This window comes from Zingiber officinale, chromosome 2B (genome assembly GCF_018446385.1).
Source record: "Zingiber officinale cultivar Zhangliang chromosome 2B, Zo_v1.1, whole genome shotgun sequence".
In the NCBI taxonomy this organism is placed as follows: domain Eukaryota; kingdom Viridiplantae; phylum Streptophyta; class Magnoliopsida; order Zingiberales; family Zingiberaceae; genus Zingiber; species Zingiber officinale.
This window is the reverse complement of record NC_055989.1, coordinates 126,973,621-127,045,709: the sequence shown is the minus strand read 5'-3', so window position 1 is coordinate 127,045,709 and position 72,089 is coordinate 126,973,621. Positions and strand designations below refer to the sequence as shown.

General features: G+C 36.4%; 2 protein-coding genes and 1 non-coding gene across 4 annotated transcripts; all 3 read left to right on the top strand.

The window, feature by feature from the left end:
• Positions 1 to 21,961: 21,961 nt before the first annotated feature.
• On the top strand, positions 21,962 to 22,034 carry TRNAK-CUU. The gene has a single exon. It is a non-coding gene; the product is annotated as a tRNA-Lys (tRNA).
• A 13,558-nt stretch (positions 22,035 to 35,592) lies between these two features.
• On the top strand, positions 35,593 to 48,450 carry LOC122047070 (methylmalonate-semialdehyde dehydrogenase [acylating], mitochondrial-like). 2 transcript variants are annotated; one of them, XM_042608104.1, is made up of 19 exons: positions 35,593 to 35,732; positions 35,808 to 35,905; positions 36,001 to 36,075; positions 36,369 to 36,530; positions 36,610 to 36,688; positions 36,817 to 36,971; positions 37,076 to 37,139; positions 38,090 to 38,169; positions 38,836 to 38,901; positions 43,540 to 43,590; positions 43,716 to 43,867; positions 43,956 to 44,046; positions 45,305 to 45,385; positions 46,460 to 46,537; positions 47,299 to 47,334; positions 47,417 to 47,453; positions 47,538 to 47,616; positions 48,029 to 48,119; positions 48,202 to 48,450. In XM_042608104.1, exons 1-18 carry the CDS (start codon positions 35,708 to 35,710, stop codon positions 48,108 to 48,110), a joined length of 1,491 nt encoding a protein of 496 aa, XP_042464038.1. In that variant the 5' UTR covers positions 35,593 to 35,707; the 3' UTR covers positions 48,111 to 48,119; positions 48,202 to 48,450. The 2 variants fall into 2 exon arrangements, with proteins under 2 accessions (XP_042464038.1, XP_042464036.1); XM_042608102.1 differs by having other exon boundaries at positions 47,417 to 47,460.
• A 7,077-nt stretch (positions 48,451 to 55,527) lies between these two features.
• LOC122047069 (protein NRT1/ PTR FAMILY 2.13-like) lies at positions 55,528 to 60,629 on the top strand. The gene is made up of 4 exons (XM_042608101.1): positions 55,528 to 55,822; positions 55,918 to 56,135; positions 58,698 to 59,281; positions 59,513 to 60,629. The coding sequence occupies exons 1-4, from the start codon at positions 55,645 to 55,647 to the stop codon at positions 60,372 to 60,374; spliced, it is 1,842 nt and encodes a 613-aa protein (XP_042464035.1). The 5' UTR covers positions 55,528 to 55,644; the 3' UTR covers positions 60,375 to 60,629.
• The last annotated feature ends 11,460 nt before the right edge of the window (positions 60,630 to 72,089 follow it).

Below are 72,089 nucleotides of genomic sequence, written 5' to 3'. Positions count from 1 at the left end.
ATAATGTGACGGTCCGGCCTTACAGCCTAGCCAGTAGAAGGCGGGTCGTTACAGAGTGGTATCAGAGCAGAAAGTTCCATACTTCCTACACACACATCAGCATTGAACCTGCAACTTCCAAGTAAGAATACCTCTCACGTTGTTATGTTTATTGCTTTCATGTTTTTGATAACTAAAGTATGTTCGTCGGTGATAGTAACTAACATGATAGTATTAGCTAGGTAAATATGATGCTTTAGTTATGTATGTCCTTTGTTCCTTTAGAAATTGCACGAGGACGCCCAGCTAGAAGGGCACCAACTACTGAGCCCTAGCATGAGGCAAGCAGTTCAGTGCCTCCTCCAGACCTTACAGCATTAGTGGCTCAGTTACAGCAGCAGCTAGCAGAACAGCAACAGGAAATAGCCACCTTAAAAGCTAATCAACAGAATACTCCCACTGTCACTCCGGAACCAAACATAGCAACCCCAGTGGTTATAGAGGTTCCACCAGTCCAGCCTACAGCACCAGTAGCCCCAGCAGCAGAGGCAAAGAGAGAAGCCTATCTGATCCAGTGGCAGAGAGTCAAGCCCGAGAACTTCTCAGGCACCAGTGAACCATGGGATGCTCAAGTCTGGTTCAAAACACTGGAGAGTACGATGAAACTTCTGGAATGGCCAGAGCATGAAAAAGTGAAGTGTGCCTCCTTCTGCTTGACAGGAGATGCACGTATGTGGTGGGAGAGAATCAGGGCGAAGCGCCCAGTGAACCAGATCACATGGGCTGACTTCGAGAAAGAATTCTTCGAGGAGTTCTTTCACATGCGGGTCACAAACCGCCACTACGACGAGTTCACTGAGTTTCGTCGGGGTAACCTATCAGTTGAGGAAGCCGTGAAGAAATTCAATAGGCTGGCTCGTCTATGCCCCGAACTAGTCAGCACAGAAAAAGAACGATTCCGGTTGATGCTCAAGATGCTGAGGCCGGAAATAGCAATGAACGTGGCAGGCGGCGTTCATAGGCCGCAAACCACTGAGGAACTAGTCAGCAGTGCTCTGACCACCGAGCACTACCAGAATAATATCAAGCAGCAGAAACAAGTCCTCTCAGAGTCCAAAGGGCAAGGAGGCTCAGGTACTCAGAAACAACCGGGCCACAGCTCTAACTGGAAAGGGAACTCCAGCAACAAGCGCAAACCAGGGAGTTACCCAAAGGGAGGACCAGCCAGCAAACAGCCTAGCTATCCCAAATGTGCTACTTGTGGGAAATTTCACCTAGGAGTTTGTCGTAAAGGCACATGAGGATGCTTTGAGTGTGGACAGGAAGGGCATATGGCTAAGCAGTGCCCGAACAAGACTAGTCTTCCTCCACCACAGCCGATTCAGTATGGAGGCCAGCCAGCTCAGTTACATCAGATGCAGACCGCTCTAGAAGGTCCTCACATCAGCCAGGGCAGATTAGAAGCCCCTCCAGCTACGACGAATGCGAGGATCTACTCACTCACCAGAGAGGACGTAGCAAATGCCTCGATAGTTGTTACAGGTCAGATTAGTATTTTACAGCAAAGTACAACTGTATTATTCGATACTGGGGCAACCCATTCTTATGTATCTAGGGCATTTGTCGAGAAGTTAGCGATACCTCCAGAGGTACTCAGTAGTCAGTTTCTGACGACATTGCCTTCAGGAAAAATTATGGCATCCACACACTGGCTCAGAGCAGTACCAGCCATTATAGCAGACAGAGAACTCTTTTGTGATATGATAGTGCTAAATATGATTGACTATGATGTCATCTTCGGAATGGACTTCTTGATCAGATACGGTGCTTCCATCGAGTGCCGTAAACAGAAAGTCGTATTCCAACCTGAAGCAGAAGCACAGTTCGAGTTCATCGGAGAACCCAAGAGAAAGGCCAGAAAGTTTCTCTCCGCTATGAAAGCACAGAGATTAATGGATTCAGGATGTACGGGATTTTTAGCACATGTAGTCAGTACCGGTCAGGACATGGACCGACAGCTAGCAGAGGTCCGAGTCGTACGTGACTACCCAGCAGTCTTCCCTGAAGAGTTACCAGGCCTAGCACCAGACAGGGAGATCGAATTTGAGATAGAACTCATTCCCGGTACAAATCCTATCTCCAAAGCACCTTACCGCATGGCTCCAGCAGAACTGAAAGAACTTCATGAGCAACTACAGGAGATGCTTGACAAGGGCTTCATACGTCCGAGTCACTCACCATGGGGAGCGCCTGTATTGTTCGTGAAGAAGAAGGACGGGAGCATGCGCCTGTGCATAGATTACAGAGCACTGAACCAAGTCACGATCAAGAATAGATAACCTCTTCCCAGAATTGATGACATGTTCGATCAGCTGAAGGGAGCAGCAGTGTTCTCTAAGATATACCTCATATCAGGTTATCATCAGGTGAAAGTTAAAGAAGGGGATATACCCAAGACAACATTCAGGACTAGATACGGACATTACGAGTTCGTAGTCATGCCCTTTGGCGTGACAAATGCTCCAGCTACTTTCATGGACCTCATGAACAGAGTATTTAGAGAGTACTTAGATAAGTTCGTTATCGTATTCATCGATGACATCCTTATCTATTCAGGAACTCAGGAAGAACACGCAGAGCACCTGAGAATAGTACTGCAGACCCTGTAGCAGAACCAGTTGTATGTCAAGTTTACGAAATGTGAATTTTGGTTAGATCAGGTGTCCTTCCTGGGTCACATCATCTCAAAGGATGGTATCATGGTAGACCCCAGTAAAATAGAAGCTGTGAGTAACTGGAAAAGACCCAAGAATGCCAGTGAGATCAAGAGCTTTCTGGGATTAGCAGGTTATTAAAGAAAATTCGTAGAGGACTTCTCCAGGATAGCCTCCCCACTGACAGCTCTTACCAGAAAGAACAGAAAATTTCAGTGGACAGAGGACTGCGAGAACAGCTTTAGCGAGCTAAAGAGGAGATTGACCAGTGCACCTATTCTGACTCTACCAGAGAATACAGATAGCTTTAATATATATAGTGATGCCTCTAAGTTGGGATTAGGAGCAGTGCTGATGCAAGATGGCAAGGTAATCGCCTACGCCTCCAGACAACTCAAGGATTATGAGAGGAACTACCCCACTCATGACCTTGAGCTTGCAGCAGTGGTGTTCGCCCTCAAAATTTGGAGACATTACTTGTATGGAGCTCAGTACAGAGTATATACAGATCATCAGAGTCTGAAGTACTTCTTCACTCAGAAGCATCTGAATATGCGACAGCGTAGATGGCTAGAGCTGGTCAAGGACTACGATATAGACATCCTCTACCACCCAGGGAAGGCCAATAAGGTAGCAGACGCACTTAGCAGGAAGTCCAGTGCTACCCTATTATCTTTAGCAGCCATGTCACCGTCCCTACAGAAAGAGATCACAGATTTCGGTCTCGAACTCATAGTTGGGCAGCTCTCTACTATGACATTAGAGTCTACCTTGCTTGGTGACATTCAGACAGCTCAGGAACAGGGTCCTAAAATTCAGAAAATCAAGCAAGGGATAGTAGAATCAGAAGGTGGAGAGTTCAGAATATCAGTCAGCTCAGGAACAGGATCCTAAGATTTTGTAAACATTTATTTTGAATAAAGAATCACATTTGGTCAAATCATCTACATTTGTTGTAGTTGTTCAATTAATTTATATTGTAGATAACATAGTATGTGGTGTCACATGCAGAAGATGATGTTATCAGTACCTTATAAATTATAAACAGTAGTTCACGACCAAAATGAAAAGGAACAAACCATTAGAAGGTCGTAGTGTAATTAGGAATTAGTTTATCTTAACTATATAATTACACTAGTACACTTAGAGTGTATTGAGTAGGACCATTTGATGTCGTTTCTTTTATACTGTCTTTATAAAGGAACAAAGACCTCAGTTATTATGGAAGTGTGTGCTCTTAATCCTAATATAATAACAAGCACATATATTTGATATTTATTTCTTTAATTTATCAATGGGTGAGATTTAGTTCGATAAATCAATAAGCCCGATAAGTTGGGAAATGATATCACTTATAGTGTGTGTTGTTGATTATAGAAGGAAATTGTGTCCTAGTAATCTAGGTTGATAATGTCCCCAAGATGAGCTCATAAAGATTGTCATGTTAAACCCTGCAGGTGGACTACACGACGATAAGGTTGAGTGGTACTATTCTTGGATTAAGATATTAATTAAATGAGTTGTCAGTAACTCACTTAATTAGTGGACATTCGACATCTTAAACACAGGGAGACTAACACACTCATAATAAGAAGGAGCCCAAAAATGTAATTTGGGATTGGTGCGGTAGTTCAATAATAGTTCTCTAGTGGAATGAATTATTATTGATAAAATTAAGTTGTGTGTTCGGGGCGAACACGGGATGCTTAATTTTATCGGGAGACCAAAATCAATTCCTCCTCTCGATCCCTATCGTAGCCTCTTATTTATAGAGTACTATACCCACCTATACCCACCTTCATACCCATGATAAGGGGGCCGGCCAAGCTAGCTTGTGGTTCAAGCTAGGGCCGGCCAAGCCTTGGTTCATGGGTGGCCGACCCTAGCTTGAACCCAAGCTTAGGTGGCCGGCCCCCATTAAATTAAAAAGAATTTTAATTTTAATTTTTATTATGCGGAAGATATAGTTTATTACAGAGAATTAAAATTAAAATATCTCTCTTTAAAGGATCTACAAAAGATTAAAAGAAAGAGATTATATCTCTTTCCTTATTTGTAGATTGGAAAGATATTTTATTTTTTCTCTTTGAAAATTATTCACATGTTGAAAATTAAAATTATAGAAATTTCTTTTTATCAACCATGAAGGGATTTTAAAAGGAAATTTTATTTTTTTTTAAATTTCCAAAGACAAATAAGGAAGTTTTTATTGTTGATTGAAACTCTCCTAATTTGTCTATTTGAGGTGGCCGGCCATGATTAATTGATTAAGAAATTTTATTTAATTTTTCTTAATTAATTGTTATCAAGGAAAGTTAATGAAATTTTATTATAAATAAATTTCCTTATTTGTCAAAGCCAAGGAATATAAAAGAAGGGGTAGGAGTGCCTTCATGGGTTACAACTTCTATTGTTCTCTCCCTCTTTTTCTTGGTGTTGTGGCCGGCCATCCTCTCTTTCTTTCTTCCTCTTTGTGGTGGCCGAATTCTTCATCTTCCTTGGAGCTCTTGTGGTGGCCAGATATTACTTGGAGAAGAAGAAGAAGAAGGAGAGAAAGCTTGCATCCCTTGGAGCTTGGTTGGTGGTTTTCTTCATCCTTGGTGAAGCTTTTGTTTTGGCCGAATCTAGCAAGGAGGAGAAGAAGGTGTGTTGGTGATTTCTCATCTCGGAAGATCGTTGCCCACACAACGTCCGAGGTTAGAAGAGGAATACGGTAGAAGATCAAGAAGTCTTTCTAAAAGGTATAACTAGTAATTTTTCTTTTCCGCATCATACTAATTATTTTTGGAAATAAATACCAAATACAAGAGGCTTACGATTCTAGTATTTCGAATATGTTTTTCGATGTTGTGTTCTTTTGTTTATTTCTTTTCCTTGTGATTTGATTGTTCCTTTCGGTTAACCTAAAGTTATTTTAGGAAATTAAATATTAGCTTTCCATAAAAGGTTTTGTCTAGTCGGTGGTGGTTGCGACCAGTACTGGGAACCAATTATGGAAATTAATATTTAATGGAATTAATGACTTAGGTGATTTGGATCGAACGTGTTAAGTTCCGCAGGAGATCCAAGTCTAAACCTAAAAGAACAAATAAATTAAGTTTTGGATCAAACGTGCTAAGTTCCGCAGGCGAACCAAAATTTAATTTAAAAGAACACGTGGTAGCTAGGAAAAGGTTCAGACCTTTGTACAAAAATTTTGTACAGTGGAACCTCTAGGTTTTCCGAGTAGCAACCTACAAATTTAATGCATCTGTTTCACAGCAGCAAAAGATCTACGTCGCAAAATGATGGTTGTTCCACTTAGAAAAATTTTACCCCGATCGGTTCGACATTCATGTGCGCAGGTCGCGCTCGCAATGAGTCAACATGGTTCAATGCAATCCGAGCCTTGGATTTGCACCCCTCCTTGTGCACCCACGCGTGAGAGAGAGCCTCTCCCCATGCATTTGTTCACATCCTCAATGTATGTGAATCAATATAAACCAACAAAAATGTTTTGAAACTTCCAATGTGGGACTAAAGTCTCATACACAATGGAGTCTCTTTCCTCTTCTATTTCTTCTTCATTCACTTATTCAACAATCCCCTACATGAATGGAGATAGGGTAAGTGATAGCATTCAGCAGTTGAGTCAAGTATAGGATAGGTAGGTTTTACCCTTTGAACCTTCCCTTGTGAAGATTTGGTTGCTTACTGGCTGATAATAGACACGATGTCCTTGAACTATACTGTCGTCTGTATAAGCAGTGACAAATCTCACCCAAGACTCTCCCTGAGACAACTCAGTTCTCATGAGTGTGTTCGTTCTTGGCCATGAACACACCTGGTTCTGTGAGAAGCTCTAAAATTGTGTCTCCAATTCTCTTCGATGCGGCCCCACTTCTTTCTCATATAGGTGATCCCTCAAGAGTTGGCATCTACTCTTCTTGATCATTAAAAGTCTATTGGCTTACCCTAGTCTAATCACTATTTTATTGGGCTATTTCCCACAGTGTATTTAGTCAGTGTAAATTAGTTGTCCCTTTGAACCTAGTTCTTGGGATCTCCAATCAGTATAGGTTGGGTGTCCTCTGCAGTGATCGCTGACAATGACGTTAAACTCATTTCTCATGATGAGTTTGCAACTAACTCTCGATTTAACCCCTTGGTTAGCGGATCCGCTAGGTTATCTTTTGACTTCACATAATCAACAGTGATAACTCTAGTTGAGAGTAGTTGTCTAATGTATTATGTCTACGACGTATATGTCTACGACGTATATGTCTACCATTATACAGATGGCTCTGTGCTCAACCGATTGCTGGTTGACTATCGCAATGTATGCAAATTACCGACACAAGTTTCAACCATCGTGGAATATCTTCTAAGAATTGTTGTAGCCATTCAACCTCTTCATCATATTTATCAAGATCTACAAACTCAGATTCCATCGTGGATCTGGTTATTACGGTTTGCTTAGAAGATTTCCAGGAAATGACTGCACCTGCTAGAGTGAAGACATACCCACTCATAGAGTTAGAGTCTTTAATATCAGATATCCAACTTGCATCACTGTATCCTTCGATCACAGCAGGATATCTTGTATAGTATTGTCCATATTTACGAGTATACCTCAAGTACCTCAGTACTCTTGTTATCCCTTTTCAGTGTTCAATACCAGGATTACTCGTGTATCTACTCAGTTTACTTACTGTGCAGGCCAAGTCTGGTCGTGTCAACTCATCAAGTGCATCAGACTTCCAATCACTAAAGAGTATTCTATCTGCGAGATACTTTTATCTCGATTTTTCGATAGATGTTAACTTGTATCTATCGACGTTCATGCCAACGCAGTATCACCCTTGGTAAATTTCTAAAGAATCTTATCCACGTAATGAGACTGACTAAGAACAAGTCATTCTGCCGTTCTAAAAATTTTGATTCCTAGAATCACATCAGCTAGGCTCATGTCTTTCATGTCAAATCTTGAGTTCAACATATCTTTAGTGGATTTGATTATCTTATCATTACTCCCAATGATAAGTATGTCGTCTACATAGAGGGACAAGATGATATAGTCACTCTTTATGACTTTCATGTAGACACATTTATCATATTCATTGATCTTGAATCCACATTTATTCATGACATTATCAAATTTTTCATGCCACTGTTTTGGTGCTTGTTTTAAGTCATATAATGACTTCACCAATCTACAAACCTTATTTTTCTGTCCTGGCACAAAACCCCCTCAGGTTGCTCCATGTAGATCTCCTCTTCTAAATCTACGTTTAGAAAGGCAGTCTTTACATCCATTTGATGTATTTCGAGATTCCATAGAGCGACGATAGCCAACAGTGCTCTAATGGAAGTTATTCTCGACACTGGAAAATACGTATCAAAGTAATCGAGACCTTCTCATTGTCAGTATCCTTTGATTACTAGTCTTGCCTTATACTTATCAATCGTTCCATTTAACTTCATTTTCTTCTTGAAAATCCATTTGCAACCTAGTGGTTTACTTCCCGGAGGAAGATCCACAAGTTCCCAAGTGTGATTTTGCAAGATAGATTCTATCTCAGATGCAATTACCTCTCTCCAGTGAGGTTCATCAGAAGAGCCTACAGCTTCTGAGTAACTTTAGGGATCACTCTCCAACACGAAAGTGATAAAATCCGTTCCATAGGATTTTTCTACTCGAACTCTCTTGCTCCATCTAGGCTCAACCTCCATAGGTTCCTCATCATCATCATCTTCTTCTTCGCCTTGTGTTTCATTTGCCCGTTTTGAGGAGCTAGCATCCTCTCGCGTCTTATACGGAAACACATGCTCGAAGACCGAGGCATTTCTCGATTTGATTATTGAGTTATTGTGTATCTCCGGTATGTGTGACTCATACACACAAAATCTATATGAAGTGTTGTTTTGTGCATATCCAATAAATATGCAATCAACAGTCTTTGGTTCTATCTTAATCCTTTTTGGATCATGCACCAACACTTTGATAAGACATCCCCTCATTCGTAAATATTTGTAGGACGGTTGTCTTCCATTCCACAACTCATAAGACCTCTTATCTATTTTCTTCCGAGACACCTTATTTAAAAGGTAATTAGTTGTTAACACAGCTTTCCCCCACATGAACTCTAGCAATTCAAAGCTCAATAGAAGAGCATTCATCATCTCCTTTAGAGTTCGATTCTTTCGCTCAGCAACTCCATTTTGCTGAGGAGTATAAGGATCTGTTGTTTCGAGTCTGATCCTATGTTCAGTACACAACTCAGCAAACGGTGATGCATATTCACCGCCTCGGTCACTTCAAACCACCTTAATTTTCCTATTAAGTTGGTTTTCAACCTCAGTCTTATAGAGAGCAAATTTTTCTATAGCTTCATCCTTACTTTTGAGAAAATACACATAACAATATTTTGTATTATCATCTACAAAAGTGATGAAGTATTTATTACCACCACGTGTTGGCGTACCTTTTAAGTCACATACATCAGTGTGGATTAGGTCAAGTGGCTCGTTACTTCTTTCAATATGTTGAAAAGATGACCTTGTCATTTTCGCTTCAACACAAATCTCACACTTGTGTTTTGGGTAAAGGTGGAATGTAGGTATGTTTTGCATATTAATTAATCTATGCAACACATCGTAGTTAACATGTCCTAATCTACTATGACACAAACACGAAGACTCAAGCATATAAGTGGAAGAGCTTTAGTTTTATTTATCTTAGGCATAATCGCCATTACATTGAGCTTAAACAACCCATCAGATACATAGTCCCTTCCTACAAACACTCCATTTTTAGACAATACAACTCCGTCTGACTCAAAAACAATGCGAAAGCCATGTTTGCTTAGCAGTGATCCAGACACTAGATTCTTCCGAATCTCTGGAACATACATCACATTGTTCAGAGTAAGGTCCTTGCCCGAGGTCATCTTCAGCACCACCTTTCCTTGGCCCATGATGTCCGAGGTTGCTGAGTTCCCCATGAATAGTTTGTCTCCAGTGACTTCTTCGAAGTTGTGGAGCAATTCCTTGTTGCAGCACACATGTCTGGTGGCTCCAGTATCGATCCACCATTGCCGCGGATTTGAACCGATCAGGTTCAACTCAGAGACCATAGCGCAGAGGTCGTCCATTTCTGGTCCCTTGTTCAGGTTGGCCTCTTACTTCTTTTTCAGCTTTCTGCACTCCGAAAATTTGTGACCCACTCTGTCACAATTAAAGTACTTCCCAAAGAACTTCTTCTTGCTGATGCCTCCTCTGGGTCCCATCTTGGAAGATTTGGGGTTCTTCCATTTCAAGCTTTGACCATGCTCGACGACATTGGCTTTCACAGTAGCCTGAGAGAACAGCTTTCTCTCCGAACTCTTGTTGTCTTCTTCGATGCGAAGTCGAACAATGAGTTCTTCCACATTCATCTCTTTCCGCTTGTGCTTTAGGTAGTTCTTGAAGTCCTTCCAGTCGGGAGGCAGTTTTTTAATAATAGCAGCCACCTGGAAGGTTTCACTCAGAACCATCCCTTCTGAGTGGATCTCGTGCAAGATCACCTGAAGCTCCTGGACTTGACTGATCACCGTTTTGGAGTCAACCATCTTATAGTCCAGGAATCGGCCCACGATGAACTTCTTTGCCCCTGCATCCTCCGTCTTGTATTTCTTGTCCAAGGACTCCCACAGCTCCTTAGTCGCTCTCTTCATGCTATACACAGCGTACAATGAGTCGACAAGGCAGTTGAGAATATAGTTTCGGCAAAAAAACTCAGAATGAGTCCATGCCTCCACTATACTGATGGTTTGCGCATCAACATCCTCAACATGCTTAGGAGGGTCCTCGGTCAAGAATCGAGCCAGATTGACCGTGGTCAGGTAGAAGAGCATCTTCTGCTGCCACCTTTTGAAGTTCAGTCCACTGAACTTCTTTGGCTTTTCCCCATGACTGATTGGCATAGTTCCAATCGGGGAAAAGGGGGCTTGCACGTGTTGAATCTGTTGCACCTCAACATTTAGTTCCGTGGCCATCTCAACATAAGCGACTCTGTTTCAAAATTGTTGGAATACAAACAATCTGTTGCAGGAGATTTTTAGGGGACTTAGTTGAATTTAAAAATTACACAGAATTTAAATTCAACTTACAGTTGAGTTGACCTGAACAGATGATCTCAGGCTGCTAGCAAGGGCTGGTTTTTATCCAAGTGTCAACCTCAGAGTGACTGAGTGAGCATAGCGTCCGAGCAAAGAGGTCGGTCGGACGAGGCAGACAGGCCGAGCAAGAGAGGTCGGTCCGGTCTAGCAAACAGACTGGGCGAAGATCCCGAGCGAGCAGAGAAGTCTGTTGGTCTGACAAAGAGACCGACCGGACGACCTGACCAAGGCCTGCGAGTCGGCATTTGTGTGCGTAGGTCGCGCTCGCACACGAGTTAACTTGGTTCAGTGCAATCTGGGTCCTGGATTTGCACCCCCCTGTGCATCCACGCGTGAGAGAGAGCATCTCCCCATGCCTTTGTTTACATCCTCAATGTATGTGAATCAATATAAACCAACAAAATTACCTTGAAACTTCCAATGTGGGACTAAAGTCCCATTCACAATGGAGCCTCTTTCCTCTTCCATTTCTTCTCCATTCACTTATTCAACACATCTTGAAGGTTTTAAGAACATTGTGTGTGCCATGCAGTACCTTTAGTCATTTGAGAAAAAATATGGAGAGCACAAAGAGTGTGGAAGTAATGAAGAAGAAGGAGAAGTAAATGCGCTAAGGCTCTTAAGAATTTCTTATGAATTTCCTTACGAGTTACTTTTTGAGCCTTTTTAAGCAGAGTCGTTAGATTGTAACAATAACAAGGTTAGTCAAATTTTGGACCATAGGATAGTAAGATGAAACGACGTGTATGTAAAATATCGAAAATGGGCGAATCATCATAAGGAAATTTTTCGGAATTTTTCGGAGACTGTATGGACGAGTTTACGGGGATAAAAATTGGGTCCCAGGACAGCCTGTTTAGGCTACCCATTTAAGCGAGGAAATGTTTATTTTCTTAATTTTTTTTCTTCTTTTTCTATTTTCTTTTCTTTGTTTTTCTTTCTTCCCCACGAACCCGCGCGCCCGACGCCGTGCCCTAATCGCACGCGGCGGTTTCTTCTCCTCTCTTCTCGTCTTCTCCCTCACCGAACCTGATTCCCCCTCGCCTCTCCTCCTTTTCCTTCGCGTCGCCGCCACCACAGCCGACGCCGCACGGAGTAGTATCGACCTAGCGCCGTCGAACTCGCGTGCCCTAGCCGAATCCCTCCCACTACCGACACCGATTCCTCCAGCGCCGATGGTCGAAGCACCTCTTGAAGTTCAGCCGGTGGTCGTCCCGAGCATCACGGAGTTTCTTTTCCTCTGATTGCCACCCGATCCTATCCCTTCGGCCAAGCTTCTGTTCCCCATCTTTTCCTCTCTTCCGGCAGAGTATCGCCGGCCTGCCCGTTCCAAGTTGATAGTGAATCGGAGTATATTACCAGGCGTTAGCCCGGTTTGACCTTTTCTAATGTGAGGGCACTGGATGAGGCTGGTTCTCCACAGAGCAATCCACCCATCCGCTTTTAATAGTGGAAGGAAAACTGGCCGGTTTACACAGGTCCACTATATCCTCAAAACCGGCTGGCTGCTTCTATCAAACAAGCTATTTACGTGAAGAACAGACTGGATGTTGGTGTTGAGATGATGAAGGAACAGTGAGCTCTTTCTTCACAGATCATAGGGGAGTGCTTTGCTACCCTGCTGCTAATTAGAGGTAAACACTAACTTTAGCAACTGATTTTGGTACATTGGCTGTTGGATTACTGATGTGGGCGAGTTGGGTTTAATTCGATCAATGAAGGTATTGGAATTAGTGTATGAACATGTTGGTATGTAGTAGTTTGGTTATTTAGAAAAGGTGAAGTAAGTTTGGAGATTTTATTTAGCTATATAGCTAAATACATTATGTTTAATATTACAGGACTTTGACGAGAGACGAGTTTCTCGACGTCGGATTTGGACTCGATTGGACTTTTCGATTAGAGGCGGGTACCTTGACTTATCTTTTAGATTTGTCATTTGATGTGCATAGTAGTTTTTAACAAATAGTAATGATTATATTTTGTATCTGCCTCGGTATGTCATTATCCATTACCTGTGCATGCTTGATTGTTTACTGTTTGCATTCATGTTTATACCTTCAAATTACTTATGATCATAAAGGTAATGACATACCATGCCATAGGATATACTGGACTTATTTGATACCATATCTGACCTGTGTACCTAAATCTTTTGATATGATCCATGTATATTTTTGGTACATATTTTATGGAGGTATATAGGGTCAGGACTTTCATGCTTAGTGTCATGCATCATCTCGTATGATTGCATGCTGCGCGATAGTCGGCTCCATTATTGTTGAGCACATCGCCAGTTACATGGATCTGCACACACAACCACTCATGGGTTAGTGGTTCTTATCAGGCAGGGTGTGTTGCAGCAGGTTGCTCCGTCAAGGGCTCCGTTGGTCCACTCATGGGTAGTGTGACACAACGTTGTAGCAGGACACGGATCCCTCCTCTGGACTTGCTCAGGGAGATGAGAGCATTGAGCTCCCCCACTTATGATTTGGGGTAGGAGGATAGGTGTACTCCAACAGCATCTCGTCCACTCGGTCACTCATTAGGAGCAGTGATGGCAGAGTGCACGGTTGTCACAGCCCTACCCACTCGGTCTCACCATCGTGCGTGAGACGGCTGACTGGAGAGTAGGGGTGACCAGGACATGTTATTGGCATCATACGCATTGATGCATTTATTGTTTGTGTTTGTTGTACTTGTATGTTGCATATTGGATGGATGCATTTGTTTGACATGCATACAGAATTCCTATACTTCTCGGTTGATTATCCATACACCAGGTCCTGGTTAGTACAGTTTTCTCCTGTTTATTTCAGTTGTATTTATCATTCTTATATCAGGAGACTGTACGCATGATTACTGCTAGTTGTTATTTTCTTACTATGCATGTCAATATTACCCGCTGAGGAGTTGACTCACCCCGTTGATATTTACTATTTTCAGGTTGAGGCTGTTCGGAGGAGTTCTAGTCGCTAGTCCCCTGCAGATCGCCAGGATCACGATGTGTTTTATCTTTTGGGTTTTTCTTATTGTACTTTTTAGACTTGTTCTAGTTTTGACACTTGGGTATTGTATTATCTTTATTGTCGATGAATTTTATTTGGATGTGTTTTTGCTACATACCTGCCTAGATGGCAGAAAAGGTGAGTTCGTTGTGATTTGTGTTTTATGGATGTAGTGGAGTAGGATATCGGTTTTGAGCTTTATGGGTGTAGTTGAGTAGGATTTTTGACTTGGTTTTCTATTCGTTGCATTTGTTTAGTTTTACTATTAAACTGCGTGGTGATTGCTTATTATTTATTGTTGTTGTTCTGGCCATGTTGGCCGATGTATATGTGGCCCTGAGGGCATTGTAGAAAGTTTCAGATTGTTACCCGTACAAAGGAGATGCTGCGGAAATTTCTTCTGGCAGGGACTCCTCCGGGGCGTGACAGTATATGTGAAAGAGAGTACACTGATCATAATGTGAGTGCACACGTGTTACCAATAGGAGGTGCGCATGTGTAATTCATGTGATAGGCACTTCGCCCGAAACGTCGATAGATTTTACCGAGGTGGACTTTGATTCTTGCGCAAGCCCTTAGGGAAGCTCGATTGGTCCTAAATACGGTCAAGTTTTTATGACTTATCCAAAGGCAAAATAATTAAGCATACAGTCGGATTCATACTGGAATAATTTTAACTCCGAGCGGAGTTAATCCCGAGCGGGAATAAGGCCGAATGATTTCTAAAAATTGTTGCCTTTAATTAATCTTCACCTCATTAGGGCCCGAACGGATTTAAACTTGAACGGTTTTGAGTTTTACGATCATTAAACTAAAAAAGCATCATTTGTTATAGCTCCTCCGACCTTAAAGTTTGGATGAGTTTAAAGCCGAACGATTTTTTTTTTTAAAAAATGTCACCCTTCTCTAAGTTAGCTTCACCTTATTATAATTCGTCCGGACGTTGGACCGGATGGATTTTCGTGATCCTTAGTTTGTCACACACACTCGGAGAAACAAATGCTATTAGTCAACTAAACAATAGAGTGAATATAGATGACAAATTCAACAAAAACTTAATTCTACACTGTTTCTTGCTAATTGTTGTAACGCTTGTTGCCATTATTTTTTCTTTCATGCCACCGTATAAGAACCTTGCGCTCGTAAGGAAAATTTGATGTGATTTCATCTAACTTTGGGCTTGTAATGAGTATGTCTTATCCTCTTCATTTTTTTAATGCTAACTTAGACATTGGAACCTAGCTTGCCTATTTTGGGTGAAAAAATAATGCTCCTGAATTTTACACTTTCTTTTTATTACATTGATCGGTATCATTTGTTTATCTCCTTGTACCGTACACCTTCTGTTTCAATTCAACTCTTCTAATAAAATCCATTAGCCACCTATGAATATGTTTGTTAAATCTCATTCTATTTTTGCAACATCTAATTGCAAATATTAGTATTTTTTATTTAATCGTTTTTTGTAACTCCACACATTCTAATATAAACTGTAGATCAGATCTTTACTTAAACTATCTCGTTTTAAATTTTTATTCAAACAATAATTTTTCCTCCTTTTTAACAATGATTTTAGATATAGTTGTCCTGAAATCCGAGCTAAAACTATTTCTCAATGCAAGGAAAATTAACTTTTTTTTTTATAGTAAGATCACTGCCTATTTAAAATTTCTTAACATTGACTAAAAGGTTGACCATTGTTGATTGTTTTATGATATGATATTCAGTATGCAGGGAATACCATACCCATCTTTCCCCAAAAAGGAGAAACCCAGGCGCGTTGATCTGTACTTCTCTAGTTGGTGCATCAGGGCCGGTAACATTCTATTTCCAGTTTTCTTAATTATATTTCTCTGAAGTTGCAGAACCATTAGCAAAACTTCCATTATGCAACTAATTATTAGAAAGATCTGCCAATCCAGTTTTTATCTAGTGACGTTCAGTTCAGTTCAGTTCAGTTCAGTTCATAGGAAGACAGAAATAATACATACTTGTTTACCAATGAACCAAAAACTATAAGATGATGAAGTCTGAATAAGTTTATGTTTAACTTGGACAATCTCTTACTTAAACAGGAAATTGCCAATGCCATTTGAAAGGTTTTCATGATTTCTTTTTGATTGTCTTGTCTGCAAGAAGGGCTGCTAGTAAACAGAGAAAACTGCAACTCGCCGACAGAAAATACAGGTTTTGGTGACTACTTGATCGGTTGTATTCGCATGAAGCATTGAAGTTATGCAGTAGTTCTTCATCAGAATGCTCCAGTATTTTGGAATCTAATTTAAACACTCCAGTCCTTGTTGTTTTGCCTTTGTTTCTTGAAACATGTTATCACTCCAGTCCTTTCGAAGATAAAAGTCAACGTTGCCAATACACGGGAGATCTACTTGATGAAAACAAAAGAAGCAGATCCTGATTTATTTCATTTCCAAATATGTTGGAATAGCCTCAATTGTCAATATACTATCGAAACAACGTTTCCCTTACAACTCAATTAAAATAAGCTGTGCAATAAACAAATGTTATTTTACCTTTTATAACTTTCAGATTTGGATGAATGCCTCTTTCTTAACATATAAATGGTTCAAAATTAGGAAACATCTCAAGATCTATCAAATAATCTCAGTTGAATCAGACTTAAAATAATCTTGACCCAGAAAATCATTCAAGAACATCCATAAAGCTAAGAACAAAACAAGGACAATTAATCTGTTCAAACTTACTACGTCAAGAATTAATCACATAACTACACACTCGAAGCCAATTAATGAGACGAAGCCTTAAGAACACGCTTCAGCTGAAGCGCGTCATGCCGCTGATCCGGCGGCCGGAGACGAAAGCGCTGAAGGTGGCCGGCGAGTCCTCCAGGTAGACGTTGAAGAAGTGCAGCCATGTGTCGGTGCTCTCGTCGTCGATGGTGCTCTCGCTCTCCAACTCCGTCGCCCGGAGAACAGTCTTCTCTCCGCGCTCCACCACGTCGTCGACGGGGTTGATCACCACGGGATCGTCAAACAGCTCGACGAACGCGATCTTGCCGCCGGCGGTGACGGCGAAGTGGAGGCCGCCGCACTCCACGCAGTCAAACCACTCTACGCCGTCCGTGTACCTCGGCATGGTCGTCGTCTTAGCAATCGATCGATCGAGGAGAAACTCCGGCCGGTGAAGAAGAAGAAGAGCAAATGAAGAGGATGGATCTTCTTCTCTGCTCTCGTATAAATAGTCTTTGGTCGAGTAGTCGCTGTCGATTTCCAACAATTTAGGTAATCAATCATGATTAAATCGGTTAATTTTCCATATTTATCGGAGCAAATGTTATTCCACCAGTTTCCAAATTTGTTTTCAAAATCAATTCAAGATAATTTGTTTCAAATTTGTTTCCAAATTTGAACCTCAATCTTAATTCTGCACTTTTGACTGTTAACTTGAAAAAAAAACAAAGGTTTGTCTAATCAGCCTAAAATTAAATTTTATATTTGTTTAGAAAGTTAATCTGACATATCCTTTAACTAAATCTAATAATTTAAATTTTGATCAATTTACAATTCTAAATTTTAGTTATTTAAAAATAATATCAATAATACTACATCGAGTGTACTAGTTTTTGTTCAATACCCAAATTAATATGAACGTTAACGTCAATTTTGCATTTAGTAAAACATTAGAATTTAAATTTCTCTATAATTTAAAAATCATTTTAATACAAATAATTATATTCGTGTAAATTTACACTATAAAACTTTAGGGACATGACGAATTATCACTGCTATATAAATTACCTAAAAAAAGTTTGAATTTAAAATTTTAAAATATTAAAAAAAATCCAGGATATAAATTCTTTATTTTAAACATACCAAATCTCTCATCAATCAATGTGGTAAATTATCCATATATCAATATATCTCTTTGTTGTTTTTTTTAAAGATCTAGTAAAATAGTATTAATTGTAGAATTAGTTTAAAAAACAAGGTTTAACTTTGAATAGGATGAGCCGGGCAGTGAAACGACGATTTAACCCCTCATCCGTAGGATAGATTGATCATTAATTAATGTAGTTATTTGGTTTTATGAAATAATATAATATTAATTACTTCTAAAGTTATCATATACCCTTATCATCAAGCCCGTCTAGCTCAGTTGGTAGAGCCTTGCGGTCGTGGGTTCGAGCCCTACGGTGGGCACTAGAATCAAAATTTTGGGGAAAATAGGTATTATAAAGGGAAATACAGTTGTTTATTTATAATTGATTTTTATGACAATTAATGATTGTTTAAAATAAATGTATTGTACTTTATTTATTCACGATTTTAAATATTTTTATGGCATAATTTGAATTTTTAGCAAAAATACTGATGTCAAAATAAAAAATTTTAGTTATAAGTTTATTCAAAATAAAACAAAATATTTTTTTACATATTATTCTTTTTCTATAATTGTTGGTTCTTGAATGTCCTATATTTCTTCAAATTAACTAATTTCTAATATTTATTATCTTTAAATTCAAATTTTCTCCTTGTTTTTTTAAACCAATCTTAAAATTTTATAGTTATAATTTTAATCAAATGGGGGTGGCGAGTTTTAATCAAATGTTAAAATTTTCGTTATTTATATTTTATAGGGGAACGTACATTAATGAGATTTTTCTGATCACTTTTACATTAGGCTACCTCTAATTTATTTTATTAGGATTTAAATCACTTTCAATCACATTAATTAGGATAATAATATATTTTCAAATATCTTTAATTAAGTTAATGAGATTTTTATGTTCTCTTTTCCCTTACACAATCTCTAATAGTATCCACAATACTTTCACTAAAGGGTGTTATACCACCCTTTTAATATTAAAAAGTTGTGAAAGGGTATTATAATACTCTCTTCTTTTGAACGCGTTCAAGATGGGATAGGGTGGGTCAGCCCTAGCCCACTCCACTAATGTATATATATTTTTTATTTGTTTAATTTAATTTATTAAAAAATTAAAAATTAAAAATAAATAAAAAAGGTAAATAATAAACCATGAAAGTAATTTTTTTTAATAATAAAATTATTTATTTTTTAAACGGTAATAATTTAATTTTTTATATGTTTTTTCCAACCGTTTGGACTTAGTATTTTATATTAGCTTATTTATTTTTTTTAAATATGTTAAATTTAAAAAATTAATATTATTTTTTAAAAACAGTAAATTATGTTTTAGAAAGTAAGATTATTATTAAAAATAATAATAATAATTTTAATATTTTAAAACATATTTAAATTATATGTATTTAATATATATTAATTTTAAGATGATTGAGTGGATTGTGGAACCCATAAATAATGAGTGTTAATATTAAAATGAATGTAGGTGAAAAAAATATGTTGTTATAATGAGTATGTGACAGTGAACTCTATGCTTTTTGATGAGATGATGGATGTTATAATGACTTAGTATTATGGATGCTCTAATGTCTCTAATTTAGTTAGACATAGAGTTGTGGTATATTAGGGCATCTCCGTTAAAGTTCTAGAAAAAAAATTTTATAATTCCAATATGCCACATAAACATTCTAAAACTTATTGAAATAACTCCAATAGTTAGAGTTCTAAAAAATTCTAAATAATTTTTAAGTGGTCTAATTAATAACATGTAATTGCATGGCTATATGCATATGGCATAAATTTCAAAGTAAAAATCAGCTTTGAAATTTCACTACCGTTCTTAAAATATAAAGCTCAAACCTTACATCCACAATAGTTAAAAAAAAATTGTTCAGTTTTTTTATTTTTCAAACCTCTTTAAAAACCTTCCATTTTAGACGCCCTTATTAAAATATTTCTTTTTAATGAATAGCGAGTTTCAAAATATTGATTGATAGGATAATCTTTCATATACACTTTTCTAATTTATCTAGATAGATGATAGAAAACTTTTATAAGATCACACTAATTATACCATATTTAATATTACCTTATTCATTAATTTTTTTTATTGAGTTCAGTGATAATTATTCCTAATAATATATTAATGTTTAAGGGAACTTTGATATAGAATTATATTTTATGTTAATCAAAATAAAAAACATATTTTGAAATGAAACATTAGGATATATGTTCTTTTATATTTTTACATGATTTTCTCTCTTTTATATCTATGAAAATAAGAAGTAGCTGCTATAATATATACAATATGTAATTTTTTTAATGGACAGTTGACTTAAGAATATTGACTAATAAGTCGCTTACTACGAGTACTTCTCAATTTTGAAGAATTGAAAGGAAGTGATAGAGGGGGTGAATATTGTTCGTTTAAAACTCTTTCTTTTCGTATCGATTCGTAAAACAATTATCAAAGTAACAGCAGAAAAATAATACAGAATACTTGGGTAGTTACTTGGTTCGGAGCTTATGTTGACTTATACTCCAGAATCTGTGATTCTTGATCGCACCGTTGGGCAATTCATTATAACTTTTCTTTCCGAAACCTTCGGAAAGAAGAAATTTGTACAATGAAGTTATAAGATAGTCAGTGGCGTAGCCAGGATTTTATATCAAAAGGGGTAATTTTTAAAATTCTAAATTTAGTATAGATCAATTTTCACTCTCTAAAAATTTAAATTTCAAATTCAATAAGTTAAAAATGAACTCAAATTTGGAAAAATTTTATTTTAGCTCTTGATTTTAGTTAAAACAACGATCTGTCAATCCTCATACCTTATCTATGACTCAAAGTCAAAGAATCATTTAGGTAGAACAAGCATAGGAGAAGGATGTAGTAGAGGGGAAGATGACCTATTTGAAATATATATATCTCATATTTTCTTAAAATACTTCGACATTCAGATTTCATCTAATTTATCATTAGAATACTACTTTAAACACATAATTACTTAATTTAATGACTATCTTTTTTTAAACCCTTCAAAAATAATAATAAAATTGATAGTAAACAAATAACATACTTGACTAGCAAATAAAAATATGAATATGAAAATTTGACATTATATATTTTTTTAGCACTTAAATCTGTAACGAAAAAGATCAAACAAGAAAATTTCACCATAATCAAAGCGTGTTTGCTGTGGAGAATTGGTGTAGCGACGATGACGACACTCGTAGCAAACAATGACAGCGTTGACAATAATATCGCGTGATGACAATAATGTGGGTGGTAGTGGCAGAGGGGAAAACACAAGGAAATAAAAAATAAAAATACGATATTGAAGTCAAATAAAAAAATGGGAGGGAGAGGGGAAAAAGAAATTAGGGGAGAAAAAAAATAAAACATGGTTAGTTTTTTATTAGATTTTTTTAATATTCAAGTCCATAGAATTTTAAAATTTATAATTAAGTCTTTTTATTCTTTTCCCAATGTACAAATTTTTTTCTCAAATTTCAGGGGGTGCGGTCGCACCCCCAAAGCTCCACCTAGCTACGCCCTTGAAGATAGTAATAACCTACTATCTTATATGAGATTAAGTACAATGCAATCTAAATGTAAATATATCGAAAAGAATAGCGATAAAGTTCGTCGGGAGTTGGTTGGGCAGTAGCTTGCTTAATAATGAGTAGCATAGCAGTAGCACAAACAGAGCTTTTGCACAAAGGTGAATAGAAAACTTGATTGCTACCTCGGACCTCGAGCTCCCCTTTTATAAGCGTGGTTCGGTCGACTGATAAACTCATTGGTCGATTGATCTGTTCGGTCGACCGAACCTCCTATCAGTCGACTGAACCCTGTGCTTTCCTTCTTTGCTGAGATCCGATCGTTGAACATTTATGAGCTTTAATCGTTCGGTCAACTGATTACCTTATTCGATCGATCGAACAGTGAACTTTCCCTGTTCGCTGAGATTCACACTTATTTCAGCATTAAGGAGGTGATTGTTCGATCGACCGATCCCTGGGTTCGGTCAACTGATCAATATATCTCTTTGTTTTTTTTAAAGATCTAGTAAAATAGTATTAATTGTAGAATTAGTTTTAAAAACAAGGTTTAACTTTGAATAGGATAAGCCGGGCAGTGAAACGACGATTTAACCCCTCTTCCGTAGCATAGATTGATCATTAATGTAGTTATTTGGTTTTATGAAATAACATAATATTAATTATTTCTAAAGTTATCATATAATTTTATCATCAGGCCCGTCTAGCTCAGTTGGTAGAGCGCAAGGCTCTTAACCTTGTGGTCGTGGGTTCGAGCCCCACGGTGGGCGCTAGTTCTTTTTTGGGTGAAAATATATAATTAATTTTTATTATAATTAATGGTGGTTTAAAATAAATGTATTGTACTTTATTTATTCGTCATTTTAGATATTTTTATGGCATACTTTTAAATGTCAAAATAAAATTTTTTAGTTATTATTTTATTCAAAATAAAACAAAATATTCTTTTACATATTATTCCTTTCTATAATTGTTAGTTCTTGAATTTCCTAATATTTCTAATATTTATTATATTTAAATTCAAATTTTCTATGTTTTTTTAACCAATGTTAAACTTTTGTAATTATAATTTTAATCAAATGGGGGTGGCTAGTTTTAATCAAATGTTAAAATTTTCATTATTTATATTTTTAATTTTTTATAGCAGAACGTACATCTATTAATTAGGTTTTTCTATTCTGTTTCCGTTACACTACCTCTAATTTATTTCATTAGGATTTAAATCACTTTCAATCACATTAATTAGGATAATAATATGTTTTTAAATATCTTTAATTAAATTAATAAGATTTTCCGTTCTCTTTTTTCCTTACACAACCTCTAATTTTTCTAATTTAGTAGACATAGGGTTCGAGAGGTTATATTATTGAGAATTTTTCTTTTTAATAGATAGCGAGTTTAAGAATGTTACCGGTTAGGATGCATTTTCATATATATTTTTCTAATTTACCCGATATTAGATGAAAAATAAAAAATTAGAACATAATGTTCTTTTATATTTTTTACATGATTTTCTCCTTTTTTTTATATATATCTATGAATAAGAAGTAGCTACAATATATATGATATATAAATTTTTTTAATGAATAGTTGGCTTGAATACTTAATTGATGAGTCAGCTATTATGAATACTTCTTAATTTATCTTGATGGTTGATGAAAAATTTCCGTGGGTCAGTTATCCTCAGATTAAGTAAATTGAATAATTGATATGAATTAAAAAAAATATATAATACTATTATAGTATTATAAATAGCACTTAGTAGTTTCTATAATTTGTGTAGAAACTACCAAAATTTTGAAATGATTTTGGCCGATTTAAAATATTTTTAATGAAATTTAAATATTTATGATAAAATTGATAAATAATATTTTGATAAATTTAAGATTTAGAATCCAAATTTTACATTTTAAAATTTAGATTTTAGGATTTATATTTTAATTACAACGGTGTAATAGCTATAATATAAATATTTTCAGAGTAATTTTGATTAGCTTAAAATGATTTTTTTAAATAATTTTGACTAAGTTGATAATGAATATTTTAATTTAATAATATTTTATGTATAATAATTTTGATTAAAATGAAATAGATGATTTTCCTATTATAATAATTATAGTAGTTAAACTCTAAAATTTTAGATCTTAAATATAATTAAAATTTAAATATTATTATATTAAAATATTTTTTATCAACTTAGTTTAAATTATTTAAATTTTATTAAAATTATTTTAAAATAGTTATAAAGCTAATTTTTAAGATAAAATATACGGTGAATATCCTTTTAGTTTTTTGTTTTTTTTCAAAGATTTTACATAATTTAGTGTTTAGGATGCCATTTGATTTTTGATCATTTTTAATTTGCCGCGGACAATTCTCACGGGTAAGCAATAGGTAAGGGTATAAATGAATCAAGTTGTTCATGAAATATTCAAAACTCGATTCGATAAAATTTGTTTAACGAGGCTCGTTAAGATAAACAAACCAAACTCAAGTTTGGTAATATTCGGCTCGTTAATTTATGAACATATTCGTTAAGCTCATGAATCAATTTTTAAATAAAAAAATAATAATTTTGATATTAAATTTATAGATTTTACATCTTACTTATAAAATATATAGACAAATATATTAAATTTATTAATTAGAATAAAATTATAAATTTTAATAATAATATTATAATTTTTCTAAATATATAATTTAGTATTTAATGAATATTTAAATTTATAATTTATATTTTTTTTTTTATGTTCGAATAAACTCATGAACCAAAAATATATTTGTTAAATAAAATTCAAGCTCGGATCAATTATAAACAAATTAAACTTAAACATTCAACAATTTAACTTGGCTCGATTCAATTACAGCATGTCCACTCTGATCCGTCCGGACAAGCTCTTGATGTAGGGCATTAATTTTGCACTCGCTGACGTACCTGAATCATGTACCTCTATTGTCGAGATCCAATAGTCTTGTGGGGCTCACCGAGCAGGATGCCTTTCCTTCGAGCAACACCAGCGAGGAATGGGTTTGCCTCTATCCATAAATGGTGCCCGCCAAGGAAGTAGCTATATAAGGCTCAGGGGGTGCAGTTGCACCCCCTGGAATTCAAGGAAAATATTAACACGGTGAGAAAAAAATAAAAAAAATATATATAGTCATAAATTTTAAAACTTTCTCATCTGTTTAGCAAAAAAATTTCAATTAAAATCTTTTCAACCTAACCCATTTTCCTCTTTTTCTAAGTCAATTTTTTTCTTTATCCATTTTTCTTCCTCCTTTAATCCCGAACTTTTATTTTCCTCTTTTCACTTTTTTTTCTTCCTATAATTTCTTTCATATTCTTTTCTCTAACTCTAATTTTACCCACAAAATCTTTCACGACATGTCGCTATCTTTATAGCCCAAGTCGCTATCGTCGGACACCGATTGCTACCATCATCACTATCATTTGTTGCATGGTCATTATCTTCACTTGACTAACGTTGCCGCTTTGCCGATGCTCCATAAAAAACCACCTTTTAATTGAGGTGAAATTTACTTGATTTCTTTCGCTTAGTCGACACTGTTATTTACTGCCAGCATCACCGTCATCGTTCGCCGACTCCATCGCTTTGCCCCTCCTAAGTGAAAATCCTAACTACGCCACAGACACTGTCCGCACCTATGGTAGATATGATTCCCCTACAATAGTTGATAAAAAAAAATGTATTTAGATGATGTAGTTGATAACAAAAATAGTTAGTAATTCTGATAGTTCTTTCAGGGGCTTCAATGATACTTGCTGAGCTAGCGGTTGAGACAGAGCTACCAGATAGGGATGTAAATGAGTCGAATCGAGTCGAATAGTATTAGACTCGAGCTCGGTTCGTTTAAGTTATATTCGGGCTCGAGCTCGAATCAAACTTTTATTACAAGGCTCGAGCTCGGTTCGTTTTGGAATTATCAAGCTTGTGAATAGTTCGAACTCGGCTCATTATTAACTCGATTATCATAGTTAACGAGCCTAATTCATTAAGCGAGCTTGAGTTTGTTTTCGGGCTCATTTTAGAGTTCATTTTTTTGGTTCGTTTTAGAACTCATTTTTTGACTCGTTTTAGAGCTCGGTTTTTGGCTCGATTTAAGGCTCATTTTAATGTTCATTTTTTGGCTCGTGAGTCTACAAACGAACATGTTCACGAGTTTATGAGTCGAATATCCTTAAGTTCGAACTCGGCTTGATAAAACTGTCGAGCTCGAAATCGAATTCGAGTTCGGCTCGATAAGATAAATGAACGAACTCAAATGAATTTTTTTATCAAACCGAGCTCCGAATAATTCACAAATTGTTTGATTCATTTACATCCCTACTACTAAGATGGAGTCTTAAACATTGTTCACGGAACCAATGCTAGTATTTCTAACTGATAACTAATGCACTGCTACCCTCTATGTGGAAACGTACTAGTTAGTTAAACTATGAATAATATATGTGTGCCAGTAAGTGGGAAAAAAAGTCCATTTTACTCTAGAATTTTGTTATAATTAACCATTCTAGTTACTTTAAACCTACACATTTAATAAGAGGAAGAGAATAGAGGAAACTATAATATACTAGAGGAAAAATTAACAGAAGAGTGTGAATTAGAAGAGAGGAGATAAAGAGGATTCAAGGAATATTTTAATTCAATAGCAATATTGCACTATCTAGACGATAGCTATATATGAGTCATGCACCATCTTTACTTGTTCCACAATAGAAAAAAAACCTGCAGCATGTTGAAGGATTTGACTTAAAAAGAATTAGAAGTGAATTGAGTTTGGTAATATTCCAGCAAAAGGTGCTAGAATATTCAAAATGTTGTTGGACCCAAATAATTTAAAATCGGAGATTTATGGGTATTAGTTGAATTTAAGTTACATTGAATTAAATTCAACTTACAATTGAAATAATCTGAGCGGATAATCTCAGGCTGTCAGTAGGGGTTGATTTCTGTAAAGTGCAGAGCGAAAGACTAGGTTTGCAGAGCGGAAGACCAGGTCTACAGAGCGGAAGACCAGCAGAGCAGAAGACCAGGTCAGGAGAGCGAAAGACCAGGTCAGTAGAGCGGAAGACTAGCAGCAGGGCAGGTCTGTAGAGCGGCAGACCAGAACAGCAGATCAGAGAGGCAGCGCAGGTCTGCAGAGCGACAGACCAGAGCAGCAAACCAGAGCTGCAGTGCGGAAGACCAGAGCAGCAGGGCAGGTCTGCAAAGCGGCAGACCAGAGCAGCAGATCAGAGAGGCAGCGCATGTCTGCAGAGCGGAAGACCAGAGCGGCAGATCAGAGAGGCAGCGCAGGTTTGCAGAGCGCCAGACTAGATCTGCAGAGCGGAAGATCAGGTCTGCAGAACAGAATGACAGGGCTAGTCTACAGAGAGGTAGACCAGGTATGCACTTGATCTGGCAAAAGACAGATCAGGTGAGGAGATTGGCCGACCGGGAAAACTGACCGAGGTCTGCGAGAGTCGTAGTTTCCTTGAAACAGATTCGCCCACCTCCGGTTGTGCTTTAAGGCTTACAAGGGTCGTCTGTTTCCAAGGATACAACGGTAGACCATGAATCCGACCAAGCACCGGTGGTCATGGCGAACTGAGTGGCACCCGATTAGTATCACGGGCACTCCACCGAGCAGGAGCCGCACGACAGAGGAGGAGAAAGAAAGTGGAGAACCTTTGCTATGCTGTGTGCGTAACCCTTTTGCCTGTAGTCACAGCCTCCAAGCAGCAAAAAAGTTTACGTGGTAAAATGTTGGTTGTTCCACTTGGACGAATTTTGCCGGTCCGACATTCGTGTGCGCAGGCCGTGCTCGAGTCAACTTGGCCGCCCTAGATTTGCACCTCCCTCCCCTACATACCCACGCGTGAGAGAGAGCTTCTCCCCGTGTATTTGTTCACAACCCCAATGTATGTGAATCAATATAAACCAACAAAAGTACCTTGAAACTTTCAATGTGGGACTAAAATCCCATTCACAATGGAACCTCTTTTCTATTTTATTTATTCTCCATTCACTTATTCAACAAATGTAACATGTAGAAGTTTTTGAAGTGTATGGTGCAGGCTAACAATTAGCCAGTGACAATGATATATTGAGTAAATGGAATTCACCTAGTCTCATCTGAACTGTAAGACATTGTCATGCACCATTTTCTTGGAGCATCGTAGTCGACTCTTGATCCCAAACAATCATACAACCATGCTTTTATTTTCCCATCAATAGCAGTTGAGAAGATAAACCGAATAACAGGAAATATGGATTAATACAATAACAATTAAATCTTATCCCATTAGGTGAGGTTGGCTAAGGAAATATGAATTGACAGTTAAAGTCCATTTTTTTTAATTAAGAAGATTATAAATTGAGAAAATAAAATGAAAAGTCAATAAGAAATAAACCTGAATAGACTCCTTATGGTGAGGGCATACAGAATACACAAGAGCTTCATGACCCTCGAAAGTGTACTGCTTGTACCTATTTGCAGCATCCCACATCTGTCATTATACCATTAAAAAATAATAGTAAAATAAGAGTTTTTTTTTTCATATAATGTGTTTAAATAAGTTAAAGAACATCCTCTAAGGCTCACTTTAATAATCTTGTCATCACCACAAGTGATTATAGATAAGACTCTTATTTGGATGTGAGAAGGCAATGTCATTAACTCCACCTACATGGGCGTCAATCTAAAGACAGGCAAAGAGTCAGGTGCTACTATCATATGATAAAGGAAATTTTTAGTTAATTTACCTCCAATTGCTGCCTAAACTCTCCGTTTAAACTAAAAACATAAGTTTGAACAATATGTTTTGAGAATGCTAACACTTGCAGAAATCATATATTACAAAATAAATATATTGAGAAAAATGTTACAACATACATATTAGGAAACATAGAAGAGAAATTTGACTAGAAATAAATTAAACATAATATCTATACCGAGAATAGAACCGTCAGGGCTCTATAAGCATCGATTAACCGATACAGTAGCATCTTTCATGAAAGCTGTCTATAGGTAGATCAATCAAATTAACAAGGTATACTTAGAAATTGCACTTTATTGAGTTTGTTGCAAATAGAGATGACAGAGAGAGCTGGAGTATGATCGGACCAGCTGCAATGGCAAAGAACAAGAGCTTATATCCCTAACCTTGAAGGTCTTGTGTGCCAACCGTTCTTTGGATCCAACTTCCCATATAGCAATATCACCAACATTTGTTCCAACTACATAGCAAAAAAAAATGAGACATAACATAATCATGTTGCATATCAAAAAAGTGTTGCCAACAAGTTGTGCAAGCTACCCACCTAGAAGAATTGTATGTTGGATTGGATGGAAATCCAAGCTTTGGGCATTGGTACCCTGATTAATAGACCGTACCAAAGTCTTTGGAATATCATCGATCTTGAGAGTAAATGTTGGGTGGATGACTTGCACTAGGAAATTGCATCTAAAGTGGAAAACATTGGTTGTCATATATGCAAATTATGTGTTATCTTCATAATTGAAACAAGTTGGAATAAGATAATTGTTACAAATCTTTACTACGTACTTTTGATACCTCATCTGATTGGTCAGTTCGTAGTCTCTTACTCTAGAGACTGAAGTTAATGCAGATTAAATAGAACAGTTACTCGACCACAAAAATATCCAAAGAAAATAAAATACCTTTGAGATGCTTTCATTCACATTAATTAGGACAATAATATGTTTTATGTTGGTGTAATTTAGGTGTCCTAGGTTTTGATATTTGGGTAAAGATTTAAGTTAGGTCTATTGTTATATTTAATATGCATTGTGAGTGTGCAGGATACAGGTACAACAAGAAAAGTCCAAATGTAATATTGACAAAGGAAAAGTTCAAGTATGATCTTAGTAAAAAAAAAGTCCAAGGGTGAGTCTTGGCGGTGTAAGTCCAAGTATGTAGTCTTGACAACGTAAGTCCAAGTATGACTTGGCAAAAGATGAAAGTCCCGGAGCGTGGCTCTTGGCGGTGAAGGTCCGACAACGATGACAAGGTTGATGGAAGCTTCAGAAGGCAACGCGTGAAGAATGGAGAGACATCCGAGGGACGCAAGACTGATGGAGGAGGCTAGAAGGCTAGGTCTAGGTTGTGCGAGCAAGGACGAGTGCATAAGAGATTGTACTTAGGGTAAAATCCTAGATTTAGGGTTTACTGCAGCAGTTAGTGTAGTAGTCGACTGATACACTATAGTAGTCGACTGGTACACTATAGAAGTCGACTAGTAGCCGACCGTTGGGGTGTAACGGTCGGCTTCACTTAAAGGACCAGTCGACCGGTCTATACACCAGTTGAATGGTGGCGGGAAACACAATTTATATTTTCTCCTGAGCTCTATTGAAGAGAGCTCGAAGTGTTTGACCATAGTTGACGAAATAGACTTGGTTAAAGTCTATTAGAAGTCTCCTAAGTGCTCCAAGCTTCTCTTGTGATCTAAGGGTGTTTAGATCAACGTTGTGGTGAGATTTCTCTACCGAGAAGGAGATTTGAGCTAGTCGGAGTTTTTCAAGGAGTCATCCACCGACGGATTGAGATCGTCCACCTTACGGACAGCCGTGGATTAGAAGCTTTATCTTCGAACCACGTTAAATCAATGTGTTAGGTTTACTTTCTCTTATTAGTATTTATTTTTGTATTCCGCTATGCGTACGAACAATTGTAGGAAGCTATCGAAGTGGGTGATCGACTATTCACCCCCTCTAGCCAGTGTTAAAGGTCCCGACAAGTGGTATCAGAGCAAGTCACTCTTTTACAAACTAATCACCGAGGGAGCAAAGCACTAGAGGAAGATGGAGTCCGAAGGACCTCTAGGATGGGATATTTGAATCCCACCTCTATACGATCGAGATGATTTCGAGTATTGAAGGAAGCAGTTGGAGACTCGGTTCCAAATGGATTGGGACCATTGGACCGTATTGGAAGTTCCACTTGAAACTTCGACGGACAAGAAAGGGAAGCGTCTCCAACCTCAGTATTAGACTAAGGAGCAAAGGGAGCAAGCGGAGATGGATAAAGAGATAATTAAAATTGTATTGAATTTATTACCTCCTAATATTGTGTCACATGTAGGTGAGTACAAGTGTGCTCATGAATTATGGAGCAAAGTAATCGTGCTTCATGAGAACCCTACGCAAACACAAGAAGTGGAGGAGCTCAAGGAAAAGGGCTCGTTGGTCCAAGAGGAGAAGGACCAATCGAATGTTGACACATGTTTAACATACGAGGAGGAGAAGGAAGATGAGGAAGTGTCATCCATATCTTCAAGGGAAGAGGAAGTGGAACTGTCCACATCTTCGAGTGAAGAGGAAGAGGAGTCATCCAAGGAAAAAGAGATCTTGGAAGCTCAATCCTCTACCTCATCCACCAAGAAGAGCGGGAGGAGCCACATCAAATGCTTTTGAGTGTGGTAAGATGGGACATTACAAGAGTAGGTGTCCATCGCTCCAAAAGGTAAGAGAGGTAAACCCTAAACTTACTAAGGCTAATTTAACTAATGTGAGTTGTAGGAAGAAGAAGGAGAAGAAGCGTATTAGATGCTTTACGTGTAGCGATTATGATTATTACCAAACTAAGTGCCCAAGGAGAGGAGAGCTCAAGAAATTGGCGTACTTGAAAAAATGAGAAAAGAAGAGGAGCTCAAGTCAAGGAGGAGCTTCAAAGGTAAAAGGGAAGGTAATCCCTATTTTAAAGTTTAATCCAAGCTCTAATTCTTATATGTTTGTTAGAAATAATGTAGATTATTTACCTAAGCATAATCATGGATTTAGATATAATGATAGGAATAGGATTAATGTAGGTGATAACCCTAAGAGATCTATTCATGCTAAATCTAGTAAGGGTGGACCTAATAAGACTCAAATCATTTTACCTAAGGGAAGGAAAATAGGTGAATACCTAGGCATTAATCCCAAGAAGGGGAGACATATGGCTAGGAAGGTGGGTAGGTCTAGGAATATCCAAGGTGGACATGTTGACTCTAGGGTTAGAATCCTAGAGTTGGAAAATTAAGCTTTGAAGGCAAGGCTTGAGGAAATGGAGAAAGTCCTAGATAGGTTCATTATTGGACTTAGAAGACTTGACATGTGCTTGGGTGGTCAAAAATCCAAAAATATTGAATTGGGTTCCTTCAAGGCCAAGAGGAGGTCAAGTGCTAAGGTAACACATGACATTTGTAAGGGAGGAGTGACCAAGGACAAGAGAGAATCATCCAAGGCCAATGAAAAGAAATATGCTAGGGTTGCATATGTTTATAGTAAGGATGATGTGTCAAGGTTAAGGACAAGAATAAATTAACCAAAGACAAGGTGCCTATGGTTAAAAAGGTCAGTTTTGTAGGTCAAATGTCACCCGAGGTGCACCAAAGTGGCCTAATAATAGTGAATGAGTTACCTAGGGAGGTGGCTAAGGCTAAGAGCTCTAGGGGGAAGCTCAAAAAATCTTTGGGACATATGGTAAATGGATCTCAAGTGGGTATTATTTGAGAGTCTATACGAGCCCTGGAATGTGCCAAAGGATTTTGGAGACGAACTTGAGTTTCAAACTTAGGGAATTAACACAATTGTGTTGAGTTTCATGCATGAAAATATGAATTTAGTTCATATTGCATGAAATTAGTTTTTGATGTATAGATACCATATAAACTAATGCTATGGATGCATTATGGTTTAGTGTAGGCAGATACATCAAGAGTAAGCCAAAACTAGGACTTTAGGTCAAGATTCAATTGAATTATTTAGCTAGTTTGGATTTTGTATTAATCTTGAGATATTTGATAAATATATATTTTTTATATATTTTCCCAAGTAGACATTGGTAAAATAAACCACTCCTCAAAATTATTTAAGAATTTTTGAAGGTCTGTGAAATTTTTGGTACATTTCTGAAATTGAGTCAGAAATATTATTTTTTTTAGCTAAAATAGAGTACCAGTCGACTAGTAACAGTATTTTTAAGCACAGAATGTCTCTATAAGCTCGTTTTAATAAGGGTAGTCAACTGGGCTTATGATAGTCAACTAATACAGTCTGAAAATATTTTTCAGTAGTAGAAAATGATAAAAATGAAGGTGAACATGTATGTAATCTTATGGGAGATTAATACATGATGTTTATAGTCATTATAGGTTAAAGTATCTAATAATTGAGATATTGTTGGAGCTCTTTTTGATGTGTGGCAAAGGGTGAGAAGTTTAGGTTTAAGTTAGAAACCTACACTTTTGTAAAAAAATCCTAGATTAAGGGGGAGCTTAGGTGAAGAGGGAGCAATTGCTCATTTATTGACAAAGGGGAAGAAGTTTAGCTTTGTGAGAAATCTCAGCTCAAGGTGGAGCTTAAGTGAAGGGGGAGCTATGATTAGATTCCATGACTATGTATGTGTAGATTGCATATTTATTAGCATTGTTATTGCATTTATGTTTCCCTAACTTAAACGGGTTGCCAAACATAAAAAAGGGGAGATTGTTGGAGCAATCTAGGTGCCCTACATTTTGATATTTGGGTAAAGATTTAAGTTAGGTTTATTGTTGTATTTGATATGCATTGTGAGTGTGTAGGATACAGGTACAACAAGAAAAGTCCAAGTGTGATATTGACAAAAGAAAAGTCCAAGTGTGATATTGGCAAAGAAAAAGTTCAAGGGTGAGTATTGGCGGTGTAAATTCAAGTATATAGTCTTGGCAACATAAGTCCAAGTGTGACTTGGCAAAGGATGAAGTCCTGGATCATGGCTCTTGGCGGTGAAGATCCGACAATGATTACAAGGCCGATGGAAGCTCCAGAAGGCAACACGTGAAGGATGGGGAGGCATCCGAGGGACACAAGGCTGATGGAGGAGGCTAGAAGGGTAGGTCTAGGTTGTGCGAGCAAGCACGAATGCATGAGAGATTGTACTCAAGGTAAAATCCCAAGTTTAGGGTTTATTGTAGCAGTTACTATAACACTGTAGCAGTCGACTGGTTACTGTAGCAGTCGGCTGGTATACTATAGTAGTCAACTGATACACTATAGCAGTCGATTGGTAGCCGACCGTTGGGGTGTAACAGTCAACTTCACTTAAAGGATCAGTCGACTGGTCTATACACCAGTTGACTGGTGGCGGGAAACACAACTTGTGTTTTCTCCTGAGCTCTATTTAAGAGAGCTCGGGGTGCTTGATCATGGTTGACGAAATAAACTTGGTTAAAGTCTATTAGAAATCTCCTAAGTGCTCCAAGCTTCTCTTATGATCTAAGGGTGTTTGAATTAAGGTTATGGTAAAGTTTTTTCATTGAGAAGGAGGTTTGAGGTAGCTAGAGTTTTCTAACGAGTCATCCACCGATAGATCGGAATCATCCACCTTAAGGACAACCGTGGAGTATGAGGTTTATCTTTAAACCACGTTAAATTAACGTGTTAGGTTTACTTTCTCTTGTTAGTATTTGTTTTTATATTTTGCTTCCTGTTGTTAGTATTTGTTCTTTGAACCGGTGTCAAAGGTCACAACATTTTCAAATATCTTTAATTAAATTAATGAGATTTTTCTGGTATCTTTCTTTTACACAACCTCTAATTTCTCTAATTTAGTTCAGATATAGAGTTTGAAACTCAGCTATGACATATTATTGAGATTTTTTCTTTTTAATTGATAGCGGATTTGAGAGTGTTGATTATTATGATGGATCTTCATGTGTACTTTTCTGATTTACCCACATGTTCGGTGAAAAACTTTCATAGGATTGAATTAGTCAACTCAGGTTCAATATTATCTAATTTATTATTTTTTCTAATTTAATTCACACATAATTATTCTTAATAATGTATTAATGTTTAAAGGAACTTTGTTATAGAATTGTATTTTATCTTTATCAAAATCATTCATACCTAAATATTGTCAGTAGTTAACTTGTGAACTATACATGTAAACTTTAGATTTATCCTAACTCCCTGTCTCTCTTTGTCATTAATTTTGGCATGCAAAAACATATTTCTCTTATATTTTGATAAAAATCAAAAGAGTGCCTTACTTTTGTACATTATTTTTTACTATCAATTTTATGTTAAAAGATTATAATAGTCTTAGAGTAGTTTAGTAAAAATTATATTTTGAAAATGAAAAATTAGGATATAAATGTTCTTTTATATTTTTACATGATTTTCTCTTTTTTTTATATATATATATATGAAAATAAGAAGTAATTGCTATCATTTATGTGGTAGATAAATTTTTCTTAATAGATGGTTGATTTAAAAATATTAGATTGATGAGCTATCTGCTGTAAGTATTTCTCGATTTATTCGGATGGTCGGTGAAAAACTTCTAAAGGACTAGATTAATCATCTTTAAGATTAGATTTAAAATATTTTTAATGAAATTTAAATATTTTTATTAAATTGATAAATAATATTTTGAAAAATTCAAGATTTAGAATTGAGATTTTAAAATTTAGAGTTGAGGATTTATATTTTAGATAGAATTGCGAATATCGAATATTTTAAAATAATTTTGATTAACTTAATATAATTTTAATACAATTTAAATAATTTTAACTAACTTTATAATTAATATCTTGATTTATTAATATTTGTGTATAATAATTTTGATTAAAAGAAAATAGATGATTTTAACGTTATGATAATTATCGAATAGCTGTTACATGCCATAATTATTATGTAATTATAGTTAAATCCTAAATATTAAAATTATAAATTATAAATTTTAAAATTTAAATATTATTATATTAAAATATTCTTACTAACTTAATTAAAATTATTTAAATTTTATTAAAATTATTTAAATTTTATTAAAATTATTTTTAAATAGTTATAAAGCTACTGAATACTGCTTAAATATTATAATAATATTATATTATATTTTGTATATTGTAATTATCGAAGCTGCTATAACCCTGAAATAAGGTATTTTTGAGATAAAATATCTGATGAGTATCCTTCTAGTTTATTTTTTTCAAAGATTATACATAATTTAGGATTAGGACGCCGTTTGATTTTTGACCATTTTTTGTTACCTTTAAGTTTTACCACCCGCATTTAATAAATTTTCTTTTTCTTCGTCCCAGACAATTCTCACTGGTAGGGAATAGGTGGGCCCATTTTGGTGTACTACAAATCACGAAATTGGTAGACGATTGGGAAGACAATTTTCCGTACTGACAGCAGGAAACGGAGCGCTCTGACTCGTCCGGATAAGCTCTTGACCTAGCGCATTGATTTCGCACTCACTCATCGTACCCGAATCATGCACCTCCATTGTCGAGAGCCAGAAGTCCTGTGGGGCTCACGGAGCATGATGTCTTCCATTTCGAGCAGCGCCAGCGAGGAATGGGTTTGCCTTCCTCCATAAATGGTGCCCGCACCGTAATGGGCTCGCTCACCTGCCGCTGCGTGCTCACTCGCCTGGCCCACCGCTATGCTTCGTTCTTCGCTTCACCGAGGTAATCCCGATCGATCTCTCCCTTTCCTGAAAGCCCTTCGTCACCTTCCCTGATCTCTCTTTGCTTCCCTCGCAGCCTCCGACGCCCGGGCATGGCGGCGCCTGGCCGCCTCCGTCGGTGTCCTTCACCTCTCCACTGCCGCACAAGCATCGGCGACCCACGGCGCGCATCCTGTAAGCATCGTAATGTTTCGTCGATGTTTTGTTCAATTGGACTCGCAAAATGTAATCTTTTTGGATAAGTTTGATAATTTGATGTGGATATGCAGCCGAGGGTCCGGAATCTCATCGGCGGAGCGTTTGTGGAGTCCCAATCCAAAGATTGGATTGATGTTGTCAACCCTGTGAGTTTTTGAATACTTTTTAACATCTCTATATGTTTCATTTGAGCAACTGACGGATAAAATGCTTTCTTGTTCGATGATGATCTGATTGCCAATATTAGGCCCCTTATTTTTATCCAATTTGATTCAGAACTAGAGGATTTCATCTGTTATTCCAAGAAATATGTAGAACACGATTCGAAATCAGATACTTGTAGTTGAAACACCTAATTGCTGCAAATTGATAATCTAGTTAAGTTTGGCACAAGAACTTCTATGTAAGATCTGATTTTCATATTATTTGGCTATGCAAGGCAACACAAGAAGTAGTTTCTAGGGTTCCGATGACCACTGATGAAGAGTTCAAAGCAGCAGTGAATGCAGCCAAAGGGGCTTTTCCACATTGGAGAAATACACCAGTAACTGCTCGACAGCGGATCATGCTGAAGCTTCAGGAGCTTATCCGAAGAGATATGGTAACTCTGCTATAGAAGCCTATTTGTTAGGTGGATTTCCATTTGTTTCTAAAGTCTGTGTTTGATATCTTTGCTGTAGGATAAACTTGCCTTGAATATCACAACTGAACAGGGGAAGACTCTGAAAGATGCTCAGGGTGATGTTTTCCGTGGTCTAGGTCAGCTAAAAATCTTTTTTTTTTCTATTTGTCTACTTATTTATCGGACTCCCTTATCTGACAGACATTAGATCAGTCAAATGTTTTAGAGATAGATAGATACATAACTGCAGTGATTGTTATTCCAGAGGTGGTGGAGCATGCTTGTGGAATGGCAACATTGCAGATGGGTGAATACATCTCCAATGTCTCAAATGGCATTGACACATATAGCATTAGAGAACCACTTGGTGTGTGTGCTGGGATATGTCCATTCAATTTCCCAGCTATGATTCCCCTATGGGTGGGTAGATATGCCTTAAAATTCTACAAGTTTCATTGTACTCTTGGTGTTGTGCATCCTTAGCACTTGGAAATTAAGTATGAATATCTATCTATTATTTGCAGATGTTTCCAATGTCTGTTACTTGTGGAAATACTTTTGTTTTAAAGCCGTCAGAGAAAGATCCAGGTAAAATATATACATACACCTAAATTTTCTTTTAACAGTCGGATACCAGTTTGTCATCAACTCTTATCATAATTGTAGCATATTTTTCCTAACTATGATCAGTAAAGAAGCTCTTGGATTTCTGTTACAAGTATTAATATTTTTTGAATGTTCTATTTTATTATGAAGATATTCAATGCCTAATAGGATAGTCTAGCTTTTCTTGGGAACTAATAGCTAGAAGATTTTTTTTCTCTTCCAAGTTAAGAATATGAAATATGTGGTGAATCCTTTTCTAGCGACTTAGGTTTTGGGATAAGTGGTCCCACAAGCAAGCTAACACAATGTTGCTTCTGGTCCTATTAGTATCCAATACTTAAGTATATACACCCCATTGTAAGTTGAGTCATTCCATGTATTAGGTGGGCCAGTACAGTTTGGTTCGCTCGCCCATATTTGAAGATGTTTTAATAATAATAAAATACAAAACTGTTTTCCAAATAGCTTTAATCTTTTGGAATAAGTAGTCATTTGATCAAACTTGACAAGCTAAAACACATGGTATTATAAAACAAATAATTGGGGATTTGCCATCAGTGAGATCATCTCAAAAAATTCTTACTATGATTTATTTCTCAAATTACCTCTCAATAAATTATATTATCTTGTTCTAATTTTAGTAATTCTCATATGGAGACTTCTTCCCATACCTGTATGTAATTTGCTGAAATTAGATTGTGCTGATTAGCATGGTGATCTGGGACCAACGCACATGTATAAGTTTATTTCATCAGATGTGCCTTTATTTAGTGTGACATTAATGTTGATGTAGGAAATTATTTTAGGTCCAAAGTAAGAATTTGTTTGTAACTTTCTTTCCTAACAAAAAAACTACAATAGTTCCTGAAAAAGTGTATTTAGATTATGTAGTTGATAACAAAAATAGTTAGTAATTCTGATAATTCTTTCAGGGGCTTCAATGATGCTTGCTGAGCTAGCGATTGAGGCAGGGTTACCAGATGGTGTCTTAAACATTGTTCACGGAACCAATGTTAGTATTTCTAACTGATAACTAATGCACTGCTATCCTCTCTGTGGAAACGTACTAGTTAGTTACACTATGGATAATATATGTGCGCCAATAAGTGGGGAAAAAAGTCCATTTTACTCTAGAATTTTGTTATAATCAACAATTCTAGTTACTTTAAACCTACATATTTAATAACAGGAAGAGAATAGAGGAAACTATAATATACTAGAGGAAAAATTAAGAGAATAGTGTGAATTAGTAAAGAGGAGATAAAAGTGGATTCAAGGAATATTTTAATTCAATAGTAATATTGCACTATCTAGACGATAGCTATATATAAGCTATGCTCCACCAAAAAAAGTAATAAAAAATATATATAAGTTGAAGTTACTGGATATCATGGGACTCATCAGCTATCGACTTCTACTACAACTATTGAATAAAGTAAAAAAAAAAATCAGAAGTAAAATTGAACAGGCCCTTGCACTCATCTTGAGAAAGCTTTGTACATTAGGCATGTTTTGTCTCTTGTATCAGACACCCGAATGACCTGGGAAAGTGAAGCATTATCATTGGCTACTGGGTTTCGTATGTGGTTTCATTGATGCTTTCCATTTATCTACAGCATTAATAGTTAACTTCTCATGTCTTTAGTTATCTAGCTACTTTGTCTATGTTATTTAACAGGATGTTGTGAACAACATTTGTGATGATGACGACATCAAAGCTATATCATTTGTTGGATCAAACACAGTAAGTCGCGCTTTTGATCATAATTTGTTATGGATTATCACATCTTGAGCTTTGTTTCTGCAAATATTTGGCAATGCCAATCTGCTAATTGGTCGTAATTGATGCATTTTTGTGCTACATTTTTCATCCCAGATCTGTTGAGTGTATTTTTGCAGTTGGTTTGTTTCTCAATGTATCTATGAGATAAATCAATATTGAAATGATATAGCACTTGTTTGTTTACCAACATGTCTTTCTTCTTTGTATTTTCCTTTTTTTCTACCTTCTATTCTTTTGGATGATCATGTATAATGATGCTTTTTAAAAGAAAAATACATTTGCTTAATCTAAATATCCATTAGATAGTCAAAACGTGCATTTCTTCTTTGATTCGTCTAAATATTCATTAGATAAATCAATAATCAAAACAGGCATTTCTTCTTTCCCTAGATATTGTGCATTTCCTTTTTGTATAATTCTGAAGTCTTTCAGGCCCCAAAAGTTCATGCATAGACACATGAAAAAAATTTGCAAGAAACATACATGGATGACCTGCTGATAATAAGAGAATACGGAGAAGAATTTAGGCAAGTAACAAGGAATTATATTCTTTAATAAAATAACAACATTAGTTAGTAAAATGAGAAATATATACCCAGTTTCATATTAACATTAAATGTTTCATGCAACATTGTGGTAGATGAAGAAATTTCAGGATTGAGAGTGGTAAACAGCTGACCTATTAAATTTTAGTTGTGTAGACCAGGGATTGAGATCTCGTGCCGAACTAGTCGAAACGGACGAAACATTTCATTCCGCTTGCTAACCTTGACCGACACGAACTTGGCACTAGTCCCCTGGAGTCGTCGCAACGCCCGCGGTCACGTAGGAAGGGCGTTGCGAGGCTCATGGCCAGGCAGGAAGGGCGTCGCGACGCTTGCGGCCGCGCGACACTTTCGACCGTGTTAGAGGGGCGTCGTGATGACTCTGGCCGTGCAGGAGGGGTCACGGGACCCCCGCTACTGCGTCGGAGGGGCCGTGCGACCATCGTTGCTGCACCGGAGGGGCCGTGTGACCACGGTCACGCATGGGCCGCGATCAGTTTTTTTAATTAAATGTTTTTTTTAAAAAAATTAAAACAATTCCTAAGATGGATGGAGATAATTCAAAGAGATTTAATTAAATTCTAATAAAATTATCTAATTAATTAAATATTTTATTTATTTATTTAGTTATATTATTATTATTATTTTTTAATGATCTAATTATCTCTAATTCAAATAAATAATCAAATATATTTTTTAAAATCCTAATTAAATTTTCTCATAAAAAAATATAAAAATTAATTTAAAATTCTAAAAAACTTTAATAAAATATTATATATTCCTAAATCCTCCGCAATGATCACGATGTAGCGATGGTCTTGTAGATCATTGCAACCGTGTTTTTTTTAGTTTTCTTTATTTAGTTTATTTTTTATTTTTTAAATATATATTTTTATAAATAAACTATTATTAATAATAATTATAAAATATTTAAAATTATTTCAAAATTTTTAATTAATTTTAAATTTTAAAATTAAACATAAATTTGAAATAATCTAAAAAAATAAAAAAAAATATAATTCTTAAACATTTCAAATACATTTTTTAAAATTTAAAATTTACAAATACAATAAAAAAATAATTTAAAATTTTCAAATAATTTTATAATTTTTTTTTATAATTTTAAATTTAGTTTTGAATTTTAAGAATTACTTATTTTTTAAAATATTTTTTATTAAAATTTAATAGGCATTATCTTATGAGAAAATATTAAAATATAAATTCAACATCTCAAAATATAAAACATCTTTTATAATTAAATATTAATTTACATTTATATTTATAGTTAAACAATTCTGAAACTATATCAGCACGACACGATTCGATATTGAAACAGTATCGTTCTCGTCTGAGATTGAAACCTTGGCACAGGTCGAGATTTTAAATCTTGGTGTGGACTGGGGATGGACTTGATTCCATTCAATACAAGAATTAGTTAAGCACAAGTACAGTAATTTTTGTCCCCATAGATATTACTTTGATTTCTATTTGATTCAACAGATATGCCTATCTTGCTGAGAACTCAGTAGTTAGTAGCATAGTTTACAGAATCGTGATCTTATGTAGGATCAATTTGGGGTCAGGATCGGATTAGTTAGGATCGAATTGTAGAATAATACGATCTTATCAAAAACTCTTGAAATTTTATGGTATATGATTAATAATTAGAACAAATGTCTAAAAACATCATTTACATATAAATAGATTAATAATTTTGCATATACATGCAATTGTCGACACTTGACATTATAGATGACATTATTACATGTATAAATTTAAATTAATTAGTAATTTAATTACTATTCTAGCATAATAACACTTAATAATATTTATATTTTCATATTACAAAAATAAAAGAGTATAAAATTTCTACTAATACAATAACAATAATCACATTTAACGTCAAGAATGTTCCCTTGGTTCACAAGATGACTCAGTTTAAAGACCAACAAAGCAGCTGACATAGCATAAGCTATTGAAACCTTTGATTCGAACACGAATGCGGAAAATAATTTTTAAAGATTAGTTGATTCCGCAGAATAAGACCCCCAAAAACTCATCGTTTTGAGGAAAAGAAACGGTAGAATATTATTGATCAAAAACTAACTCAAAAATAACTAATTAGATGTTTAAATAGTCTCAGAACCCTAACCCTAATTCTGCAAAAGATGAAAATAACCTAAATTATAAAATAGTCCAAAAGATAATAAAAAAGACTAAAAATCTGTCTGGTTTTCAAAAAGACTTTAAATGATATTTTTTGGGTTTGAAATTGGGTGGTTACGGGTTTCACCGAATACTAGACTCTAGATTTCTGAACATGCTTAGATTTGAGATATTATAGGTCCCCTGGTTCAATCCGAGTCAAAAGTTATGACCTCTCAAAGATTCTACTCCGATCTTGCTACGATCCCACCAATCTTGCTCAAATTTCACTAAAAAATCAATCCGATTCGGTGCGATCCTACAATCTAGAATCGCGATTTTGCAAACATGGGTTAGTAGTATATAGTTTCAAACAAGATTCCCAGTTTTTAAAAATATAAGCTTTTAATGGGTATCTTAACGTTTTTTAGAAGTTTGTTTACCGTCGAATGATGCTTTTGTTCCAAAATCATTAGATAAAGGGTGCATGATTTAGCTATTTGTATTAGATCCTTATGTAATCATAAAAAATAAATGGATGTTCCTATACATCATCGGTCATAATTTTGGATTTCGGTCTTGTAGTGCGCAATAATTTCAATTGTTCACAGTTTTAGTTGATGTTTTCTTTTGTTAACATAAGATTGTTTAAAAATGATGACACGAGAAGCATAATTAGGCTAACTGGTTTCTTTGAGGAGATGTCAGCTAAATGTTTAGCTAAGAACATCCATATCAGATTCCCTAAACAAAGATTTTATCTTAAATTTTACATTTTATACAAAAAAAAAAAAAAAAAAAAATCTTTGCATCAGCTGCCCTAAATTTAGATTTTATAAATAGTACTTTAAATTTGGGGAATGAAATCCATTACCTAAACATTAAGCTATTATTTCCTCTAATTCTCACTTTCCACTCCCACGTTTGCCATTTCATAGATACTAATAAAACAATATAGAGGAGAGAAAAAAATAAAGATATAATAAATTATAGGGAAGCTGATGTAGATGCTCTAACATGGTTTATCCAAATTTAATAAAGTAGTTTCTCTATCCTAAATTTTAAATTTTGGATAGGGAATGTGATGTGGATACTCTAACATGGTATCACCATGGGGATATGGGTCTTGCCTTGACCAATTACTAAGAAATTAGAATTCTTTCTGGTACTGAAATTTCTTCATCCATATCCTTGAAGATTACATGAAGAATGCTTGTGCCAATATCTTCACAAGTATTCATGAGATTCGAGTACAAAATAGAGAAAATGTGTGATACATTTTGATGTTCTAGTAACTTCAGCTATTGAGATCTTAGTTTAATGAAAACTAAACTAGTCTGAGTTCTATCATACTAGCTGCTTTCTCATATCAAAATCACGGTCTTTGAGTATAATGTGGTAAAGTGTTTCTCACATCCAACAGTAACTGAACTCGCAGGACCAACTAGGAAGGGATTGCAAGTAATGACTAAATGCATACTTGATGAATAAATAGAGCGACTAGGTTCACCATACGGTCAATGACCCAAACCTCGCAGATCCTGAATTTTCTATTTTGTGTAAATTTTTGTTAAATAGAGACATAAGATCCATATAACTGGCCCCAAATTGATAGGACTCAACTTCTTGTTCTTGTATTAAATATTACTAGTGAAATACTTTGATAGCTCCAAAATATTTGCCTGTTTATTTTAGAAATTTGTCTGGAGATATTTTAGATATCACCTTGTTGATTCTTAGTTTCCAGGTGGCAATAAGTTAATTTATCCAGGTGACAGTTGTATATCTATGTTTCCTAATGGATTTGATTAAATGAGCTTCAAAATTTTTACTTTGTAGACCTGATTGTGTATTCTTTTAACCTTTACTGACTATTATCTTTAATTTTATGTCTTGCGTGTTTGTGTAGGCTGGCATGCACATATATGCTAGGGCAGCTGCAAAAGGAAAACGGGTTCAGGTAAACAACCTTTAATGTTTCATTATGTTTATTATTGGTCATATTTTGTTCTCTTATATATATATATATATATATAATTTATTTGCATCGATGATGGAAATGCCATTCTATTTTTCACTCTTCAGTCAAACATGGGTGCAAAAAATCATGCAATTATCATGCCTGATGCCAGTCCAGATGCAACTTTGAATTCTTTGATTGCTGCTGGATTTGGTGCTGCAGGTCAAAGGTGCATGGCACTGAGCACTGCTGTGTTTGTTGGAGGCTCAAAATCATGGTATATCAATATGATTCTTGATCTAGTAGTTATGCGTATTTATCTATTTTTATAAGAGGGGCATGCTAGTGATTTTTATTTTTACCAGGGAGGATGAACTAACTAGACGTGCCACAGAACTGAAGGTAAATGCAGGAACTGAGCCAGGGACAGACCTTGGTCCTGTGATCAGTCGACAGGTATACAACAATTATGCAGATTCCTCCTAGTAATTCTTATGCCAAGCATTCACACTGAACTAATTTTAGTCATTCACTGATTTCACTAGACCAGATAATAATTACTAATTAGTTTTTAGTAAATTTGTTGGAAGTTTGATTTATTTTTTGAACAACTGTATGGAAATAGAGATTGGTGATGGAGATGATCCAGAACTCTTCACTCTGTTTTTTGTTTCCTTTCAATTCTTGAATGTGTTCCCCTTAATTGAAACCACAATTTTACTTTTTTAGTTAGAAGTTTAGTGCAACCAATTTAGTGGTCGAAAGTAAGATGGTACAACCATACTGATCAACGTGAAGTTGGTTTTCCCCCGTCGTAAGATTCTAATCAAATAATCCAAGTAATGATAAGTGTCACAAGTAGTTGATTTATGATGATTATTTTCTTTGCCTGTAGGTGATTAGTGATATGCTATTATATTATTTGGCTAAACATTTCCTAATGCAAGAAGAATAGGCGGGATGGAATTTTTTAGTTTCTATTTTGGGTATAAAATTTGACTACATGTTTTGAATGCACTAGTGTTGAAGCAAGAATAATGGACTCAGGCATGTTCACATAAGTGGGGTTTTCTTCATCGAGTCCCAGTTATGTGCCTATGTACATTCTATAATCGCTGATTGCAAATTAAAGAAGAAATAGGGTTTTGACTTGTATGAGCTGTGCAATTTGCCAACAAAACAATGGCAGCAGACACCCAGACCAGACTAAATTGATCTGAAATTGTTGTGCGAGGTTATATTAGTTGGCTCTAGATCTTCATAAACAGAAACATTAATAAACTGATTTTATAATAATTAGAAAGTCTCTCTGGCTCATACATGTATTATTTATTAGTGTGGGCCTTCAGATACTGGTATATCTTTTGGAGAAAGTCAGAAACTTACAGTTTGAACCTGGCATTGGACTTGCAACTCAGATCTTGTATATTTTTATGATGATTAATCAAGGATTTGGGAATTTTTTAAATTATTTGCAAGCTTTCTCAAACTCACTAATCCAACAATGTGGAATTTAGGAGTTTATTCATAAAGTTTGGTCCCTATTTTGCTCATCCAGGTTTGATGTTTTAGCTAGTTTCTCGTATGACTTTAGCATGCTGCTTCTAGTTCAATGTTTCACTTAAATTGTTATAGATATTTGATATGATTGACATAGTACTTTCCCCTTAAACTTCTTATCTAATTTTGTTGGGCTATCCATGTTATTTGACAGGCAAAGGATCGCATCAGCAAATTGATTCAAAGTGGCATAGAAAGTGGTGCGAGGGTTGTGCTTGATGGCAGAGGCATTATAGTGAGCATGCCACCTCATATTTTTTAAATTGTCTTTATTATTCTTTTTTTACTTATTATTGTTTAATAGCATCACATCAATAATGATCTTTTTCCAATTTAGGCGTCTCGTTTTTATTGTGATGAACTTGGCCTTGATATACTGTTATATTTGTATCTTTATTAATACAACATGAGCACACAAAAGTCACCTTTATGAAGACCTATAAAGTAACATTTAAGGATTGGGTTTACTGCCGGTGAGAGAACCTCTTTAAAGAAGTACGTGTAATTTTGCTAACAAGCATGGTATAAATGAATGAAATCAGTTGCTATTTTGTCTGCAAGAGAGACAGTTCTCATGCCAATTGTAGATAAGCATCTCAGCTAAACGATTATACTGCAAATGAAGTGACTATTTCACAACACTTATGCTGCATTTGATTCATTGAATGGAATTGATAGGCAATGAAATATGGCTATCTACTCTCAGTTGGGTTCATGCAATAGAATTTGATGAATCATTTTCATTTTTGATTTGTAGCAACCTTTCAAGTAATAGACAAGCAAAAAATCTTCACTAAGATAAAGTAGTCCTCCAATTAACAGAAAATTGTTTCCTCAACCTACGCAGTCCCTCCACCTTGATCTCTTCTTAGTCTGCTCACATGGCTTGGTTGGTAAGTTTGATCCATCTGGCCCAGCTTACCTGACCCGGCTCGTCCAGCTCTCTCGACCCATTTGGCCAATGTGACCCAGCTCACCTAGTTCAGATGGGTCACTTGGTGAACGGAATAGAGGGGGAATAGGTAGTGTTTTCAAATGGAGTGGGAATAGAGGGAGAATGATTAGTTAATAATAATTTCATGGAAATTAATAATTCTTATTCATTTTTGTAATAAAACATAGCAGTAATAATTTCATGGAAAGTTTTTAGGGAACTTTGCCCTGTGAACCAAAATGACTATAGTTTTATATGCCTAGTTACCTACTGCTCTTGAAGTCGTTGCCTAACTATGTGAATTAGAATTACCAAAAAGTCGCTTGTTTGTGTTGTTATTCATGAAAATATAGTAAATTTATTTTGTCCATTTAGGTTCCTGGTCATGAGCATGGAAACTTTGTTGGCCCTACCATTTTAGCTGATATTACAGGGGACATGGAGTGCTACAAGGTATCTTTCTCTTCCCTTCCGTGCTTCTTTTCTGGTTTGGCAACTATGCCATGCTGTTGTAATCATGGTAGCATTTTAACACTAAGACATCAAACTTTAAAGCAAGTATTAGAGTAATGTGTTCTTTAGACATGAACATCTTTTTTTGAATTGGTAGGATACCCACCAACTATTTAAAGTTAGGTTTTTTTATAAAATGTAATTGCACTACTGGAATATGTATTACTCTACAATGTTGGAAACTTGCAAATATTTTTAGTTGTTTCCTTTTGCTGTTAGGTGAATAAAAATTGATTAGATTACATGCCAACCTGAAATGGTTTTGACTATTCTACTCGGTTCAAGGATTAAAACTCCAATAAAGGTGAGTAAAAAGTGTGACAGTCAAGTACTAGGAGCTTCATTGTTACCTAAATCTATATTCTTTCCATATCTGCCATAGGGGAAGATGGCTGAATTGTGAAGTAACTGGTTCAGCAATACAATATCAGAAGGGTTTCTGTTTTTCCTTTTTTTTTTATTTTTTTGTTTTTGATTCATGATCGAGTAGTATATCCTATACCATGATAATGGGTAACAGTAGAATGACATGCTGTTTGTTCATCATAAAATAGTTCAGTTTAACTAATATCAGGCAACAATTATATTGCCCGCTAGGTTATTCTTGCAGTATCTATTCGTTTTCAGTCACTAGGTGTGACATTGTTCATTTTTTTTCCACTTGTATAATATCGAATTTGATGCTTTTTTTATCTGAGCAGGAGGAGATATTTGGTCCAGTTCTCCTTTTGATGACGGTGAACCAAATATCATATAACGTTCAAAGTTTTTTTCTTTCTTGTGTCTATTTCCGATAATTAATTTTTGTTGTTCTGACAGGCTGACAACCTCGATGAGGCTATCCAAATTGTGAATAGTAACAAGTAGTGTCTCACCTCATTTCCATGCTTAGGTTTTGTAAGTTCTGCTGATTTAACTGAACTGTGCCTTGCTATCACAGATATGGCAATGGGGCATCCATATTTACGACATCAGGTGCTTCTGCAAGAAAATTTCAAACTGAAATTGAGGCTGGTCAGGTTTGTTATTCCCTATCCCATTCCGACCTCCATATGTGGACAAATAGAAAAACTCCTAATTCCCCATCTGAGATACTTCGTAGATATTATGTTCTAGTAGAATTTTCCAGCTATTTCAGTCTGTTTTATCTTATTCTTTTCCCTTTTTTCATGAATCCTTCTCTGCATTCCCAGTACCTACGTTGTATGTATATTCATGAATCTCGATTTGAATAGTGAATACATTTTGTATAAATAGCCGGAAGAAGAATGAAGAATAAACGTCATCGCCTTCCGAGTCTAGGAATCTCGGATGCAACTGAAAACACCTTGTTTAATATCGCCCGGCATTCTCTTAGTATTCCATTTATCTTCTTGAAATAGTCAGAACGATTGCATTTCACCTCCTTTTTGTTTCCTGGATGATCGATAGGTTGGCATCAATGTGCCGATTCCTGTACCATTGCCGTTCTTCTCATTCACTGGCTCCAAGGCTTCTTTTGCTGGGGATCTAAATTTCTACGGTACACTTTGTAGACATTAGCTAATTGGTCGACCTCTATAATGTAAAACTCACTGCTCTTTGATCCGATTATTGTTGCGCAGGCAAAGCTGGTGTGCAATTCAATACTCAGATCAAGACCGTGACGCAGCAATGGAAGGACACCTCCGGCCAAGGGATCTCGCTAGCAATGCCCACATCTCATAAATCATGAATACACATCTGCCCTTGCCATTGTGACTCTTTTGACAGTGAATTTATTCGGACTTCTTTCCAAAATAGTAAGAATAATGTTTTGTAGATTGCTTCTGCTCCTAAACAAAAGTAAAGATATATTTGGTGCTTTATTTTCAGTCAACATTCTTGTGCTTTTGGACAATGAACTTGGTAAAGTTGCCAGATAATTTCGTTGTTTTATCTCCTTGGCAACTAAGGGAAGTTTTGACACAATGGTCATGAATTTGAGTCACAGAAATAGTTTATCCTCGGGACATAACATACATAACATTATGGAGCCTATCGAACAACATGACATATACCTACTAAGGAACCGAAAGCAGAGTCGGCTCGATCGATTTGAGCTCTCGACCTTGAGCTTTCATTTGTGTTTGGATAGTTCTTGGCTAAATTTAAGTTAAAAGAAAGACCGAAAGGATCCTTTCAGAAACACTGATGAGGAATTCCATCTCAAAGAAACTCAATTATTAAACCTTCTGCCTAATCTTGAACAGCATGATCATTCCAAAGTGATCAATTTTTCAAAAGATACCAATCTTGAAAATGACCACTGAGTCAAGATAGTGACGTTGAAATGTCACCTACACTTGCAAATAAAAATAAAAATAAAATGATAGATCTTGAAAAGTTAAGAAGATATAGTTACTTTTCAATTTGATCATTGTATTTGAATCTGCCTTTCTTGTGTGTAGCAATCAAACTTTTATCTTTTTTTTTTTAAAAACAAATTATAAAAATTCGAAAAGTTACAAGTGGGAATAAATAAATTAGCTTGGCCTTTTCGAATCACATGGTGGACATAATTATTGTTCTCTCAAATGTAGGAAAGGCGCAACAATCATTCTGTGAAAATTAATGCACCAACAGAGCTTAAATGTTATCGTGTATTGTCTACAAGAGGATGAAAACTAAAAACAAAGTTCATCATTCTTTTGAGAAATTTAATGTAATTTTTTTTCCAAAAAAAATCTAATCTTAGCACAAAAATTATAAAAAAAATTCGAATAAAAATTCGAGAGCCGCACAATATTTTTTCTTCATTCAAAAATATCTTGAATCTACGTTCCTATCGCCGTCGTCTTTATCTTAAAAATATAATTATAAGGCAGGTTAAAATTTGTCGGTCAACATAAAATTTGGGACCTACTTCTTTAATTTTTTCTCTTGCACTGTCAATGTTATACATTTGCATCCTTCTCCTTCATAGATTGATGTTGAGTTAACGTTTGAGACCAAATTCATGCCTCCCATCCATCATCTTAGTTGTCGTATGCATTCGCTGCATTCGCATCTAGGGTGATAATAAACCCAGCCGAGTCAAATTTCGTGGTGTTCAACTTTATTTGATGAAAAAATCGAATTTGATTTATTTAAATGTTATCGAATTCTCTGTTCAAGTTATTTTGATTGATTATTAAACTTATATTATTTTGAAAGTATTTTTTTAAAATTTATTTATCATGTTAATGAGAATTTTATTAATGAAGATGGTTCATAAACTTTGTTCTTGAACATTATTCACGCACAATCCTTGTTTATGAATATTAATGAACCGGACACATATGTGTTCAAACTTATTCATTTAATTAAATTTATATATATTGAATGAACATAAACAAATTTTTATCAAACTGAACACTAAACTTACTCATGAATGTTTTGATTCATCTACTACCCTATTCGTATCCTAAGTGTTAGGACTTGTGCAAGCTAGGGGGGAATAGCTCCAATCATTTCGTCTTGATTTTGTGCTCATTGTTTGAGTATGCAGCGGAAATCTTGATTCAAACTTGACTTCACATGCACAATTCCGAAATTTACTTGGTATCTGCCTCTTGAGATGACTAATCTAAGGGTCTACTCCCGACGATTTTCTTCTGCTATGAACTCTTTCATTTTCTGAAACTTTTTCAGAGGTGGAAAAACCTCTTACAAGCTTGATTACACAAGAACTAACCAAAAAGAGCAAACACAAATACAATTGAAAGTGAAAATGACTTTACAATGAAAACTTGCTTTGCTTGCTATCTTATTGCTTCGAAATGCATCTTGTTGACTTAAAAATGCATCAACACTTCACCTCAAAATCTCCAAGAACCAGTAGTGTAAAATCTCCATGAAACCTCCTTTATAAGATTGCTCTCCAAGCTGATTTTTGCCTATCAATCGATTGACTCTTTATACCCAACCAATTGATTGCTAAGTTATTACAATCGATTATTGACTTCCAATCGATTGCCTCAAATGATTTTGAAGTCTTCTGTTAGTTGATCACAGTCGAACAATCGATTGCCTCAAACGATTTCGAAGTCTTCTGTTAGCTGATCACAACCTCAATCGATTGCTGTAAGCTAATTGATTGTTGTAAGCTAATCGATTGCCCAATTGATTATTGTAAGTCAATCGATTGCCTCAATCAATTTTGAAGCATTTTGTTTGCTGGCCACCTCTGCCAATTGATCCAATCAATTGCACCAATTGCTTGCCCAACCTTAAATCATGAATTCTAGATTTAGGGTTTGCCAATGGATTGGTAATTCTTGTTAATCTATTGCTAGCCCTAATTTCAGCCTTTTCAAGGCTTAAATTGTGTTTTGCTTGGTATCCGGCTAACTTCAACCTATAAGGACTTCCTCTACCCAATATTCAATCATCTTTGACCTATTGGGATTTCATTGTTGCCTAATTTCCGGTTGATCTCAACTTACTAGGACTTCACTGTTCCCTAATATTTGGTCAAGCTTGGTTTGCTAAGACTTCTATCACCAAATGTCCAGTCTTCCTTGACCTACTTGAACTTTTCTCTCACCAATTTCCCATTAGACTTTAGATCATCAAGTGTCTGGTCTTTCTCGACCTATTTGAACTTTCTTCTTGCTAATTTCCCATTGAACTTTCGATTACCAAGTATCTGATCCTCCTTGACCCACTTGGATTTTCCACTTATTAACTTTCCGTTGGACTTTTGATCACCAAATGTCTGGTTCTCCTTGATCCATTTGGACTTTCCTCTTGCAACTTTTCATTGGACTTTCGATCACCAAGTATCTGGTTCTCCTTGACCTATTTTGATTTTCCATTTCTAATCAAGTATTTGATCAATCTTGACCTACTTAACTCCTTATTCACATATTGATCAAACATCAAAACTCAAACTTGAGTCAACCCAAACATAATAAACCTTAACTTGAGGTCGATTACACCAACACTAAGTTGGCCACCTCTTTCGCCGACCTCATCTCGCCTTTTTATCACTAAGGGGGTGCTTAATGGGGGTTATCGTTGATAACCTTGATAGATTATCAACAAAAATCTTGTTAGGTTTAGATAATGAGTAATTGCTAGTAATGAGCGATTCACGTTACGTCAGTAATTTGGGAATACAATCCAGAATTAGAAAACCTTGTAAGCCTAAGATTTTTCATGATTTCGGGGTTATTAATTTTGTTCTTTCCAAAATTGCCCTCCACACACCTAACATCTACCCTACAACCGCCTCCTCCCCCCTCCCTCGCTTCCCGCCCATGCTCCCTGTGCCTCTGCCATTGGATGAACGCTCGCGGCTATCCCTCGTCGGAGCCCCTCTGCCTCTGTTGTCGGATGAGCATATGTGTGGAGAGATCTGAAGTGAAAAGAGGAATGTGCCCCCTGAGAGTGCTCTTGATCTTCTTCTCAGCCACTGTGATCGGTTTCTTTCTCATCAGAAACCTCAAGATCCAACCTAGCCTCGATGAGGAAGAAGAATCCCAAAAAGGGAAGTTGACCCTTTCCAACGAGGTGACCTTTACTTTGGAAGAAAGATCACATTTTTAGTTACCAAAATTCCTTTTTGACAATGATTTGGGTGAAACTATAGGTTCGTCGGACGATTTGCTCAGGCTTCTGGACACGCGTCGACATGGCGAGTGGGAGGTACCTATGGAGGATAATGGCGTCTGTCGTTGCCGCCTAGGAGAAGAAAGCTATCACGTTGTGTGCATGGGGTGAGGTTGTTGTTCTTTCCCCTCTTTGTTAGGAAACGAAAAGATCGGTATAAGATGATTACGTTTTCCATACTATGATTATCCAAAATACAACAAACTACAGCTTAGGCATATTCCTTTTGTTACGAGAATAAATGAAGACGGAAAAAGAGGAGGCCCCAGAAGGTGAAGGGATTGCAGGGGAACATATGCTTAGGATTAGTATCACAGTGAAAGATGGATAAATTAGTAAATGTTAAACTAGGTTATTGTATAACCTAAGTTGAACAAAATAATATTAAGATTATATTTTATTTCCTATAATCTTGATTATATGATTATCCGATAGTCATATAATTAAGATTATATACGATAACTTTAATTAAACATATCCTAAAGATTATACTATAGTTAGTGGGAGTGAGAGAGATACATAGCGATGTGCATTAGCAAGATAACGATAGCAAATTGAGATAATTTTAAGACGCCTTTTCATAAAAATATAAAAATAAAAATCAATCCCTTTCGTATTTTTGTCCTAATTATTCCAATCATGTAAATTGAAATCCCTCTCACAATGCAAAGATAGATCGCACGAGGGCCTCACGAGGTACAGTACGTTGGTAAAGAGCAAAGATAATTTACATATAACGAGAGTTCAACATTTCTGAACATCTATGAAGTTTGAACCACTGGTGATGCTAGGTGCAATGTCAGGAGCCATTTGTATTTCTTAAATTTACCTAATGAATAGTCTGTGAGGCCAAATCATCTATCTTCTAGATTAATTTGGCCAACTTGGATTAGGAAAAAATAAAAGATGGAAGATAGATCTACCCTAAAAGCCACGACCAATTAATATTAACTCAACTAAAAGTTGCACATTTATCCAACCAAAAAAAAGGTCGTACACATTTATCTTGTTGCCACCGTTGATCAATCATTAAAGTAGCACTTGGAGAATTATGCGATAAGCCACTAAATTATTGGCCAAACTCATCGACTTCATAAAGTTAATCTTTGGCTTTTAATGCAATAATACTACTCCTAAGCATGATGATTAGGACAAATTAGCAGGTGATTGACTTTAAGCACATGGCCATAATTAATCACCTGGCCAGGTGGGTGGTCAAATCACCCTTGGTCCACATCTATAAATACATTCTCAATAGACTCGCAAGTGTGTTAGGTGTGTGCCATATTCTCCCTTCTCTTTAAATTTAATATTCACTTCCCTTGTTCCCACAAAAAAAATAGTTTTAAATTGAAATAAGTAAAGAGCTTGATTCTCTCATAAGTAAAGATGCATTGATTTTTATTTTATTTTTGTTGGTCCAACACGAATGGTAAGTTTTGCCGAACGCCGCGCGGAGAGAATGAAAAAGAGTGTCATAGGACCAAACATGATGCATGCATATATATTTATGCAATCAATAAATATCTCAGTTAAATAATGTAAAATCATGATTCATAGAATAAAGTCCTTATTTATTCCCTCTCATTGTCACAATGAATTTGTTCTCCTCTCTTGCAAATCCATAATTGAGGAGACTCTCCTCACTAGTCCACATCACTAGGGTGGTAGAGTAGGCTGTTGTGCTGTGTTCATGGCGATTAACACAGAGATGATACATAATGCATAATGAAGATGTCACTAGAAGTGAAGTGTGAATACTAAACAAAAAAGGATAAATAATGATAAATAAATTTATATATATGATAATAGGGACTCGCATGATCCTACAAAATGGCAACCATGGCTCACTTCTCCACCATTTTCATTTTCTTTATTTTCAAGTTGGAAGAGAAATCACTTGTTTATTAAGGAAAAGAGATTGGAGTAGTCTCCCCACCATGTGTCCATGCAATCCCAAAGCATGTTAGGAGGTGTAGGCTTGTTGGACCAATGCATGCCTGTTGGATTGCTATGCAAAATCCTATTGGACCATTTTGGTTTCTACTCTTTTAGCTCAATTTCCTCTATTCAATCAAATATATATCACATCTCCTCATTCTCATCTCTCACTCACTAATATTATATAGAAAAGAAATCAAAATAGCTCTTTTTTATAAAAAAAATATCATCCTCTTTCAAAATTTATTAAAATAACACACTATCTATTATTTAATTTTCGCCTTTAGAGCAACTCTATTTAATTTTCACTTTTAGAGTTGCTTAGTACAAAATAATACTATTTTGAAGCTTCAAGAGATTAGACGAGCTCTATCTATAGACAATGAGAGTTCAAATTTTATCTATGACGTATTACATTTGAAGAATTTAAAAAATTTGTGATGTTAGGTTGTCGGCTAAGATAATTTGTCCTTCTTCTAAGATTAATTGATAAGAATTGAATATTCCCCCTCCCCCCCCAAAAAAAAAACTATGAGATGATACTATTTTAATCAAAATTAAGTTATCTTAGAGCAATTTATCCCAAATTAGATCAGAATAGTTCGACAATTTTATACAAAGTAATTTTATTGAGCTACACACTCTTTAAAAGAGAATAAACTATAACGATATTTGTGTTAATATAATGGTCCTTTATATAAGAAGATTAGACATCTAGTAAAATATTTTTCATCCATTAAAAGTTATAACTGACTAGGTAAATGTATTATATATTTACTTAGTAAGTGTATTTTAGATAGAATATTATAAATGAATTATTATTTTAATAATATTTAAAAAAGATATATATATATCCTTTTGACTAAATACGAATCGTCTTTGGATTATATTATATAGTTAGTGGTGAATGGAATGATTAGCAAAAGCTTGCTTGCCCACGACTGATCACGAGGGCAGCAAGCAAAAGCTTTGGCGCTGCCCCGCCCCTCGCGTGCGGTGTGCCCGGTCCAAGAGGTTGACTGACTGATGCTATAATGCAGATCGATCGAGATATGCCCATCCAAACACAATCAGTAACAACAAATAGTAATTAAACATCAAAATAACTAAAAGTTAAATCATCATTAATTCATTGACGAGCTCACCAATCACCATTAACATCCTATCCATAGTTCTGATGTTATCTTTTCTTAATATCATTAGTCTTTGTGATTTAATTCATCCATATTAATCTTGAGATAAATTGACGGAGTATTCATCTTTAATCTAACTTTAACTTCCCAATTTGTGGGCAATATGGGAATTCAGTGTGTTATAATTATCCCCAAACTCGAGAAAGCTTCGAAAAGTGATTGTAAATGTTCTATAAATGTTTACAGCGTGGCGTACAAATCGCCATCACTCCTCTGCAGTAGCTCCGTCCTACATAAACCAAAAGGACTGACCGCTGGTCGATCGCCAGACAATTGACAGAAGAGGCCGAGATCGATCGGATGGAGAGATCGTCCTTGAGCAAGCTCTCCGACTGCTTCACTTGCGACTCTCTGCTTCACCAGGGCAATGTGCACTCCGGCGACGCCGCCCGTGGCGGCGGCGGCGGCAGCGGCGGAGACAAGACCAAGCCGGAGAAGAGGGAGCCGCAAGGGTGGAAGTGCATGCCTTACATTATCGGTATCTGTTGCCTCGTTCGATTTCCGTAAAAATGCTTTCTTGGGGACCCCGATGGCTCGGCGGCGACGATCTGAAGCTGTTTTGCTCGCGCGCAGGAAACGAGAGCTTCGAGAGGGTGGCGTCGTACGGGCTGACGGCCAACTTGACGGTGTACCTGGTGAAGCGCTTCCACGTCCAGCAAGTGGCGGCGGCCAACATCGTCAACATCTTCTCCGGCACCACCAACTTCGCTCCGCTCGTCGGCGCCTTCCTCTCCGACGCCTACTGCGGCCGCTTCCGCACCCTCGCCTACTCCTCCATCGCCACCTTCCTGGTACGCTCCTCTCTCCTCCTCCTCCTCCTTCTTCTTCTTCTTCACTTGAGAAAGCTCCATTTCCTCCTCTAACTACCCCCAATTTTAACAATTCTACGATTGCAACAGATCTAATCATGCTGTAGCTAAATCAAAGAAATTCAATTCATTTTTCTTCCTCGTAATTATCATCTTCTTCATTTCACTGTTGGCCTGCAAAACACTTTCATGAAATGACAGAACTCCATATTTCCCCATGAAAACGATCAATAATTGGGAGGGAGGGGCTCATGCTGTCCACGATTACAGTCTCGAGATAACACAATTAATTAGACGTATAAAAAGCCACCTCTGTTTCAGGTCAAATCTTTTAACAGTAGCGGCGTTTTCCCACTCCATCATCTATCTTCCTGTTTTGCTCAAGTGTCTGCGTCCGCGTCTGCAAAAGGGAAAGAAGAGTAGCTTGGCATTAATGACAACACTTCCAAAACTTAAAGGGAGGGCCTGCCCTATTACACTTGTAGATGGGAACATTAATGGGAACATACATCCTTAGTAGTTTTTCTTTCCTTTTTTTCCTCAGAACAGAAGAAAAATTGAATGAGATGCAACACTTGACATTGAATTTAGATTCGAGGACTCACTACTCTGCTTAAGCTCTCTCTCTCTCTCTCTTTCTGTGAGAGAAACTTAAGATGGAGGGCATGATCTCCTCGTGAACTAAAACAAGGCAAACAGCATGCATCACATGACCCCTGTACTATTTTAACTTTAGGAACTGGCTAGGGACTTTATCTGTTTGTACTGATATATATATAATGGTGCATGGGGGGTTCATAATTTGCTACCCCTCCTCCCACATGGCATGTGCATCTATCTTCTTTTCTGAATTTGAGATTTTCCATCCCTTTGATCAAATTTCTCTTGGTTTAATGAGCTTAAGTCATCCTTTCATTGAGTGAGAGACTTTGTTGTTGATGTTAATTATTGATCCTTTGATTGAGCAGCAAGCTAAGGAATTTCCATTAAGTTATTTTCTTTGTAGTTTTGGTTGATACATATCCTTTAAAAGATGATTCTTCGTCTTCTTTCAAATTGTTATTTAGAAAGGGAAAAAAAAGAAAATACTAAGAAAGGGAAAAGAGGGAAGGAAGGAAAGAGTTATTTAGCTCTTAAAAAGAAGAGGGAAAAAAAGGGGGAGAAAAACTAAACTTGCCTTGTTACTTTTCATTCTTGTCCTCTCCCTCTATAAATGGTTAGCTATGATAGTCGCATCCAATTCTTACCACCTTTCTACCATCTCCACCAAGACCGTCAAGGTTGAAAATGAGGATGGCAATGGGATCGTCTCAAAGGTGACACCGAATAGTATGACGTAGCAAGGGGAGTGCCAATTGGTGACGAAGATGACAAGAGCCCACACAGTGTTGATTGGCCCTCAATTAAGGCAAAATAAGTAATTCGTTATCCCTTAAGTCGGGTTTAGATGGAAGCAATTTGGCCAACCAAAAGATCTACCAAAAACTCATATGTCTCTACAACCTTTGAGAGTAAGTGACCATTAAACTCTTAAGTCAAGTTTCATGGTGTTCAGGTTTGTTTGATAAGATAATCGAGATAAGCCAAGTCAAGTCTAAAATGAACCAAGCGGTTGAATGGTTGTTCAAACTTGGCTTAATTTTTTTTTTTTTACAAGTTTGAGATTAATTTATTTAGATATTATCGAGTTCTAAGTTCAAGCTTATTTGATTATTTGAAATTTTTGATGACTTTAAACTTATTTGATTGATTATTAAGGTTGATAATACAAATTTGTTCATTTTGAAAGTTTCTTTATTTATTTACCATATTGATGAGAGTTTTATTAATGAACATGATTCACAAGCTTTGTTTGTGAACATTATTTATGAACAATTTACAATGAACAACATTAACGAATTGAACACATGTCTGCAAACTTGTTTATTTAGTTTAAAAAATTGTTCAAGCTTTTTCATTTAATTGACTTTATGTATATTGAACGAACATATACAACCTTTTAACAAGTCAATACCAAACTTGTCATGAAAGTTTGGTTCATTTACAACCCAAGGCATGCCATCATATAGAAGGCATAGAAGAGTGGTTAACAAAGAATATGGTTGATACATTGGATTACATAATTGAACTATCTAATAAAATGAGCCATCAACTTTTCCTCTAGATGTCATAAGGACTAAAGGCATCCTCTTTAGATTATAAATGAGTATCTGAACATGAAGAAACTAACAAAGAATTCAGGTACCAGAGATCAAAGGACTATCTGAACATGTAGAAGTTGTTCTTCGAAGTTAATAGAACTCTGTTTGTTTTTTATCACTAGTTCAAATATGATGAACTCTAGTCCTTGGTTTTTTTGAGGTTTTGTGTTTGGAAAATAGATAAAACTCTCTAAAGGATGACTCTATTCCATGTGAAGATGTTGATGTTATTTCTGTATGTAGCAAAACCTCAAGGTCCTCAGTTGCAGGGATGAATGGAGGATTTATAATTGTGATCGTTAGTGTAATGAATTATGTTTTCTTTGTTGTCTTATTGGTTCAGGGCATGGTGATCCTCACGCTCACTGCTGTAATTCCCCAACTCCGGCCGCCGAGCTGCTCCACGGCGGCCGAGCAAGTAGGTGGATGCATAGGCCCCTCCCACGTCCAGCTGGCTGTCCTCTTCCTCTCCCTTGCCTTACTCATCGTCGGCTCCGGTGGAGTCCGTCCCTGCAGCCTCCCCTTCGGCGTCGACCAATTCAGCCGCGACACCGAGCAGGGGCGGCGCGGCCTGAACAGCTTCTTCAACTGGTACTATTGCACCTCCACCGTGGCGGTGGTCGTGGCGATGACGGCGGTAGTGTACGTGCAGGACAGCATCAGCTGGCCCCTCGGCTTTAGCATCCCCACCGGGCTGATGCTGCTGTCCATCGCCTTATTCTTCGCCGGCGTCAGGTACTACGTCTACGTTCCGCCGGAGGGCAGCGTCTTCTCCGGCATCGCGCAGGTCTTCGTGGCCTCCGTACGGAAGCGGAACCTTCCGCTCCCGGCGCCGGACGATGCAGCGGCGCAGGAGAAGCTCTTGTTCAACAACACGGGGAGGAAGAATGCCAGGGCCACGAATCTTCCACTCACACTTCAGTTCAGGTACGACCTTCTTTTAATATAAAAGTGCTTTATATATAAATATTTTTAATTTAATTTAATTAAATTATTTTCTTTTAACATTATTCTACATGATTTTTTTTAAAAAATTTATTCAATAATAATAATAGGGATAATATTTTAAATGTTGGAGGGTCGAAATGAAAAGAAAAATAAAGTATGGGGTGAAAACTGAAATTTGTCTGCTTCGAGTGATACGCGTTCCGTCTTCAGGTGCTTGAACAGAGCTGCGATCATATGCGAGGGCGAAGTGAAGGAGGACGGCGGCGCCGCCAACACGTGGCGCCTCTGCAGCGTGCAGCAGATCGAAGAGGTGAAATGCCTGATCCGCATCGTCCCCGTTTGGGCCTCCGGCATCATCTGCTTCCTCGCCCTGACGCAGCAATGGACCTTTGCGGTGCTCCAGTCCCTCACAATGGACCGCCACCTCGGCCGCAGCTTTCAGATCCCTCCCGGCTCCATCCCCATCATCGCCCTCGTCGCCCTCGCCCTCTTCATCCCCGTCTATGACCGCCTCCTCGTCCCCGTCGCCCGCCGGATCACCGGCATCGACAGCGGCATCACCCTCCTCCAGCGCCAGGGAACAGGGATGGTCATCGGCGTCGCATCGATGGCGGTGGCCGGGATAGTGGAGAAGAAGAGGAGAGACTCCGCGCTGGCCCACGGCGGCGTCTTCTCGCCGCTGTCGGCCATGTTGCTGGCGCCGCAGCTGTGCCTCGTCGGCGTGGCGGAGGCGTTCAACGCGGTGGGACAGATCGAGTTCTACAACCGGCAGTTCCCGGAGCACATGCAGGCCCTCGCCGGATCCCTCTTCTACTGCACCCTCGCCGGCGCCAACTACCTCAGCGCGGTGCTCATCGCCGTCGTCCAGAAGAGAACCAATTGGCTGGACAACAACCTCAACCAGGGGCGAGTGGACTACTACTACTACATCATCGGCGTCTTGGGCGCCATCAATTTCCTATACTTCTTAGCGTGCGCTCATTACTATCGCTACAAGGGAACTCCGGAGGCGGCCGCAAGTGACAAGGACGGCCATGGCGGTGCCGCCGAAGGCAGCAACAGCACTGTGTGAATCGAGAAGCCTACTATACTTGAGTCCTGGAGGAGGAAGATCAAGGTGTAATTGTTTGCTATATTTATAGACAGATTGAAGCTTGTAAGTCGTTCAAACTGAAGAAAAAGTAACCCAATTCGTGTGTATTTGTGTGCGACTCCACCCAAGGCAACAAGGAGGGAAAAAAACATGAGAAGAGTGTTGTTCTGTGTTGTATAAAATACAGTATATGGTTCTGAAGGAAACAAATGAGTATATTATTGTTTTTCTCTACTCAAATACATCAATTGACTATGGACTTTGACTATTAATTGACTTTTGAGTAGTTGACTGTTGCTTCATTGTTCATCACTGATGTAGCGGCGATAGCATGCAACAGGGATCAGGTGACAGGTTCGGGACTTATCAATGCAGAGTCAGACTAGCTCGACTTCAAATTGAGTCAGCTTAGCCGAATTAGGATCAAGGTATGTGACTCATGATCGAGCTCGATTCGAATGTGTCCAAGTCACGTTTGAGTTATAAATCCAACCAGCCAGACCTAAAACTGGGCTCGCAAGCCACTCCAAAGCACGGACATGACACGGCAGTTATGATGGTGCTAGTTACAAAGGGTGCGCTCTTTGGTGAAGAGGAAAGAGGTACGTTCTTTAAGAATTCTGATCATCTTTTGTTCTTTCTATATGGCAACGATGATAACATGAAAAGGGATAAGCCTCCTAAATATGTTAATAAAAATCAAAACAAGTTTTTACTTATTTGGTATAAATTATTTTCTAATTGGTTGGAATATTTTCTAGCAAAAAGTGCCGCTTATTGTCTTTCATATTTTCTTTTTTTAAGCCAAATACACATTTTGGGTCAAATATATTCATTGTTGATGGATTTCAATTTAGAAAAAAAGTAAATGATGGTAAAAATTATTCATATTTTATTCATCAAGAGATTGGTTCTAATTCATCACACAAAAAAGCCATGAAAAATTCTAACGATTTGATGAACTCATTGGTAATGCTAAGTATTATCTTATCATGGATGAATCTTGAGATGAGTAAAAAGAGGGAGCAAATTACTATTATTTTAAGATTGGTCGATAAAGATTTACTAGAGAGATTCTTTCACATTGTCTATATGGAAGATATAAACTAATCTACTTTGAAAAAAAATTTTGTGGTACTCTCTGTATATAATTAAATATATATTTAATATATGAGATAATAAAATTTAAAATGATTAAAATCTTGACTTAATTAGATTTATTTAGGAAAATAGTAGTAATTAATGAGGGAATACGTTTATATGAATATATATAAATTATTAGATTGTCTTTTTTAAAATTTAAAATGAATTTATAGATATTTAAAGGGTATAATTTGGTTAGGATTTTAGAAAGCTCGTTTAAGCTATCCTACTTAACTTAGAAGTTGTTTGAAGTTAAATCTAACTTTTAGTTAATTAAACCTTAAGTTTTAATTTACATGTTCCTTTATGGCTACATAAAGAATTACAATTCAAATTCGACTTCTAGTGGGAGATTACATTGAACACGCCGAAAAAAAGGGCCAATAGAAATGTTTACTAACCGTTGCTAAACCTACTGCACTGATTTTTCAGCCGTTGCAAATGTTGAGATCACTAGCATTCGAAGCGATAAAAAGAACGGGTGGTTTAAACTATTTAATCACTTCTAATGCCTATCTTTAGACGTGATTAATAATCGCTTCTGATTGTTTATCATTAGAAGTTGTCCGGCTTGTGAATATATTTTACAGAAACGGTTTAAAACTGCTTCTAATATCAAATTTATGTAAGATCGGTGTGCGCGTGATAGAGGGAGGGGTGAATCATATGTATTTTAAAAACGATTATCTTTTTGAAGTACAAGTATGAAGTGAAAAAATAAAAATAATTAAGTAGAGAAAAACAGAACTCGAACACTAGAAGTTAATTGGTTCGGAGCCTTCAATGACTCCTACTTCAAGATTCATGATCCCTTAGATCGTATAGATAGACAATCCGTCATAAACCTCTTCCGGCGGTGCCGGAAGAGGGCATCGAATACAAGTACGAAAAAATGGGAAAGTGTAATAGCGTACATTTTTCTTTTGCAAGTATGAAAGATGTATAAAAATATTAAATTGTTACCAACACTTCAGAAATGTAGAATCTGAATGAGCTTGTGTGTCGGTGTTGGACTGCCGACAGTGGTCAGATGTCTTGGAGCAGTAGTGCAGCAGCAGAGTGTAGACAAAGCAGCAGAAGAATTGTTGAAGCTCGTAATTAAGTTGTATTTAAGTTCTGGTCAAATAGTTCTTTTAAAGAGTGTTGGAGGTGCCTCTAGCCTAAAAAATGAACCCCAAAGTTTTGGACTTGATCACTTCGGCTAACTTTAGTTTCTATCCGCACAAGGGCGCCTCCAATGTGCCTCCGAGGCACCTCCAATGCCTATAGGGCACCTCCGATTGGTCCAGGGAACCTCCAAGCTATGATCCGAGGTGCCTCAGACACTGTTCATTTAAGGTTAATTTTTACTACTTCAACCCTGCAAAATGAGTTAGTCCAAAAATAAAGTGTAACCTGCAAAATAAAGCTAACAGAATATAGAAAAGCATTATTAATTAGATTTTGTCTTTCCAAGACTAGGATCTAATCATGGTTTCAATTTAGGTTTTCAAAATGGACCTAAACTAGATTAGCGCCTAAAGTCTTAGATTGAGACTCGTCCTCACTGGATACTCTCCTTCAGTGCTTACCTTCACTTACCTGCCAAACATCTGGTCCTCTAGACCAGTTTGGATTTTCTCTGGTTCTACTTAGTGTCTGGTCAATCTGATCTACTAAGACTTACCTACAACACTAAGTTAGCACAATAGATCTAAAACAGTAGGGTAAAATAAGATTAGCAACTTTCAAGATTCCTTGGTCCAGTCGACCATGCGCAGTTGACCGAAAATCAATCTATCATACATGCTTAGAGTTTACTCCTCCAAGACTTCTCATTACTTAGGGTTGCCTCCCTCTAAGGTAGCCTAGTTTCACTCACTAGGACTTTCATTACCTAGCTTCACTCACTAGGACTTCCACCACCTAGCTTCACATACTATGACTTAGTTTCACTTACTAGGATTTTATTGTCTGACTTCACTCACCAGGACTTTCATTACCTAGATTCACTTACTAGGGTCTGACTTCACTCACTAGGACTTTCACCACCTAGCTTCACTCACTAAGGTCTGACTTTATTTACCAGAACTTTCACCACATAGCTTTACTCACCAGGACTTCAACCACCTATGTTCACTCACTAGGGCCTGACTTCATTCACCAGTATTGGATCGCAAAGATGCTAGAGGAGGATATCGATCGTTGTTTTTTCAAAAATCGAGAGTATGCAGCAGAAAAGAAATACAAAAGTATAAACACTAACACAAGTAATATTTTACTTAGTTCGAAGCTTTCGATGACTCCTACTCTAAGGCCTGTACTCGTTGAGTGTTTTCGTCGGGCAATCACTATCAGTTCAAAAATGAGTTACAAAGATTTGAGTACAAGAACTGAAAAAATAAAAGATTACTGACAATAAGAAAGAAAGAACAGAGTTCCTTGATCGTTGATTGTCGGAGCAACTTTTCAGGATCATCAGAGCCTTCTCTAAGCAACGCGTAAGAATGAAACTTGTAGCAAATGTTGTTCTGAAGCTACTGGTCAAAGAGAACTTTTATAGGCCCGTCCGGGAGCCTGGATCCCTTCCTGGGAGTCTGGACTATGTTGATGTGGTGAACTCTCATCGAAACTTCATCCACAAAGTTTATCCACCTCCGGGCACTCGGACCCCCTCTAGGCGCCTGGACCATTGACGTGGACTCGACTAGTCGACGCACTTTAACTTAGATTTTGGATAAATTTTCTAGTCTGGGCACACGGACCAACTCTGGGCGTCCGGAGTTTGGGTGCCCGGATCCCTTCTCGGTGCCCAGACACCCTTTTTTAGCCACTTCTTCCCTACAAAAAAGAGTTAGTCCAGACAACCAAAATATATTTATCCTGTAAAATAAAGTTAGCACTGTTAGGATATATACTAAAAGCCTTGCTTTTTGTATGAACATTTATTTTGAAATGAGAATCACATTGATCAAATGTCTGCATTTAGTTAAATACAGTTATTCATTTAATTTATATTGTAGATAACATAGTGTGTGGTGTCACATAGAAGATAATATTATCAGTTCCTTATAAATTATAAATAGTAGCTCATAACCAAGATGGATTGGGACAAGCCATTGGAATGGTTGTAGTGTGATTTGGTATTAGTTTATCTTGACTATAAAATTACACTAGTGTACTATGTGTGTATTGAGTATGACCATTTGAGATTGTTTCTTTTTATACTGACTGCATAAAAGAGCAAAACCTCTGTTATTATGGATGCGCGTACTCTTAATCCCAATATAATAACAAACACATATACTTAGTATTTATTTCTTTAATTTATCAAAGGGTGAGATTTATTCAGTTAAATCAATAGGCCCGATAAGTTGGAAAATAATATTATTTATATGGTGTATTGTTGATTATAAAAGGAAACTGTGTCCTAGTGATCTAGGTTAATGATGTCCCCTTGAGGAGCTCATAAGGATTATCATATAAACCCTGCAGGTGGACTTAGTCTGACATGATAATAAGGTTGAGTGGTACTACTCTTAGAGCTAGATGTTAATTAAGTGAGTTGTCAGTAACTCATTTAATTAACAGACATACGATATCTTAAACACAGGGAGACTAACACACTCATGATAAGAAGAAGCCCATATTGTAATATGGGATTGGTGCGGTAGTTCAATAATAACTCTTTAGTGGTATGAGTTATTATTGATGAATTTGAGTTGGGTGTTCGGGTCGAATATAGGAAGCTCAAGTCCATCAGGAGGCCAAAACCAATTCCTCCTCTTGGTTCCTGTTGTAGCCTCTATAAAGCCTCGCATTCACCCATTTTGGTTTTGCTTCCTACCCAAGAAAGGGGCCGGCCACATCCTTGCTTGGTGTCCAAGCAAGGGGTCGGCCAAGCCTTCCTTCCTACCCAAGAAAGGGGCCGACCAAGCCTTGCTTGGTGCCCAAGCAAGGGGCCGACCAAACCAAAAGGAAAAGAAAAGAAAAGAAAAAGAAAAGAAAAAAAAGGGGGGAGATTTTTTCTCAACAGAATTAGAGATTTTTCTAAAAAGAATTACGTTGATTCTTTCTTAGAAATTTTATAAAAAGAATTATATTAATTCTTTCTTAAGAATTTTTTCTAAAAAGAATTATGTTAATTCTTTCCTAGAGATTTTTCTAAAAAGAATTATGGTGATTCTTTCTTAGAAATTTTCTAAAAAGAATTATACTAATTCTTTCTTAAGAAATTTTTCTAAAAAGATTTATGTTAATTATTTTTTAGAGATTTTTTCTAAACAAAAATCCATTACTTTTTCTCCTTTTTTTATCTGGGGCAAAGGGTTATAAAAGGAGAGGAGGTTGTGCCACAACAATCAACAATTCAATTAAGAATTGATAAGTTTCTCTCCACAACTAAAAACCCTCTCCTTTCCCTTAAGGCCGACGCCCCATTCTTTCTTTTCTTTCCACTAGGGCCGACGCCCCACTTCTTTTCTTCCCTCTAGGGCCGGCGCCCCATCTTCTCTTGGTGGCCGGAGATTGGAGGAAAATAAAATGAAGAGACGAAGCACCTTGGTGGCCGGCGGTTTGGAGGAGAAGAAGAAGGAGGAGGTGTTCTTTTCTTTGCGTCTTTTGGTGGTAGGCGGCTTAGAAACAAAAAGGGTTCGGGTGTGTTTTTGTCTTGGTAGATCGTCACCCACACGACGTCCAAGAAGAGGAGAGGAATACGACAGAAGATCAAGAGGTCTTTTGTCTAAGAAGAAAGGTACAACTAGTTATTTATTCCGCAGTACAACTAGTTTTGTTTTCTTTGTATGGATCCTGAAATACCAACACAAGAGGCTAGCGATTTCGTGTTTTCATTTTTGTGCTTCGATTTGTGTTTCAATCTTGTGCTTTGATTGAGGTCTCTGTAGTTAAATCTAAGGTTACCGTGAGAAGTTTAAATATTCAATTTCTTTGAAAAGCTTTGTCTAGGAAGTGGTGGATGATCCCATAACCAAGAAGGCCTAGTGCCTCGCCTACTGTTGGTAGCTACTCAGAAGATTGTATCGGTTCCACTGTACAAAAATTTTGTACAAGTGTCGAACCTTTCCTAACAACCTATTGTGTTATTTAGAAATTAAATTTGGAATCGCAAACGGAACTTAACATTATTGATCCAAATCCACCCATGTTACAAATTCAATTAAATATTAATTTCAGAGATTGACTTCCAAGTTAAACATAGCGAGACACTAGGCCTTCTTGGATATGGGAGCAACCATCACTTCCTAGACAAAGCCTTTCAATGAAATTTAATATTTAATTTCCTTTTAGTAACTCTAGGTTTAACCAAAAAGAACAATCGAATCACAAGATCGAAAAATAAAGAAAACACAAATTCGAAACAAATCTGAAACCTAGAATCGCTAGCCTCTTGTGTTTGGAATTCATACAAAGAAAACTAGTATGATGCGGAAAACAATTACTAGTTATACCTTTCTCTGTAAGCAACAACCTCTTGATCTTCTATCGCATTCCTCTTCTTATCTCGGACGTTGTGTGGACAACGATCTACCGAGATGAGAATCCACCAAGCCTCCTTCTTCCTTCTTCCAAGTTTCGGCCAAGTACCTTTCTCCAAGAGATAGCAAGTCTCAGCCACCAACCAAGCTCCAAGGGATGCAAGAGCAAAGCCTCCTTTCTCTCATTCTTCTCCAAGCAAGAACTGGCCACCACAAGAATTCCAAGAAGGGGATGCACCGACCATTAAAGAAGAAGAGAAAAGGAGAAGAGAATAGGGCCGGCCACACACCAAGGAAGAGAGGAGAAACTATAGAAGATATGTTGTGAGGTGAGGCACCTCTACCCCCTCTTTTATATTCCTTGGTCTTGGTATATACTGAAATTTAATTATAATTAAAATTCCCTTATTCTCCTTGCCATTGGTTAATAAGGAAAATTTAATTAAAAATCCCTTTTAACCCTTTACATGGCCAGCCACCTCATGTGCTCCAAATAAGGCAAGTTTTAAACACAAAATTAAAACTTCCTTATTTGTTTCTGAAAATTTTTAAAATAAAAAGTTCTCTAATAATTTTTCTCTTCATGGTTGGTTATAAAAGGAAATTTTATAAATTAAAATCTCTCTATTAAAACATGTGGATGATTTCCAAAAAGGAAAGTTATCTTTAAAATTAAAATCTTCCTCTCAATCTACAAATAAGGAAAGATATCAAATCTTTTCTTAATCTTTTGTAGAAACTATAATAGGAAAGATTTAATTTTAAAACTCTCTTTTATATCATCAAGATGGTTACAAAAAGGAAAGTTTTATCAAAAATTAAAATCTTCCTTTTAACTACAAATAAGGAAAGATATCAAACATTTCACTTAATCTTTTGTAGAAAGCTATAAAAGGAAAGATTTAAATTTTAAACTCTCTTTTAAAACCATGGTATCCACATATGGAAAGATTTTAAATAAAATCCCTTTTATTCTTTACATGGCCGGCCACACCAAGCTTGGGCTCCAAACTAGGGCCGACCACCTTAACTTGGCTCAACCTTTGGCTTGGCCGACCCAAACTTGGACTCCAAGCTTGCTTGGCCGACCACCTAAGGTTGGGTAGGAAAGTGGGTATAGGTGGATATAACACTTTATAATTAAGAGGCTACGATAGGGACCAAGAGGAGGAATTGGTTTTGGTCTCCCGATGAAATTAAGCTTCCCGTGTTCGCCCTGAACACCCAACTTAATTTCATCAATAATAATTCATACCACTAAAGAATTATTATTGAACTACCACACCAATCTCAAATTACATTTTGGGCTCCTTCTTATTATGAGTGTGTTAATCTCCCTGTGTTTAAGATGTCAGATGCCCACTAATTAATTGAGTTACTGACAACTCACTTTAATTAATATCTTAGTCCAAGAATAGTACCACTCAACCTTATTGTCGTGTCGGACTAAGTCCACCTACAGGGTTTAACATGACAATCCTTATGCGCTCCTCTTGGGGACATTATCAACCTAGATTATTAGGACACAGTTTCATTTTATAATCAACAACACACCATATAAATAATATCATTTCCCAACTTATCGGGCCTATTGATTTATCGAACTAAATCGCACCCTTTGATAAATCAAAGAAATGAATATTAAGTATATGTGCTTGTTATTATATTATGATTAAGAGCACACACTTCCATAATAACAAAGGTCTTGTTCTTTTATTCAGTCAGTATAAAAAGAACTTACCTTAAATGGTTCAACTCAATACACTCTGAGTGTACTAGTGTAATTTTGTAGTCAATATAAACTAATACTAAATTACACTACGACTATTCCAATGGTTTGTTCCTATCCATCTTAGTCGTGAGCAACTATTTATAATTTATAAAGAACTGATAACATTATCTTCTGTGTGTGACACCACACACCATGTTGTCTATAATATAAATTAATTGAACAACTACACTTAGCATAAATGTAGACATTTGACCAATATGATTCTTTATTTCAAAATAAATGTTTATACAAAAGATAGGCTTTTAGTATACACTCTAACAATCTTCCACTTATACTAAAAGACTATGTTGCCATATACCCTGCCATACATCTGATTCCCAACCCTTCAATATGCACATCAAAAGCTCTTGCCTTAAGGGCCTTAGTGAAAGGATCTCCTAGGTTATCACCTGATGCAATCTAGGCGGCGACAACTTCTCCTCGTTATACGATGTCTCGTATTGGGTGGTACTTGCGCTCTATTGTGTTTACTTGCCTTATAGACTTATGGTTTCTTCGAGTTTGCTACTGCACCACTATTATTACAATAAATTGTAATAATTTTTGGGCAAACTAGAAATCATGTCTAAGTCCATCATGAAGTTTCTGAGCCATATAACTTCTATGGTTACCTTAGAGGCTGCCATATATTCAGCTTCTATGACGGAGTCTGGAAAACATCTATGCTTAACACTCCGCCATTGTTATGGCTTTACCTCCTAAAGTAAACACAAAACCCCGAGGTCGACTTACTATTGTCCCTATCTGATTGGAAGTCAAAATTTATGTAACCCACAGAGATCAAATCATCTGCTTGGTAAACTAACATATAATCTCTAGTCCTTCTCAGGTACTTTAATATATGCTTTACAGCAGTCCAATGTTCTTGTCCAGGGTTACTTTGATATCTGCTAACCATGCCTTTGGTAAAACATATATCTGGTCTCGTGCATAGCATACATTAGGCTTCCTACAGCATAAGGAACTGCCTTCATTTCTCCTATCTCTTTTGATGTCTTTGGAGACATCTCTTTAGATAAAGATACTCCTTACCTAAAAGGTAGTAAACCTTTCTTGGAGTCTTGCATGCTAAAACGAGTTAGGATCGTATCGATATATGAAGCTTGGAATAAGCATAATATTCTTTTCTTGCGATCCCTTATTACTTTGATCCCGAGAATATGTGCACATTTTTCCAAGTCCTTCATATCGAATTGTTTGGACAACCATACCCTTACTTCTGATAATACTTTGATATTGTTTCCAACTATTAAAAATGTCATCTATGTATAGTACAAGAAATACCACCACGTTTCCATCACACTTCTTATATACACAAAACTCATCCGGACACTTAATAAATCCATATAACTAGATTACTTCATTAAATCGAATGTTCCAAGACCTTGAAGCTTGCTTCAGTCCATAAATAGACCGATTGAGCTTACATACTAGATACTCTTTGCCCTTTGCAATAAACCCCTTTTGTTGTTTCATATGGATGTTTTCTTCAAGACTTCCGTTAAGGAAAGCTGTCTTGACATCCACTTGCCAAATCACATAATCCATATGAGCAAAAGAATCCGGATAGACTTAAGCATGCCTACCGGTGAAAATTGGTGCGGTTAGACTTAATCTCATTCTTATTTTGAAATTAGTTTTTTCCTTAAGAATATTTTAAATTTGTTTAAAAATATGATTTCTTTTACTAATCTAATTTCGTATACCTATTTTTAAAACTAACTTTTATAAAATTTAGATCTTAAAAAGCTTTAAAAAAAAATAAAAAAATATAATAAAAAATTTTATTAGCTTTGAAAATTGAAGTTTAACTTGGTTTTGAAAATTAGGATTTGAAAATTGGATTTTACAAACTTTTAAAAAATTGGATTTTCCAAAGTTGGTTTTGAAAATTGGATTTTACTTAGTTTTAAAAATTGAATTTTACAAACTTAAGTTTTCTTTTGTAAAGTCAGTATACTTGAAAGTTAGCCTTTATGTTCGAAAAGTGTTTTAAATTTATAAGCTTGAAAATTAGGTTAATTTTGCAAAGTTTATATTTAAAAATTACTCTAAACTTTACAAAGTTATCTTTCTAAATTATCTTTCTAAACTTAGCTATTTTGAAAAAGAATTTTTAAAGCAAAATTTTTAAAATTTTCTATGTTAGACACCTCCAAGTCAATCTGACCTTAATTCAAATTTTCTATTGCACTATTTTTTTACTTCCTTAATCACTTATTTTTGTATGTTCTGTGTTGTTTTTGATGAATGTCAAAGAGGGAGGATTAGGTGGTTTAAGTTAATTAAACAACAAAATACCACAAATAAAACAAGACTAACTTAAAATACCTTATAATTGCTTGTTTTATTTGCATATTTTTTTCACTAACTTAACCCAGGTTGTCATTGTTGGTGCGATTAGCACTAACGGTCTAACTCAGGTTTTGATGAATGACAAAGTAGGTTAAGTTAGTTTCATAGTGATCTAACACTTTAACGAAGTGTGCTGGAGAAGTCCAGCTAGGTCAACGGGTCGACCTGATAGCTGGCACGAAACCCAGATTGGTCAACGGAATGACCGGATGTCTGGCACGAAGTCCAGCTAGGTCAACGGGCTGGCATATTTTTTTCACTAACTTAACCCAGGTTGTCATTGTTGGTGTGGTTAGTGTTGGTTGCTACTCGAAAAACCTAGAGGTTCCACTGTACAAAAATTTTGTACAAAGGTCTGAACCTTTTCCTAGCTACCATGTGTTCTTTTAAATTAAATTTTGGATCGCCTGCGGAACTTAACACGTTTGATCCAAAACTTAATCTATTTGTTCTTTTAGGTTTTGACTTGGATCTCCTGCGGAACTTAACACGTTTGATCCAAATCACCTAAGTTATTAATTCCATTAAATATTAATTTCCAAAATTGGTTCCCAGTACTGACATGGCGAGGCACATGGCCTTCTTGGATATGGGAGCAACCACCACCGACTAGACAAAACCTTTTAAGGAAAGCTAATATTTAATTTCCAAAAAATAACTTTAGGTCAACCGAAAAAAACAATCAAATCACAAGGAAAAGAAAAACAAAAGAACACTATATCGAAAACTAATTTGAAACACTAGAATCGTATGCCTCTTGTATTTAGTATTATTTCCCAAAATAACTAGTATGATGCGGAAAGAAAAATTACTAGTTATACCTTTTAGAAAGACCTCTTGATCTTCTACCGTATTCCTCTTCTAACCTCGGACGTTGTGTGGGCAACGATCTTCCGAGATGAGAACCACCTAGGCACCTTCTTTCTTCTT

Excerpts from the sequence above, each read along its gene's own strand:
- LOC122047070 (XM_042608102.1), top strand. The coding sequence starts at position 35,708 with ATGCTTCGTTCTTCGCTTCACCGAG. Across the intron at positions 35,906-36,000 it reads CGACCCACGGCGCGCATCCT|CCGAGGGTCCGGAATCTCAT; the intron begins GTAAGCATCGTA and ends GTGGATATGCAG. Across the intron at positions 37,140-38,089 it reads GCCGTCAGAGAAAGATCCAG|GGGCTTCAATGATGCTTGCT; the intron begins GTAAAATATATA and ends TAATTCTTTCAG.
- LOC122047069 (XM_042608101.1), top strand. The coding sequence starts at position 55,645 with ATGGAGAGATCGTCCTTGAGCAAGCTCTCCGACTGCTTCACTTGCGAC. Across the intron at positions 56,136-58,697 it reads CCTCCATCGCCACCTTCCTG|GGCATGGTGATCCTCACGCT; the intron begins GTACGCTCCTCT and ends TTATTGGTTCAG. Across the intron at positions 59,282-59,512 it reads CCACTCACACTTCAGTTCAG|GTGCTTGAACAGAGCTGCGA; the intron begins GTACGACCTTCT and ends TTCCGTCTTCAG.